This window comes from Pinus tabuliformis, chromosome 7, assembly GCF_031772625.1.
Source record: "Pinus tabuliformis cultivar Carrire ecotype Pingquan chromosome 7, CPIR1, whole genome shotgun sequence".
Classification (NCBI taxonomy): domain Eukaryota; kingdom Viridiplantae; phylum Streptophyta; class Pinopsida; order Pinales; family Pinaceae; genus Pinus; species Pinus tabuliformis.
This window is the reverse complement of record NC_142293.1, coordinates 972,188,385-972,260,473: the sequence shown is the minus strand read 5'-3', so window position 1 is coordinate 972,260,473 and position 72,089 is coordinate 972,188,385. Positions and strand designations below refer to the sequence as shown.

The following is a 72,089-nucleotide window of genomic DNA, read 5'->3' as shown; positions in this document are numbered from 1 at the left end:
CCAGATCTGCATGAACTAAGAGTCATCAAATGGGAGTATCTGCATCAATCAAAATATGAATGAAACCTATCATCATATAGGTAAGATCTCATCATCATCATGTCTCCAACAATGCAACTTTGAATAATCATCCATGTATCCAGCCAGTAATCTTCATCCATATATGTGCCAAGAACAATAAAGACTCCATGCAAGCACCATTAGAGAATCAACCACAAATCTGATCCAAGAACCATGTGACCAACTCATAACCATAGCAAGATGAATCATAAGCATCATCACCAAGGACCATAATGCCAACAATGCATTAAGAACATATGCTCCCCCTAAACCTGTGCCATATGTCAGATCTGATCATACATATCAATAAGAAGAGTCAGCCAATAAATGCTTTAAGACTGGTACGCAGTTGTTCTTTATTTGTCCTGCGTAGCCACGCACTTCATCTTTTGCTCCCTTGCGTACACACGCAGAGATCCTTCTGCTTTACTGCATACATACGCAAACTGTCTTCAACTACACCGCGTACCCACGCATCTATTCCATTAGCTGTGCCGTGTGCTCCACGCACCTTTTCGTCTATCGCGCCGCGTACTTCTATGAACCTACGCAGGTTATCCTTCTATCGCGCCGCGTACCTACGATATTACTACGCACCTCTTCTTCTGTCTCGTCGCGTCCTTCCGCATGTGCTCTTCTGATAAGCTGTGTACCTCCGCACAGGGACTGTGCCTTCACTTGCGTACATCCGCACTCATTCTTACGCTCTGCTGCGTACGCCCGCACTTGCACAGTTAATGATCTGCGTACTTCTGATTAGGGCCAAATTAACAGTCCTCCTTTGTGCCATTGACAGTCAGATTCCCAGATCTGATAGATTCACTTCCAACTTCACTTGCCTACTACCTTGAAACAAGCATATACGCGATTGTGCAGTATCCAACTCGCGTATATATGCGACTTCCCTTTATGAAGTTTGCATATAAGATTCAGGACACTGAAGTTTTGTACTTTCAGCTACCTCTGATTCTAGTATGTCTGTACATTGTGTTGTGCCACCTTTTTTTGACTGTACTTCCTTTTTCCTCCATATCTTCAAGCGTGATGATGACATTTTCTCCTTTTGATATGGTGCCCACACTTTGTTCCTGCATTCCATAGCTATATGTCCAAGCTTGTTACATGCATAACATCTTACATGTTTCATATTCCTCCTGTAACAATCAGCAACTTTGTGACCAAACATATTGCAAGCAAAGCAATATCCATAAAAATACCTTGATTGAGATGACTTGTCTGCATAATGGTCTTGAACTCTTCTTCTTCTACATCTAGCTGCAACATGTCCAAGATTATGACATACATAAAATTCAACATTATTCATAGGAGGAGTAAAGGATTTTCTTTGAGGAATCTCTTTCCTTGGTTGATGATGAGATTGATCTTTCATTTCTTTGTTGATCACTTTAGATTTCTCTTTAGAGTTCCTTGCCTCACCTTGTGAACTAGATTCACCTTCAACAGATTCATGGAAACCAAGACCAGTCTTTATAGCAGGAGACGTTTGACTACTAAGAATATCAACCAAGACTTTAGAACTATCTTGAAATCGTAAAAGCTTATCCTTTTCTTCTATTTTACCTCTCAAGATATTTACCTCAACCTGAAGTTGTTCTTCCTTTTCAAGAGATTTCTTTTTCAAATCTTCTTCAGCTTTGCTTCCTTCTTCCATTTGTTCCCTTAGTTTGAGAATCTCCTTTTCTTGTTCTTCATTCAAATCCTGCTGCATTTGAGAAACTCGGAAGGCACATTCTAGTTGAGATTTTAAGCTGGTGACTTCGTTTTCTTATTTTGCAATAGCTTGGAGTAGATCTGTATTCTGCTTCTTTGATTCTTCAAGATCTCCTTTTAGTGAGAGGATTGTAGCTTCAAGATTTCCATAGTAGCTGGATCTATCTTTGAGTTTCTTGATGGTTGTGCTTCTTTCGTTGACTTCTTTTCTTAATGATGTCACTTCATGCTGCAATTTTTGACATTGGTCTTCCTTGTCCTTGAGTAGCTTTCTTACCTTGTTTCCTTCTTCTAGTTGGGCCTTTAGTTTGATAGCTTCTTCTTTGAAATCACATTCCCTTTTGTTCAAGAGATCTTGTTGATCTCTAATTTTGTCTGTCAGCCTTTTAAATTCTACCTCTATTTGATATCTTTCTTGTTCACCCATAAGAGAAAATTCAGTAGTTTCGCTATCACTTTCATCTCTTCCAAAAGGAAAGATAGCTGGAACATCAGAGGATAATATATTCATACCTGATAATGATTCTGAATCTGATTCTGAATCTGAAGAGCTTCTTATACCTAATCCCCAATCGATTCTCCCACTGTCATAGTTCTTCTGAGATGACTTCTTTTTCTTAGGTGCTTTCTTCTTAAGCTTCTTTCCCATTGTTCCACGGATCTCCTTCAAGCGATCAAGCTTCTATCAAAGAACCTGCTTTGATACCAATTGTTGGAAATAATACTAAGAGGGGGGGGTGAATCAGTATTATCACATTAATAAAACTTTTTCATTTCCATAATCAGATTCATATATGCTACTTCCACAACTTCTTATTATTAAGTTAATGGATCTTCAATGAGTGCATTAGAACATTATCAACCATATTATCAGATAACAGATGCAGTAATAGAGAATAGATCATCACACATAAGGCACACACATGAACACCATGATATAAGGTGGAAACCCAATGCGGGAGAAAACCACCTACTTCAAGTGATCTTAATCTTCTTTAATAAGAAAATCCTTTTACAATATTTTGTACTGGTGCAGTCTTATACCAACACGGGAGCTACAACCCCCTTTGCTCTTGTACTAGCCGATCCATTTACTAGTACGCAGGCTGCTACCTGCTACAATGCTCCAAAGATTTCCTTTAGCTCTTGTACTAGCTTAGATACTACTACGTAGGTGCTGACCTTCAATCTTCTCTCCTCCAGGTACCACGTTTCATCAATTTTCAGACTGGATACACTGAAGCACAACACATAATCTAAAAGGCCACATTTCATCCAATTTTCATACTAGACCCAACAAAAACATAAACAAGCTTCTGAATCACGCAAGCACTAGATCCATATATATAAGTGAGTCATCAGCCAGATCTAGTACATCAAATCACATGAAAATAAGTCATTTTAAACCAATCCATTCATCCAACAAAACTGAAGTTAATCATAATTATTCACTCAATCACTACTATTATCTGAACATAATACCAGAACCAAACATCACTTCAACAACCCAGATCATAAAAATGATAAACATAGATTTTAAGAGAAGTAAGCAGCTTCACCCATGTACTGCCTGCTTAAAGTAGGCACTCTGCTCAACTTCTCGCCTGCTTACGTACGCACTGTAGTCAACTGCTCACCTTCTTACGTATGCACTGTACTCAACTGCTCACCTGCTTACGTACGCACTGTAGTCAACTGCTCACCTGCTTACCCACGCTCTGTGTCCATTGAACTATCTGCGGACCTCCGCACCCGCAACCCTTCTGTTCCTGCGTACCGGCGCACCTGAAACACTTCGTGCCAGTGTATATATGCACTTTTATTTCACTGTACCTACGTACCTTCGGGCATAGATAATTTCAAGACTTCAAGAATAACCCAGACAGTCAGATCTACAGATCTGATCATGCACCGAAGAGATCTCAATCCATCAGTAGATTCGCCTTATTTATATCTAGACATTACTCCCAAGAGATCATAACATTTCAGATCTAGCTCTCATAAGATGTGCAACCCAAACACTTTCTCAAGCCAAATGATCTCCTTTGCTTTATATAGGCAAGCTCTTCCTCAAATCATGGATCAATACCACGAGCCAAAACCATAATAACACAATACCGTCGGCTAAATACCAAGGGTTAAACATAAGAAACCCCATGCGTGTTTTTCTTTGCCTTGAAATGTGTGCACTGGGGGTACGCACCTCCTGAACGGGATAACTGCGGGTATGTACGCACTTTATGTAACACCGGCCTGCATGTACGCACCTTCTTTAAGGTGTACCTGCGTACCCCTTATTTTCTTCAATATTTGATAACTGATCATCAATCTCTGCTGCTGACTTGAAGTACTGTGATCTATCACCTAAATGGGTTTCCATCAAGGACAACACTTGCATCATAATGCCAACAATCTCCCCCCTTGGACTTGATGGAAACAACACCAAATCACTCTCCCCCTTTGACATCAAGGGCAAAGGGTTATGCTCCCCCTAAGAACATGCTCTATAAACCAGATCTGTTGAAGTCTCTGAATGAACTCCCCCTTTGTATATGCCATGGTGCTCCAATCTGATAATGCTCTTTCTGAGAACAAGCTGAGATGTCTGCTCTGCTATATAGTGCTATTCATGCTCAAGCTCCGCCTAACTGCAAAAAGATGTTCTACAAGAAGAACATGACTCTATATATCATAAATGACCTTCCTATCACCAAAAGACTCAATACATACATTTATCACAATGCTGATACATCAAAAGTTTACATATGATATCATTCATCCCAGGCATAGTGGGGAAACAAAGGCCATTACATGACCTGAAGAGATAACTACAAAAGAGACACACTATTACATAAAGAGCAATCACCTAAGATAAATATCAACAATCAACATTGTATGATCTGCTTCATAGTATCTGTCAACATCAACTTGCATTAGTGCATGAATCTCCAAGGTATGAGAAACACCATAGCCATCCAGATCTGCATGAACTAAGAGTCATCAAATGGGAGTATCTGCATCAATCAACATATGAATGAAACCTATCATCATATAGGTAAGATCTCATCATCATCATGTCTCCAACAATGAAACTTTGAATAATCATCCATGTATCCAGCCAACAATCTTCATCCATATATGTGCCAAGAACAATAAAGACTCCATGCAAGCACCATTAGAGAATCAACCACAAATCTGATCCAAGAACCATGTGACCAACTCATAACCATAGCAAGATGAATCATAAGCATCATCACCAAGGACCATAATGCTAACAATGCATTAAGAACATATGCTCCCCCTAAACCTGTGCCATCTGTCAGATCTGATCATACATATCAATAAGAAGAGTCAGCCAATAAATGCTTTAAGACAGGTACGCAGTTGTTCTTTATCTGTCTTGCGTAGCCACGCACTTCATCTTCTGCTCCCCTGCGTACACACGCAGAGATCCTTCTGCTTTACTGCGTACATACGCAAACTGTCTTCAACTACACCGCGTACAAACACATCTATTCCATCAGCTGCGCCGCGTGCTCCACGCACCTTTTCTTCTATCACGCCGCGTACTTCTATGAACCTACGCAGGTTATCCTTCTATCGCGCCACGTACCTACGATCTTACTACGCACCTCTTCTTCTGTCTCGCCGCATCCTTCCGCATGTGCTCTTCTGATAAGCCGCGTACCTCCGCACAGGGACTGTGCCTTCACTTGCGTACATCCGCACTCATTCTTACGCTCTGCTGTGTACGCCTGCACTTTCACAGTTAATGATCTGTGTACTTCTGATTAGGGCCAAATTAACAGTCCTCCTTTGTGCCATTGACAGTCAGATTCCCAGATCTGATAGAGTCACTTCCAACTTCACTTGCCTACTGCCTTCAAACAAGCATATACGCGATTGTGCAGTATCGTACTCGCGTATATATGTGACTTCCCTTTATGAAGTTTGCATATGAGATTTAGGACATTAAAGTTTTGTACTTTCATCTCCCTCTGTTTCTGGTATGTCTGTACATTGTGCTATGCCACCTTTTTCTGACTGTACTTCCTTTTTCCTCCATATCTTCAAGCGTGATGATGACATTTTCTCCTTTTGATATGGTGCCCACACTTTGTTCCTACATTCCTTAGCTATATGTCCAAGCTTGTTACATGCATAACATCTTACATGTTTCATATTCCTCCTGTAACAATCAGCAGCTTTGTGACCAAACATATTGCAAGCAAAGCAATATCCATAAAAATACCTTGATTGAGATGACTTGTCTCCATAATGGTCTTGAACTCTTCTTCTTCTACATCTAGCTGCAACATGTCCAAGATTATGACATACATAACATTCAACATTATTCATAGGAGGAGTAAAGGATTTTCTTTGAGGAATCTCTTTCCTTGGTTGATGATGAGATTGATCTTTCATTTCTTTGTTGATCACTTTAGATTTCTCTTTAGAGTTCCTTGCCTCACCTTGTGAACTAGATTCACCTTCAACAGATTCATGGAAACCAAGACCAGTCTTTATAGCAGGAGACCTTTGACTACTAAGAATATCATCCAAGACTTTAGAACTATCTTGAAATCGTAAAAGCTTATCCTTTTCTTCTATTTTTCCTCTCAAGATATTTACCTCAACCTGAAGCTATTCTTCCTTTTCAAGAGATTGCTTTTTCAAATCTTCTTCAGCTTTCCTTCCTTCTTCCATTTGTTCCCTTAGTTTGAGAATCTCCTTTTCTTGTTCTTCATTCAAATCCTGCTGCATTTGACGAACTCGGAAGGCACATTCTAGTTGAGATTTTAAGCTGGTGACTTCGTGTTCTTGTTTTGCAATAGCTTGGAGTATATCTGTATTTTGCTTCTTTGATTCTTCAAGATCTCCTTTTAGTGAGAGGATTATAGCTTCAAGATTTCCATAGTAAGTGGATCTATCTTTGAGTTTCTTGATGGTTGTGCTTCTTTCGTTGACTTCTTTTCTTAATGATGTCACTTCATGCTGCAATTTTTGACATTGGTCTTCCTTGTCCTTGAGTGGCTTTCTTACCTTGTTTCCTTCTTCTAGTTGGGCCTTTAGTTTGGTAGCTTCTTCTTTGAAATCACATTCCCTTTTGTTCAAGAGATCTTGTTGATCTCTAATTTTGTCGGTCAGCCTTTTAAATTCTGCCTCTATTTGATATCTTTCTTGTTCACCCATATGAGCAAATTCAGTAGTTTCGCTATCACTTTCATCTCTTCCAAAAGGAAAGATAGCTGGAACATCAGAGGATAATATATTCATACCTGATAATGATTTTGAATCTGATTTTGAATCTGAAGAGCTTCTTATACCTAATCCCCAATCGATTCTCCCACTGTCATAGTTCTTCTGAGATGACTTCTTTTTCTTAGGTGCTTTCTTCTTAAGCTTCTTTCCCATTGTTCCACGGATCTCCTTCAAGCGATCAAGCTTCTATCAAAGGACCTGCTCTGATACCAATTGTTGGAAATAATACTGAGAGGGGGGGATGAATCAGTATTATCACATTAATAAAACTTTTTCATTTCTATAATCAGATTCATATATGCTACTTCCACAACTTCTTATGATTAAGTTAATTGATCTTCAATGAGTGCATTAGAACATTATCAACCATATTATCAGATAACAGATGCAGTAATAGAGAATAGATCATCACACATAAGGCACAGACATGAACACCATGATATAAGGTGGAAACCCAATGTGGGAGAAAACCACTTGTTGCAAGTCATCTCAATCTTCTTTAATAAGAAAATCCTTTTACAATATTTTGTACTGGTGCAGTCTTATACCAACACGGGAGCTACAACCCCCTTTGCTCTTGTACTAGCCGATCCATTTACTAGTACGCAGGCTGCTACCTGCTACAATGCTCCAAAGATTTCCTTTAGCTCTTGTACTAGCTTAGATACTAGTACGTAGGTGCTGACCTACAATCTTCTCTCCTCCAGGTACCACGTTTCATCAATTTTCATACTGGATGCACTGAAGCACAACAAATAATCTGAAAGGCCACATTTCATCCAATTTTCATACTGGACCCAACAACAACATCAACAAGCTTCTGAATCACGCAAGCACTAGATCCATATATATAAGTGAGTCATCAACCAGATCTAGTACATCCGATCACATGAAGATAAGTCATTTTAAACCGATCCATTCATCCAACAAAACTGAAGTTAATCATAATTATTCACTCAATCACTGCTGTTATCTGAACATAATACCAGAACCAAACATCACTTCAACAACCCAGATCATAAAAATGATAAACAAAGATTTTAAGAGAAGTAAGCAGCTTCACCCATGTACTGCCTGCTTACAGTACGCACTCTGCTCAACTGCTCGCCTGCTTACGTACGCACTGTAGTCAACTGCTCACCTGCTTATGTACACACTGTACTCAACTGCTCACATGCTTACGTACGCACTGTAGTCAACTGCTCACCTGCTTACCCACACTCTGTGTCCATTGAACTGTCTGCGGACCTCCGCACTCGCAACCCTTCTGTTCCTGCGTATCGGCGCACCTGAAACACTTCGTGCCGGCGTATATACGCACTTTTCTTTCACTGTACCTGCGTACCTTCGGGCATAGATAATTTCAAGACTTCGAGAATAACCCAAACAGTCAGATCTACAGATCTGATCATGCGTCGAAGAGATCTCAATCCATCAATAGATTCGCCTTATTTAGATCTAGACATTACTCCCAAGAGATCATAATATTTCAGATCTAGCTCTCATAAGATGTTCAACCCAAACACTTTCTCAAGCCAAATGATCTCCTTTGCTTTATATAGGCAAGCTCTTCCTCAAATCATGGATCAATACCACGAGCCAAAACCATAATAACACAATACCTTCGGCTAAATACCAAGGGTTAAACATAAGAAACCCCACGTGTGTTTTTCTTTGCCTTGAAATGTGTGCACTGGGGGTACGCACCTCCTGAACGGGATAACTGCGGGTATGTACTCACTTTATGTAACACCGGCCTGCGTGTACGCACCTTCTTTAAGGTGTACGTGCATACCCCTTATTTTCTTCAATATTTGATAGCTGATCATCAATCTCTGCTACTGACTTGAAGTACTGTGATCTATCACCTAAATGGGTTGCCATCAAGGACAACACTTTCATCATAATGCCAACAATAAGATCTTAAGGGCTGGTTTTTACTGGCACACTCTGTTTTCTGATGTGAAAAGGTTTGTAACCTCATGCCACAAATGTCAGATTTTTGAAGGAAAAATAAAACTACTTCCATTACCTTTGAATCCTATATCTACTGAAACACGATTTCAACAGTGGAGTCATGACTTCATTGGTGAAATTCATCCCCCTTCGTCTGCCCAACATAGATGTATCTTGATTGCCACAAACTATTTTACAAAGTGGATAGAAGCCATGCTGTCAAGAAAAGCTACTGATACTGTCATAATAGGTTTCCTTGAGGCCAACATTCTGTCCAGATTCAGTTGCCCCGCCAAAATCATCACAGACAATGTAGTAGCCTTTAAATCAAAGAGGATGATTGATTTCTATAACAAATATCACATTACCCTTCATCACTCCACAAGCTACTATCCCCAAGGAAATGGACTTGTAGTGTCTTCCAATAAGATCTTAATGAATATCATCATAAAACTATTGGAAGATAACATGAAAACCTGGAACAAGAAACTAGTAAATGCCTTGTGGGTAGATAGGTTGACCACAAAGAAATCTATTGGTACCAGTCCCTATCAACTAGTCTATGGTATGGAGGTTGTTTTCCCATCTTCTTTGGGAACACCAGTGATGAAATTAATCAAAGAAGCATAGGTTGAGCCAAATGATATTCAAAGGAGGATCAACTAGACAATCCACTTGCAGCAAACCAGGGAGGAAATGTATATCAGATCCTAGGTTGTGCGGGAGAGAATCAAGAAGCTTTTGAAAAAAGAACCAAGGCAGAAGATTTCTATCTAGGAGATAAAGTATTGAAATGGAACTCAAGAAGGGAAGATAAAGGGAAACATGGGAAGTTTGACTTCCTATGGAAAGGTCCTTACATTATTTATGCTTTCAGAGGCAATAATTCTTATTTTCTCCAAGAATTGGATGGTGCAGAAGTAGAAGGAGGATCAGTCAATGGTCAAATGCTTAAGCACTATATAGATCCGAGTCATTGACTTCACTAATCAGTTGTACATATTATATCCTTCATAAAGTTTAGTGTGGATTGGATGGTAAATTTTGGAGTTGAAGCTCGAAGAGAAGGCCCTATGGTTCAAAAGTTTCACTATTAATAAATATCAATAAAGCAGCAAAGTAAAAGAGAAAAATGTAGAGTAAAATCATAGTAATTTAGAAGGCCATTGATCTACTAGTTCTTGACATTTCACTAGGAAATGCCATCCCCAAGTGGAGCGACTGTTATGTTCCTATACCAATAGGTGTCATAATTTTTGAATGGCTGAGATGAAATCTATAATATGTACATAACTTTTCTTTCTACAAATGTTTTTCATATTCAAAAAATCAAAAAAATTAAAAAATGTAAAGAGGGTATGTCCTAAAAAAAAAAATCAAAGGGCAAAATGAATGAAAATGGTCAAAAAAATATGGCAAAATGAACCCCAAGAAAAAAAAAGAAAAAGACCATGAAAGTTTGCAAGTCCAAATGCCACTGCTATTTTACTTTTTATACAATAATGATTGTGTGCAACTTGTTATTTATGCCACAATCCATGGTAACTAAACAGTTTAATGTTGGTTATTCCATGTTTTAAATTTCATTCTTAGAGATAGAGAATAAAATCTGACCAAACTGTTTAATCTTGGTAGATAAGTAGATAGGTAGAGGAAATAAAAGGAGTTCAACAATTTATTCTGAGCCCTTGGATGTAATAAGGATAGACTTAGATAGATTTCTATTGTAAAAGAAAATAAAAATGTTTTGATAAGGGTTTGCCAGCTTAAGTGCACTGTAATAAAGAGTAGAAAAAATGGTAGGATGAGTAGATGGGTAAGTAGTTGTATGGTTGCGGAATTGTGATCAATGATTAGTTAAAGATCATATCATTTACTTTAATCATCAAATTGCTAAAGTATGGATGATAGTTGAGCAGTTACATAAAGTCAAGTGATTAATTTCCCCATTCATTTTACCCTTAAGTTTATTAATTTCCCATAAAGTCAAAAGTACATAAAACCTTGAGTTAAAGGGGCTCAACAAATTTCTCTAACTTTTGGAGGGACCGGACCCTCGACCCAATAACTTATTGGGTCTAAGTACTAAAGCCCCCTCACCAACATTCACCCCCTCCATAATTCATTCATTTCATCTAAAAAAATCCCTTTTCCTAAGGTATAATCACCATTTTCCTAGGGAAAGTAATTACCCCTATACAAAACCCCTTTTTCCCACAAAAAAAACCCAAAAAATGCATTTAGCCTAAGTTATAATGTGTAAATGTGAATATGTAAATAAATTTCAAATGAATTATACTTAGTGAAAAATCCACTTTTCCGCTTTCATTTCATATTAACCTTTAATTTAAATTATATTTATTAACTCCTAAAAATAAACCCTTCCCCGTATATTTTGTTAAATTCCATATGATAAGTATCCTGCCCCAAGGTTTGAAACGTAAACCTTATTAAGTGAATAGTTAAATGGATTAATTAGTCGATCAGTAGCCAATTAAGAACCATAACCCTCTGTCGAATAAAAAGAGTAATTAGTCAATCAGTGATTAATTAAATCTATCCCCGCCAATCAAATCACCCCCAACGTCATTAATCCTCCCTAATCCGTAGTTAATTAAGCCTTATGCTCATTTGAACCCTATCAGCCCCCCCCATTAAATCTTCGATCAAATCATTGGCCCGATCACCGTGCGATCTGACCCCTTCATATTTAACGGTCGAAACTCATATTGGGCAGCCTCTGGAGGTCGACCTTTACCTGCCCGATGTGAATGGTTTCATTGTTCACCCCTCCGCTATGTGGCACCCGATGAATGGCATCGGGCGGCCTCCCCCCGAAAAAACTTATCCCAAAAAGCGGTGCAATGGATTCCGCTTACCACCTCCGCTACACGGAAAAACATCACATCCCCTGTTCGCGCCAACTGTCCTTCTCCCAATGTACCCGACAAAGTCATTGACTTTACACATAAAACTAAAAGTACTTATAGTTTTTTTGTTTTATAGTGAAAAATAACATTCTAACTTCTATCCAAATCATAGAGTACATTCAAACTGTCAACCTGCTACCAATCCTCAACTGACTGAACCTGCTAAAATTCTCGTCCACCTTTCAACTATGTGCGCTTCCTATAAACAGTGCACAACCACCATTACTCCATTCAATAATCGAAACAAGGTATTTACCCCAATTTCACTGAGAAACCTTGTTTTCTTGCCAAACCTGAACTAAATTACTTCAAATACTAAGTAATTTAGTAAGATAAGTTGTTTGTTGACTCCAAAATACCTGAACTAGACTAGTTTTTCCCAAAATTCTCTGAAACCCTTTGCCTTTGTCCTTGAATCCAAAACAACCAAGGATGGATGCCCAAATTACATTGAATATCATGCACATTACGACTCCTCATAGGGATTTAGATCATCTCCCACTTGCAGACAAAGATTTCCAGATTAAAGATACCTCTGTGTCAAGATCCCCTTTGAAACCATTCTACAAGTACATAGACTAGTACCTGAACCATGCCAACCACATTGGACTTTCGGAATTAGGTTTTCCCAAGTACCAATTCCCCAGAGTTCATGTCTTCACAGAGATTGGACATTACTGCAACATGAACTATGATCCCATCCAAATGGCAGTGAGAACCCCTGACCAGTCTGTTCTATTTACCATCACTCTTGAATCCATTAACAAAATGCTACAATTACTGCCAAACCAAAGCCTAGCTCCTTTTTCTATTGGAGATATGCTGAACAGATACCCTACACTCACCTCAATCAGACTTGCTCATTTATACCAGACCTTCATTAGAGAATAACAACACACCCAAAAGGACTCTCCCCCTTACCTGTGTATTATTTTCTCCAACCTTGGCCGAGACATCATAGGCATGATATCCAGTGTGTTAGGTTACACCACAAGTGAATTTGTTGATGAAATCATAATATCCTTTATGTCCATCTACTCTCCTGGGCAACCACCAGCCATCATGTTTGACTATGTTAAGTTCATTGTTGATAAAATGCATGATCAATTCATGAGATTGGAAAATGAAAGAGTGTTTAAATATTCCTCAGTTATATATCATTTATTCTTGTATTATCAAGCTGATAGATTTCCGATCACCCTCCAAAAGCTTGATACTAAAAGAAACCCCAGATCAGTGATTGTTAATCCGTCAATTTGACTCTTAATATTCTTATACCGAATTCATAGACCTCTTTGTGTACCCAGTGACAGCTATGCTACTAGGAAGCCCTCCCCCTAGAATCAATGTAGACATCAGGAGGGTTTTACAGTTGTCTGAGAAATACAAAGTGGGGGATTGGTACTTGTACCAAAACCACATTGAAATCAAAATCTATGGATGTGAACTAGCTCCCTACAAACTGCCCAGATACCTCCCTATGAGATTGTTTTCCCTGGAGTACTACAGGCAAATGATAAATTCAGATGAGGTGAATTTTGTGAAAGCTAAGAAGAAAGATCAACTTAGGATAAATGATCAGCTTGGCCCATTTATTTGTAATAGTAGGGAAGCAGGAAAAGAAGGAGATGAAATCCTCCAGAGGTTGAAACTGAAACAGAGCTTTATATGGAATTATGACCGCTTAGACTTCATTTATAATAGGAGACAAAAGAATAAATTATCTCCTTACATCCACCATAGAATTCCTGAAATTGAACACTATGAAAATAGGCTTGAATGGGTGGAAAGCACTTTGATAGATCAAGATGGTATAGAGGTTGTTGTTGATAATGTATTGAGAGATTTAGATAGAAGACTTGATGAGGATTCATTTGTACAGGTGCCAGTAGAAACACAATCTCAGAGGTAGTCACAGGGACATAGTGAGAAGACAGCAGAAGCAGGGCCATCAGAGCAAGCAAGGGCATCAGAGCATGGAAGGCGATCAGAGAAATCAGAGCTTTCAGAATAGCCAAAAGAATCTAGACAACCTGCAATTTCCGAGGAACTTGCTCAACCAGAACAAATCATGAGCAATCCTCCTATTTTACAAACTCCTCTAAATGAGGATAGGAACCACAAAAGAGATAGAGAGGAGGCCACTCCTTCCAGCAGACCTGTTGCCCAAACATATGCTAAGAGGCAAAGGTTGAATCCATTTTCAGAGCAAGAATATACTTAGGAGACAGTATGAATTACATGTGCAGAAATAATAGAAAGTATGCATACTACTCCTTTAGGAGGTACACAAGAACCTTCCACCTCACAGGCTCAAATGTTGGGAAGGCAACAGAGTGTGGAAGTATCCTCCTTCAAGGCTCCTACTGGCCAAAGCCTAGATATCAAAGAGAAATACAAGGAAATCAAAGCAAGGAATGAAAGGCTAAAGGTGCAAAGTTATGCACATTACCTAAAAATGGCTCCAGCAAACCAAACAAGGCTAATGTTAGCCTTTGACATAAAAGAAGGGAAAATGTAGATGAGTTTTTTGAAACCGACCATATAGCAACCCAAGTCAATGGCATATTATCTTGAAACATATTTTGAAGTATTGGCAAAGGATATCTATCCTATTGACCAAATTGAGTTACACAAGAAAACTGGTGAAATGGTCTATTCCACTTTGACCAGCAAGGTAATAACAGCCCACCAACTTTAGAATTCACTGAATAACATGTCAGCAAAATTCATGTTGGAGAAGGCCTCTTCACAGGCCAAGGACACTAGAATAAATTCCTTGGAAGACTTGGTCATAGAACTGGGACATAATCCCAAGGATGTGAAAGTAGCAGAAAAGCTTATCAAGAAGAAAAATGATGACATAGCTGCCTTGAAAAAGCAGCTCAAGATTTCTTCTCTTCATCATCCTCAGATCGTTGAAGTAATGGAAACCAAGAAGGAGGAAGAGCTTATGGACTTGGTCCTAAATCTTAATGAACAACTCAAAGAGACAGAGGAGGAGTTGGATAACTTGATACGGTCTAAGCAGAGTGAGTTGGCCACCACTCCTCAGACTGTAATTCCAACAATCTCCACCGCAGTACCCTCCACATTGGCTACTGCATTAGCACCAACAATTCCACCAGCTACTGCTTTACTAGTTTCAGGTACATCAACAAGCGTAGAGACACCAACAGAAAAGACTATAGAATTGATCAAGGCCATGGAAGAAATGAGCATCCAGGCCACTGAACTTAAGAAACTTAGAGAACAAGTGTAAAGTTTAGAAACCAATTGTAAACTTGCACAAATACATCAGAAATAAGAAGCTCAGAAGAACCAAAGGATGGTAGAAATAATAAAATTCCTTGAAAAGGACTTAACATTGCAAGAGCCACTGGGAGACATGAAAGAAATTCTTTGGACCAACATCATTGATTCCATCAATGATGTTTGGCCTTCTATTCAGATTATTTTTTAGCAGACTAAATTAGTCAAAATGGCCACAGAAGCAATCCACAAGACTACAGAAGAATTGGGAGATAAGCCTGAAGAAGCCAATCAATTGAGCACATTTTTGAACAAAAGAAATAGGTACCAGTTGGATTAACTAGAAGTTGATGATAGAATAACAACCATCATTGAAATAAAGAAGGTTCTCACCAAAAGGAACCTGATTATAAATCTGGAGAAAAGGTGTCAAAGCATCCAAGCAGACATTGATATTTTTATGAAAAAGTATGGCATCTTAAGAGAAAACGTACTCTCCAGTCCCATGGTAATCCATGATAAGTTGACAACCCGAGAAGATTACATTGAAAGATTAAACAAGCTGGCTAGAAGCCAAGCTAGTACTTCAGGGGTGAAATTTTGGAGTTGAACCCTCAAGAGAAGGCCCTAAGCTTCAAAAGTTTCACTATCAATAAATATCAATAAAGCAGCAGAGTAAAAGAGAAAATTGCAGAGTAAAATCACAGTAATTCAGAAGGCCTCTCCCCAAAACCATTTATCCGAAAAAGCGGTGCGATGGATTCCGCTTACCACCTCCTCTACATGCCAAAACATCACATTCCCCCATTGCTGCCAACTGCCCTTTTCCCAATGTACCCGCTAAAGTCATTGACTTTACACATAAAACCAAAAAAGCTTATAGTTTTTTCATTTTATTGTGAAAAAGAACATTCTGACTTCCATGCAAAGCACAGAGTATGTTCAAACTGTCAACCTGCTACCAAACATCAACTAACTGAACCTACTAAAATTCTTGACCACCTTTCAACTGCGTATGATTTCTGAAAATAGTGCACAATCGCCATTACTCCATTCAATAGCCAAAACCAGGTATTTACCCCAATTTCATCAAGAAACCATGTTTTCGAGTGCACTAGAATTACCAATGACATGGCCAAAACTAGTTTCAACAATTTTTGGAATTACTGCTTTTTCCACTTAGATATGATTAGAATCACTGCAATAGTACTTAGAATACTCAAATGAAACTACAATCAAAATGCTACTATAATCCACTAAAGAATGCCAAAATATTTCCATGAGTAGGAAGAACCATTTCAGCCAAAATACATGAAGAAGAGGGTTCAAATGGTCTATGGTTTGGTTCAGACTTCCCTTAGTGCAAAAGATGAATCACCTGCCTCACACAATTTGCGGAATACCATTTGGCCTTGGACCTAATCCAACAATTGAATTATTATTGGTTTCAACCAATGATACCATGCCACATTATCCACCTTTGGGGTTTTCACCAACAGATTTGGGCTTCATCTTCAAACACTCATAAATCTCAAACTATGAGGGCTCTTAGGGGATGCCACATACCACTAGAATAATCTTATAAAGGGGAATACAATTAGGATGATCTATAGATCAAGTTCACTAAGCTTCATCTGCAAACACATCAACAATTGCAAGGCCACTAGGGTTTCTCTCCATCCTTCTATTGGAGCTTCCAATTAATGAAAATTTAGAAAAATATTAAGAGTTTTCATTAAAAAACATTGGCATCAATGACAACACCATTAAACAAAGGTAATTATTTCTTTCATTTGAGAATAGGAATGCATGATTTCCAATCATCAGTCTACGAGAGGAAGATCCTGTGATTCGAATCATTCATGAAATATCTCAACTAGATTCATTTCCCTCTTTGGAAAATGGAGAAAATTGTGTGTTAATTGACCAATTTGATTGACATTCTGGATCTAATACCTGCCATCTTGTTAATCATTTTCCCACTAGCACATGTGATGACAGTTGTTTTGCACCTCTTGAATTCATCAAGCCAATAAATTCTTACCATTCATCATCTAAATGTTGATATACTTGTCAAGCAATTAAGGCACTTCAGATCATTGATGGTTATGTCAAGCCATCACGACCTTGAAAAGGTTTCCGAACAAGATCAGGCTATGTTTTCCTTGCAATATTCTCTCTATAATTTTATTGCACTAATTGGAAGCCCATATTCGCAAGAATTTCAAGGTTTTCAATCTAGTTATTTTGATTTCCATTTATCTAATTATCGGTTAGCTAGAAGAATATTAATTACAAAATTATATTGTTAATAATAAGTTTCAATCTTACTTGATGTTTTCTAAGAATTAAAACCCAAATGAATGGATATATCAACAAGGTGAAATTGAAATATCATTAAAGGAAACATTTATGGCACACTTTTTTCTAGTAGTCAAGACCTTCAAATTCTTGTGCGGGAAACATAGGTAAATTCCTTTTCATTTGCACATTGTTTTTTCTTGGTTTTGATCACTGATATATTTATACTTGCAGCTCAAGAACAACTCTTGTGGCTACACTACAAATATGATTTTAAATAATCATGACCTTCTATAGATTAGCGTTTAAGCTTAATTGTTCTTTTGTTTATTAAAGTTGTTGCACTTTCTTGCATCTTTTTGGCATAGAATTTCCGTACCTTAGCTGAATTTGGCCTTGGCTTTGGACCCTACATTCATTCCTTGCATTCTGCATTTTCCTTCTCATTTGGGATTTTCTCTTTGCATGTCCTTTACTGATCTTTACATACTACTTTATTTCTTTATTGCCTTTCTTGTATGTCATGTCATTTTTTCTTTTGTTCCTTTCTTGTGCTTTGTTTTGATAAGACCATGTATGAAAGTTGGCATGTTTGACTCTGAGATGATGTGGAAAAACATTGAAAGGGAATTTTGATGACTCACATGGCTTCACTCACTTTTGATCTCCTACCTTTCCTCAGTCTAAACATACTTTGAGTCTATGATGCTCGCACGGAAAATATGACTCACTCATAATGAAATCCTTAGCAGAAATATGACACCCACATCCATTATAGGATCTTGTTTCCTTGAATCAAATTTTTTATTAAATGGTCCTAATGTGTTGAATCAATTGATTTGAGGGGGGAAAAGAGGAAATTGAAGTGAGAAACATATTTTAGATAAAATGAGAAGATAATTCCAATGTTTACAATAAGATACAATAAATAAATGGTGAAGGAAGAGAAATGCTAGCTTTGCAAAGATGTGAGGCAAGCAACTTCATCGAGGTACTGAGCAAGTCTGTTGTCAACGAAGGAATGTTTCTTATCCCTTGAAGTGACTTCATGAGGGTACTAAACAGGTCTGCTCGGACCAACACTAGAGATGACTCTAAAACTCTAAATATCTTCAACTCACAAATTTACATACTCCTACTACCTAATCACATTAGAGAAATTTTGAGGTCAAAATGGGCCTCAAAACAAAATTATACAACCAAAATAAAATTTATAAGAGCCAATAAGATTCAAGATGATGATGTCAACCACATGGGATGATTCACCATTTTTGGAGTAAAAATGTAAAAAGATTATAAAAAAAAAAAAAAAAAAAAACTACTTTTTCAACTTGTATTTTCAATGTATCTCCCTACAATTTTACTCAAAGTTCAAGCAGAAGAACTCATTGTATGAAAAAAATAAATCCTCATTGAGGGAGTACCCATGTTGCATACTTTTGATGGACCCTTTGATGGGGAATTATATTTTTCATCCAATGTGTGCCCTGGTCAATATTTGTGTGAAATTGTAGAGAGATAAGTTGAAACTAAGAGTTGAAAAAGTAATTTTTTCTTTCTTTCCTCTAAAATTTGATGATGCGATCTAATATTATTTTATTATTTCCACTATTGTTTTATAATGTTCCTTAGGAAGCCCATATTATACCTCAAATTATCTCTAATGAAACAATTGAAGCTTGACTACTTTTGTTAAGTGTGTTAAGCCGAGGAGGGAATAAGATAGACTCCATCTATAACCCAGCTAAGTAAGGAATCTAGGGTGATATTTGATATGAGACAATAATTCTGAAGGCTAGATCTTGCACATAAATTTAGCCCTAAACAGAGAATTTGGGTTTCTTCTAATGAATTTCCAAGTGTTGTAGATGTCATAGCCCCCTCAAAAATGTTTCTTTCATTTAAATTTTGGAGCCCCCCGTAATGTCATATGAACTATCATTTTGAGTCACCAAAGTTATGTGTGGTCACATTTCTCTAAGTGTTGAAGTCTTATACTAAAAAAGCTAAGTGTCGAAGCTACTTTATTTCACATTCTTAGCTCATGTTTCCTTCATAGAACATTCCCCCAAGACAGGCCTAGCTCACTTCCTGGAGAGACAATGAAGTGCACTTCTTAGCAACAAGAAGAGCACACTTTTTGTTGGTAGAATGAGCACACTTCTTGTGGATAATCACACTCCTTGAAGGAAGTGAAATAAAATATCCTGAAGACAATTGCAACACATTCCTTGATGAAAATTAATGCTCACTTCTTTTTGGTAGAGGGAGCACACATTCCCAAGTCAAAATTTGCGCACTTGTTAGTGGAAGTCATCACACTTTCATCTCTTAGCTTTCCGACATGCGCTTAACACACTAAAAAACCCTAACCTAAATTGCATTTGTGCTCTCCCTATATAAGGAGTCTATCCTAGTGCTCATTTCACATTCATCTTTAACCTTGGAGCTCTATGCATTTCTCGAGCCCAAGGAGCATGCTCTTCTTCTTGGATGCAAGTGGGCCATCTTCCAGGTAAGTTTCTAAATTATTGCTTTTGCTTTCACATGTGTCATTTTTTATGCTGCATGTGTCACTTTTTCTTATTTTTTATCTTTCATGTGTCACTTCTCTCTTCTTGTGTCATTTTTAGTGTCTCTTCATATTCTTAGAACTATTTCATTTTATAATTGCAGCCATGACTTGTGTCGCATAGACTTGCACCTGAATTATCGCAGTTAGAGACTACTGTCATTTTGTTGTCATTTTAATGTATGCATATTGTTTTTGGGAATTTTTCATATTATTATCATAATTTTGATTTTGTATGTGTGTGTGATCATGTTTGGGACCTGTTTGTATGCCCTTTCTCTCTGTCTCTCATTACATTCATCTCACACTTAGTTAATTTTGGGGTTCTTCCTTCTCATGAAACCTTACACAATCTATGAACACATTCAACTTGCATCCAAGTGATGAGTGAATTGTGCATTACCAACCCTTAGTTGTGAGAATATTTTCTCCTAAACTTGTTCCCTATTCCCTTTCTGAGGATAGCTCCCCTCACATGTTCATAAAGCATCTCCATATCATAGCCACCAAACCTCTTACTGTTTATAGTTGCGCTCTGTGCCAAGCTTTCATAAGACTTTCCTTGTGGAGCACATCGCTCACTCCCGGTAGAAATTAAGGTCACCTATATCCCCTTGCAATTGCAACCTATGCTAAACTAAGAGACTCCATCTCACTTATAGCACACTGCACATTCTCTTTCTTGAAGCCTCTAGACATTATCTCGAGTAATAGTGCTCTACACCCAAGCTTGTTCCTCTCCCTTTTCCTAGTGAAGTGTGAACTTACAACTATTGTACCCTCATCTCTTGTATCCTGACCTATGCCCTATGCCATATAAATTTCATCGCCCAATACTAGCACATTGTGCCATTATAGTGGGCATATTGCATGAGAAATCAAGATAGAACAAGTGATTTTGGGACTGATTTTGTCTTTCCATGAGTGAATTTCATTTGCAGGTATTATTTAGCCAGAGCCTATTATCCCATCATCATATCATGGTAGATGATATTCAACTAGTTAATAAATAAGAGGTTTCAAGAATACTCTTCTAGAGGTGATGCATAAAGATACCATCACGCAGGAGATAAAGAAATTTTGAACTACGAAAGATAGATGGTGAACCATGATGACATAGAAGGTTTTGATACTATATTGAGACCTTTTGGAGGTTGAAGATGAAGTAAATTCTAAAATTATCATAAATATTTGAATACATAACAAAAAAGGATGGATCTTGATGTTGATACATTACAATGGAGCCTCATGTCACATTTGGAAAATTGTGATTTTCCATAAACATGTGTTTTGCCACAATTTTGGTGGAATGTAATATTTCAATTTCGAGAAATAAAAAATGTAAAATATGTGGAAGCCCAAGGGTCACATATGGAATAGGAATAGTCATTAGGAATTTCAAAGGTTGTAGAGGAGATCAAAAGTCATATAGGAAGCTTAAGAGTCATTAGGGAGCTCAAAATTCACATGGGAGTTGACAGGTCACCTTGTTTGGTATTAAAAAACCCTCATAACTCAATCAAAGGGAATTTTAGCCTTGGCTTCTCAAGCTTGGCATAGGAGAGAAGATCATTCTTTGGATAAGTGGTGGCTTCATGTTCCACTATTGGGGCTAGTGATGCATTATTATAATTGTGTATCTTGGAACTTTCACATAACATTTTGAAGCTCTCAGATCCCAATGTACTTTCATGCATGTATCCTGAATGTTGTTAGACTATTCTTTCATGTTTTTAGTGTATGTTTGTCTTCATATATACTAAATAAAACGAACTATTTTGTTGGCTTTGGTATGTATATTAATTGAAATGTGTGTCTTGTTAGTTTTTATGATTGTTATTACTTTGCGAGCTATTTTGCAGATTAAATAATGATTCTTTCTATATATGTATGCATGTATTTATTGATATGGTACTATTATTTTTTTCTAAAGGATCAATTTTCTCTTCCCGTCTATGAAAGTATACCATACACATTGCAACTCAATGTTTCAAAAATCTAACTTAGTTTCTTATGTCGAAAGTTATGTATATGTTCTCTTATGTTGATTGATTTCATCCAAGGAAAAACTTTCAGGCCATTACAATGGTAGTCGGGCCGATTTCCCAAATGAGGCTCCTATCCCACACGGTGTGAGGTCTAATTGGGGCATCATTACAGAGACCCCTTTCTGTTAGCACAGTTCTAGAACCATCACCAAGTCCTATATATATATATATATATATATATATATATATATATATATATATATATATATATATATATATATATATATATATATATATAGAGAGAGAGAGAGAGAGAGAGAGAGAGAGAGAGAGAGAGATATATATATATCACAAAATTATGTTTGAAGTTGTTATCAAGACTTTAAAGTTAAAATTCCTAAAGAAATTGGTTGTACTTATAGGTAATTCTATTTCTTTTATTAAATTGAAATGCTATTCTATGTCAAATAAGAGATAATGTATGGAAGTGGCTTATTAATTAGTTAGGTCTCTTGTTTTCTCTAAATTTAAAGGAAGGAATTATTGCACTCACTTGTTTGATAATAATTTGAATTGTTTTCATTTAGTTCAAAGAAAATAATGCACCATTTACCTTTTAAGAGCCCTTTATGATTTTCTCTAAATTTATAATAAAACAATCGAGTTTAATACTCTAATACTTCTTTAAAACATCTACACATATCTAATCCTACAAACTAAATCCATCAACTTGTTTTCATAGCTTTAAGATGATTTCTCCATAAGTTAATATAGGTTAAAATAACATATAAGAAAATTATATTTTATGAACTCCATCTAGTTGCAAAGGTGGAACCTTTGAGATAATTTATGCAAAACTACCTTGATTTAATGGGGAAATTGGCATGGGATTGTAGAAATATTTTAATCAAGTATTTAGGCATTATAGTTATATCATCCCTCATATCATTGGTTGTGCATTGTAAATTGTACGGTCCACTCTTGTGTTGCTTCCAACAAGGAAGCCCGTATTAAAGCACTAATGTTATGGAATACTATTACAGAATTATAGTTATATCTTTCTTAATATCATTGGGTTACCATAGGGACTTGTATTATTTAGGATTTTGTTGCTTCCAACAAGGAAGAATATACACAAGCAAAGTTATTATGCAATGCATATGAAACTAGATTTTACAATATGTGAAGTAGGAATTTGAATAGATAATGCTTCAATATTTTTAATGATCCTATTTTTAGATGGGTTTTCTAGCATTAGGTTATAGAGTGAGAATATGACAAGCAATAATTTGTTAAAATGTTCGAGTGACTTGAGTACAATTTTTTTTAACATAGTTTGAAGATCTCATAGTATGATATTTTTAAGTATTATTTGTCTTACATTTCATCAGCGAAATTAAACACTGTATGCCATTTAAACTTGTATTTAGTTTATGTTATTTTGAGAAGCAACTTTATGTTTAATTGTCATGAAAGATCACATTAAAATATTGTGGTAAGTTATCTCTTTGTAAACTCAACAAAAGTGACCCTTCCTTGCACATAAATGGTTAATGGGAACCTATTTTGTTTTCTATGCAATAACTAAGTGGACAGACTTTTCTATTTTGGAATAGGGTTGTTAGGATCTTACTTTAATTATCAATAATTATTAGGAGGATGGTAGAGATTTAACCTACCTAGAATATTATAGAATATTCATATTAGTATAAAAAAATCAAAGGTTGGAATTTATCTCCAAGGGAGTTACTCAACATATTTTCCTTTTAATTAAATTGATTAATTACTATAACTATTCCCTTTGTCTCCTATATATACAATAAGGAGAACTAGTCTTTGGATCATCAAATATTTTCTTGTGCACACCTTGAAGATCACTATAATTATTTCTTTCTTATCATTTTAAGGTACAAGGATGATAACACAAATTTAACTTCTCCTTTCTAGGTTATTTATTAGACTACTAGTTTGGTGGTTCTTAATCCCCAAATTTCCCTCTCACCTTATTTCCAATTTAGAACCCCATCTTCCCTCATTCTAGGCATGTTTGCTAGAGTTTCCACAATGAGTTTTGTATTATGTTATATATCTTTGACCTGTGCTTCCAATGAGAATATATTATTTGATTGGGGTTGAGGGTTATTGTAAAAATATTCATTGTTCATTTTTTGTTTCTTATGGGTTCTTGCTCAATCATTTATTGTATCCCCTTCAACTTTCCATAAATACCCAAAGAAGCATGTTGTGGTATATGATATGTAAACTACCATGGATATTTTACTACAAAATTTGTTTGCCATAAATACCTAACGAAACATGCTCTGATACCATTATGAAATGTAAGCTACCATGGGTATTTTACTAGACACTTTGTCATAAGAAATCTATTGAAAGAAGGCAAAACCTATACTATGAGGGGTTAATTCCTTAAGATTATAGAATTTCTATTAATGATTTTTATGTTTATGTATGCAATATATAAAACATGGAAAATAGATAATAGTGAAACATTAGCACTTGACAATTAAACTGAACACCAATATATTCATTGGGAAACCCTTCTAAGAGAAGACCTAGGTGGAAGGTGGGGTTGTTATGCTCTCTTTTCTCTAGAATGGAAATAATTCAAATAAAAAGGATAAGGAACTCTATATGGAGTTACATGAGACATATGTCCCATGGCATGCTACAAAATACAAACCCTCCTCTCTTCTTCTCTCTTACTATTGAATCTAGGTTACTTTCCTCTATTATAGAACAAAATGTACTCAAGTAGAATGGAATCCATTTTTGTCCTACTCTCCTAGTTATAACACAACTTGATAACAAACTAGGGGTTATGTTTGACTCCAAATCTCAATTAGAGCTACCAATTTAACCCTTTAGGAGTCTTATTTATAGTTGCCATATGACTAGTCCATTTTCCCTCAGTAATGAGGTTGAGGTGGTGTCCTCTCAAATCCCGTGAAAAGTCACCTTATTAGTGTCATAATTTCCATTTCAAGTATTTTTTAAATTGTTGGAAAGGAATTTTAGTTTGTACCAGCTCCAAGGGGTTCATAGTAATTAATATGTTTCAGATCCCATAAAACATTATCTAATATCTCAAAATAGAAGGTTTTGGACCCCAATTTTCCAGATTGGGACCCTATGGTAAAACTTGCATTATAAGCTACTTCCTAAAAAAAATTCACTCTAAAAGCATCAAGATGGATGGAAATAATATAAATATCTAATCTTGATCACTCATATCCTTCTCATACCCCTCCCATGGTGAACAATGAAACCCTACTAAAAAACTAACAAACATGTGCTCCTCCCATGGTTGAATAAAATTTATTTGTATGATTGATATAATGAAATTTCCATTTCATGTATAAAAAAAGTGTATTGCATTAGTTATAGGCTTACAAGCCCCCCTGATTCCCAGTCTCCCTAGAATATTCCCAAGATGCTAGTCCTATGGGGATGCAGGAGTTGACTATACCTATTAATAATTAATTATTGATAATTAATTATTGCAGTGATGAAGCTAAATTGGATGTGCTTTTTCCAAGATCAATCCAATATGAGATGAAACATGAGGGATTTTACGGTGGGCTTTCCTCACTAACCAAACATCACCTAATGAATATCATTTGTATAGTTCGTAGTGAGCAAGTGGAGGAGAAAAACTCAAGATAATGTGTGTCGAAGTGCAACAGAGTGAGGTGAATGGTGTTTAATGGTTTCAAGGATTAAAAACTAAAATAAACCTTGAGTGTATGAAAATTATGTTTTATCACGCACTACGATTCCAATTCTTTTGTGATAATCATCTATAAATTTGCTTGAAATTAGTAGGATAAGTTTATATAATTTATTCAAGTTTGAGATTTGAATGAAAGAAGTCAAAATACTTGGAATAACTTATTTATCTAAAAGGCCAAATGAATGAAATGATGCCTCCAAGGAGTTAGAATCCGAAAGGGAAAAATGGAAAGAAAAGGAATAAAATTCAAGGGATATGATTCCCCTAGACTTTGAAGTTGTTATCAAGACTTTGAAGTTAAAATTCCTAAAGAAATTGGTTGTACTTATAGGTAATTCTATTGCTTTTATTAAATTGAAATGATATTCTATGTCAAATAAGAGAAAATGTATGGAAGTGTCTTATTAATTACTTAGGTCTCTCGTTTTCTCTAAATTTAAGGGAAGGAATTATTGCACTCACTTGTTTGATGAGAATTTGCATTGTTTTCATTTTGTTGAAAGAAAATAATGCATCATTTACTTTTTAAGAGCCCTTTCTGATTTTCTATAAATTGATAATAAAAAAATTGGGCTTAATACTCTACTACTTATTTAAAAGGTCTACACATATCTATTCCTACAAACTAAAGCCATGTGATTGTTCTCATAGCTTTAGGGTGATTTCTCCATAAGTTAATGGAGGTTAAAATAACTTAAAAGAAAATAATGTTCTAAGAACTCTATCCACTTGCCAAGGTGGAATATTTGAGTTAATTTATGAAAAAATACATTGATTTAATGGGCAAATGGGCATGGGAATGTAGAAATATTTTAATCAAGTATTTAGGCATTATAGTTATATCATCCCTCATATCATTGGCTTCCCATACTAAATTGTATAATTCACTCTTGTGTTGCTTCCAATAAGGAAGACCATACTAAGGCACTAATGTTATGGAATACTATTAGAGCATTATAGTTATATCTTTCCTAATATCATTGGGTTATGTGAGGGACATGTATTGTTTAGGGTCTTTTTACTTCCAACAAGGAAGACTATACAGGAGCAAAGTTATTATGCAATACATATGAAACTAGATTTTATATTGTGTGAAGTAGCAATTTGAATAGATAATGCTTCGATATTTTGAATGATCTTATTTTTAGATGTGTTTTCTAGCATTAGGTTATAGAGTGAGACTAGGAAAAGCAATAATTTGTTAAAATGTTGAGTGACTTGAGTACAATTTTTTTTTTTTAACATAGTTTGAAGATCTTATAGTATGATATTTTTAAGTACTATTTGTCTTACATTTCATGATCTAAATTAAACATATGCCATTTAAGCTTGTATTTATTTTGTTTTATTTTATTTTGAAAAACAACTTTATGTTTAATTGTGATGAATGATCACATTAAAATTTTGTGGTAAGTTATCTACTTGTAAACTCAATAAACCTGACACTTCCTTCGTTGCACATAAATGGTTAATGGGAACCCATTTTTTTTTATATACAATAACTAAGCGGATAGACTTGTCTATTTTGGAATAGGGTTTTTAGGATTTTAATTTAATTATCAATAATTATTAGGAGGATGGTAGGGATTCAACCTACCTAGAATATTATAGAATATTCATATTAGTATAAAAAAATCAAAGGTTGGAGTTTATCGCCAAGGGATTTATGTTCATTAAATTTAGTTTCCTAAATTGCTTTGCATAAATTATCATCCGAGGGTCGTAAGCTGATGAAGTGTAGTGCATTGTATGTGCTAGTTAACCCTTCTTACTTCGTTGTTTTGTATTTTTATATTGTTTTGTTTTGGGGGTTTCCTTGGTTTCTAATGATATACAATCTAAATTATGAGAAAATGAGTCTAAATTTCCTAAGGGGAAGTATTCAAAATCTAAGGTGAAGGAAGGAAAAACAGAGTATCTATCCTATCCTGACATTTAATCCTAAGTCAAAATTAAAAGGTGAAGCTGTAAGGAAAATTGAAATAATTATAGAAAATGAAAATTAACTAAAGCACGTTTAGTTGTCCAAGCCTCCAATTTTGAAAGATAACTTTCTTGAGATGGAAAACAAGCAACATACTGTACTCTATAGTTTAGAGAACTAAATCAATATAGTGTTGAAATGGTGACAAAAAATGTTTATCCACACAGTGCATTGGCAATCTGAACTAGGAAATAAATAATGGAGGAAACAAACAGTAAGTACAATAATCAACAATGCATCCTTGTTACTTTTCCACCTTACCCTGTTAAAACAAAACAAGTTTCATTTATGAAATACATAGGAGAAAGAAGACTCCATCATTGAATTCTAACATTATGATAGTGAACAGAATTAAAATAAAAACAACTACAAGAAATCAATCTAAACTACAAATACTGCTAAAAGTAAATAATGAAGCTGAACTAAAGAGTAAACCAAATAACAAAAGAAAAACCTCCTTCACTGCAGGGGCCCTCTGCAACTGATTGAGTTGAGCTGGTAACTATTTGAAGATACTGTTGCGAATGATCACTTGGTCAAACATGACTTCATACTATTAAGAGGAAAATAAGTTCCAAAATTACAGAGATGTAAGTCTGAGCTTAATACATATAGAAATTCGAACTCTTTCTCAGTTATTTACAACTGATATTTAAAGAAACATTCTTAACTATGTTTTGAGAGAATTTAGCTACAAGTGGTTTCCACATATTACAACAGATCTACGTAAAGGGTTGATTAGCTACAGGTGACTTTAAATCAGCAAGATGGTTGCATGAACTATTATCACCGATGGCTGGTTTGAGTTATTTCTACAACAAAACTGTCAGATTTATTAATTAGCCACGAAGAGTGGACACAGAGTCCTATTGCTCTCGGGTTTCTTCGTTTGACTCCACCTTTCACTGTGGTCTTGAGCTAGCTTTTTTATCGATTTGGGCTGGGTGACTAGGATAGGATCCATGTCCTGATCATTCCAGAGATGCCCATGTGGTTGGTTTCCTCATTTGACACCTGTAACCTGCTCAACCATGGAAGTGGCTAGAGAACACATGGTTCGCTACAGAATGGGTTACGTTCCATAGCTAATTTGCAAAAACTTATTTCAAATAGAAAAAACACAAAAGTATAGCATGTCAATCATTTAATGTCTTCCTTGAAACAAAATCTATCATTTATCAATGATGGGGATCTGTCTTTCATGGAAAAACAAGAGAAATAAGTGAGAAAAGTTGTCGAAGAGAGAGTAATTTTGAGCTCCAGCATACCCCCACTACAAAATCATTGCATGTCTGCATGCAATTTTTTGAAACTGTGAACTCTTCTTTCCTATTGTATCTACTTAGATACCTCTGCCAGTACATCTAACTTTCTTCTCTTGCTCCTCTTTGAAGTGACCGCCATCCTGGGTTTCTTCATGAGAAGTCTGTATTTAAGGTTGATCACTATTTTGTTCAAGTTTCCATTCTTCCTCTTCAACTTCCTATTCTTCTTGTACCATAGCCCTTGGTGCAGTATTGTATTATCATGAATGGCTTTATCCAATTTGCTTTGTTCCTTCAGGGTTTCATTTTCTTTCTTGATATGCCTATTCGATATCTCCAACTCATAGATTTCCTATTTGAGAGAGTGAGTCAGAGGTTCTTGTGGAATGACAGGTTGTTCTGGATTGGTCGAGGATCCTGGATCCATTGAGGCACTTTTCTTTTCCAGTGATTCTATGTAATCATAAATTTGTTGTTGTACTAGGTCTATACTTGGGGATCCTCTGCTCGGACTTCTTTCAAAATATTGTCTAGGAGAGTTTTGAGGATTGTATGTAAATCGAACATTTTCAGGAGATGATACTCGAGTTTCTTCTTCTAGATATATGAACTCCGTTTCCTTTGATGATACCTTCTTCACCATAGCTCGGAGTCTATAACTCCTTCTAAGTTGTAGGGGGTTTATGTTTTCCTCTTTTGTACCCTTTTTTCCTTTCCTATATTTTCCTTCCTCTTGATTTGTTTCCTTATCTCTGTCAACTTTTCAGAGATTGGTTGTCCTTCATATTATTGTAATGGAGATTTAGGTTTGTTCTCAGTAATTCCACAATCTTTCTTTTTCATCTTCTTCTTCTGCTTGATTTTCTCTCGGATCTCTGTTAATTTTTCAGAGATTGGTTCTTCATCATTTTTCTGTACTGAAGGCTCAGGGTTGCTTTGAATGGTTAGATTAGTCTTCTTTCTCCTACTCTTTCTGATACTATATTTTTCAGGAGATTCTAGTGCCTCTTGGAAATGGTTTCTTATTAGAAAGTTTTCCCAGATGTCTCCCATTCTTTTCAGATGATATTCAACCAGTATTTTGACCAACCCATGATGGTACATGGTTGTCTCCAGGGATTCTATTTCCCTCTGTACATTTGAAGCTATCCTCCTTAGACTATTTAGAAGGAAGAAAGGGAGGTTGATGTTTCCATTTTCTAGAAAGTTCATCAATAAACGTGTATGATAAACATACATACATCTGAATCTTCCCTCATAGGTAATAAATTTTTGTAATATGAAAAGCATGCTTCTCCATTTATTTTTGAGTGCTGAAATAGGAATACCTTTTCTATACACAGTGACATCCATACCTGGGTTCTTGAGGATTACCTTCTAAGGTTCACTGTGAAATTCTTTGTTTCTGAACCACCTCTCACCAAGTCTTGGCAGTTCTGTAGCCTCTGCTATGTAATATTTTGCTACTGCGAACTTAATGTCTCCAATCTCTACTTCTGTACCATCGAATGATCTAGCAAATGATTTTGTGATCTCCTTGTGATATCCATCAAATGTTTCAACGAATTTGAGCCATCCATTCTTCTGTAGCATCTCCTTCAGTTGTGGGTACCCTTCCATAAACTTTTCCCCTACGGGCTCTGCCCTGACAATGAGTCTCATGGTCTTTGTTTCGTAGAATTTGCTAACCTTCAGAATTACTCTCCTGGTCTATGAAATGGACTTTCTGCCCGTATGGTGAAAAAGAACGATGGGTTTGTATGGAATAAGTAGATAGTGAGGGTTTGGAGAGACGTGAATACTTTGGTCATATCGTGGTTATGACGGTTAGCAGATAGAGTTATTAGAGACCATTTTAAGTACAGACTATGGAGACCGTAGCAGAGTTGTGGTATGATAAAATCACTATAGACCGTTGGGTATCGAATGTGGAAGATGTGGTGGAGATGTGGTAGTCAAATCAAATGATGACTTGTTAAGGAGACATATGATCATTCATATTATACATAACTTATGTTTATGACTTGCTGTTTGAAATAAATTTTCATTTTAACTTAGAACTTAACCTTTTTCTTGATAATTATTTTGGTGTTGATCCGTAGGTACTTTGAGCATGGTTGATCTCCAAAACTTGATTCTTCAATTTCCCTGCATCCATGATTTATTTGTGAGCTATACAATTGTGCCAAAGCTGATAAATGTGTTGTAGCTGCAGAATAAGATTAGCTGCGGAATGGAACCAACTGTAGAATGTGAAAAGAAGAAAAAGTGAAATATGGCTTATGAAATATGGATGTAGAAATAAAATGGAAATGAGTTATGACAGTGAGATGGAATGAGATGTAAGAAAAATGAAAATTAGGGTGAAATGGAGTAAAAATGTGAAAATAAAATGTAAATGAAAAATGACAGTGAGATGAAGTGGAACTGTAAAACAGAATGAAAACTAAATGAGATGGAATGAGACTATGAAATTGCAGACTCTATACTTCAAATAAATATAGCTTTTTGTCACTACTTATTATAGAAAGGAAATGGAAAATATAGGATGTCAGATATCTCTGATTTTCACCCTGTGTTTTCTGTATAACTATGCCAATCAATGATTGGTTTTCAACCTTATACTATTTAGTATTTTATTATTATTATTATTATTATTATTATTATTATTATTATTATTATTTTTTTTTTATTTTTTTATTTTTTTTATGAGTCATTTCTTGGGAAAAATAAAGACTAAGTTAGTGGAGAAGAAGGATTCTTCTTCACTAGCTTCATTTCAGAGTTATCCCAGAAAATCCTAATGAACTCTTCTCTTGAAACTGGTTTTTGATATATCTTCAACCGATCACCATTCACAGGAAGAGGTAGCTTTTCCTCATCTATTGTTCTTATTCTAACCACTCCACTGTCAAAGACTTTTTCAATCTCATATGGCCCAAGCCAATAAGTTTGAAACTTCCCTTGAAAATCTTTGAACTTTGAATCAAACAATAGTGTCCAATCTCTTACCTAAAATTTCTTCTCCTTAATATATTTATCATGCCATTTAGCCCTCTCCTATTGGACTATATTAGTTCTTTGGACTGCATATTGCCTAGTTTCATCGAGTTCATTGAGCTGCTCCAATCTATGTTTCTGTGCCTCTGATAAATCCAATCCCAATTGGACTGCCATCTTGAAGGTTTTGATTTGAAACTCTACAGGGAACACGGCTTGTTTCCCATAAACAAGTTCATACGGTGTATGTCCCGTTGTGTTCCTCCATGTAGTTCCATAGGCCCATAAGGCTTCAAGAAGCCTTTCTGCCCAGTCTCTTCTATGTAGATGCATAGTCTTAGTGAGAATTCCTTCAATCATCTTATTTGTAGATTCAACTTTACCATTTGCTTGTGGATGATAGGGAGTAGATTTCCTATGTTTGATCTTGTAATTTTCCACAAGATCCTTCACCATTTTAGATGTAAATTGAGATCCTTGATCTATCACAATTTCTCTTGGAACACTAAAACAAGTGAAGATGTCCTCAAAAAGAAAATTAACTACAGATTTTTCATTAGCAAAAGGTAATGCTTTGGCCTCTACCAATTTAGTGACATAATCAGTGCATACAAATATACACTTCTTTTGCTTATATGGAGGATTAATCGGCCCAAAAAAATCTAAGGCCCATTTTTCAGAAGGTTCAATGAGTACCTGAACTTATAGTGGCATTTCATTTGAAGGAGCATGTTTCCCTACCCTCTGGCAGCTGTCACACCTCCTGACATATTCTTTGGCATCTTTGAATATGGATGGCCAATAATATTCTAAAGAAAGGATTTTATAAGTTGTCCTCTTATTAGCAAAGTGTCCACCACACGGCTCATCATGACATGCTTTAAGAATCTCAGGCATTTCATCTTCCCTAACACATATTTTGATCATAAGATCTGGGCCCGTTTTTATATAATTCATTAATGATCCATAAGTATCTTGCACTTATCTCAATGATTTTTCCTTTTTCTCTAGGAAACAAATGTGAAGGCAATTTCCGTGTGACTAAGTAATTAGCAATATCTGCAAACCAAGGAGTTTGAGTAGTCACTGGAAAAGGATATTCATCAGGAAACTTATCTTCAAAAGGAGTGTCATCTTTGATATTCTGAATTCTGGACAAGAAATCAGCAACTATGTTTTGTTTTCCAGGTCTATCTAGCACAGTGATATTGAATTCTCTCAAGACTAAAAGCCATCTTGTAACTTTGCCATTAGTAATAGGTTTATTCATTAAATATCTAATTGCAGAGTGATCTGTATGAACAAAGGTTTCATATCCTATTATATAATGTCTGAACTTGTTGATTGCATGAACAACAACTAAAAGTTCCTTTTCAGTTACAGTATAGTTCAACTTAGTGGGAGTCAAATTCTTACTTGTATAGTAGATGGTATAGGGAATCAAGTCTTTTTGTCCTAATACAACTCCTAGACCTGTATCTGAAGCATCTGCTGAAATGTGAAAAGGTAGTTTCCAATTTGGACCTCTCAAGATGGGTGCTTCAGAAATTTTTGTTTTTAAAGTCTCAAATGCTAACTGGCAGTCAGGATTCCAATTGAATTCACAATCCTTGGTGAATAATTTGAAGAGTGGGGATGCTATTTTAGTGAAATTTTCTATAAATCGTCTATAGTATCCTGTGAATCCTAGAAAACATCGAACATCCTTTTGACAATTTGGAATTGATAATTTAGAGATGATTTCAACTTTAGATTTATCAACTTTAATCCCATCTCCTGAAATGTGATGCCCTAAAACAATACCTTCTGTAAACATTATAAAACATTTTTTATGGCTTAGTGAAAGGTTTGCTTCCTTACATCTTTTAAGAACTCTTTCCAAATTTTCCAAAGCTTCTTCAAATGTATTCCCATAGACTATAAAATCATCCATATATACCTCTACACAATCATGTATTATATCAAAAAAAATTCCTAGTACTACTCCTTCGAATGTTGCAGGTGCATTACATAACCAAAAAGGAAGTACTCGGTAAGCATAAGTTCCCCATGGACAAGTCAATGTGGTTTCATCTTGATCTTCGGGTGCCACCTGAATCTGATTATAACCACTAAAACCATCCAAAAATGAGAAATACTTCCTGCCTGCTAATGTATTTAACACTTGATCTATAAAGGGCAAAGGAAAATGATCTTTAAGGGTAGCTTTATTCAATTCTCGGTAATCAATGAACACCCTCCACTTACCATTAATTTTAGGCACAATCACTAAAGGGGGAAACCCATTGGCTATCGGAAATTGGGTAAATGAAGTTTACATTCAGCAGTTTTTGCAGCTCTTCTTTCACAATTTCCCTAAGATTTGGATTCGTTCTTCTCTGAGCTTATCTGATAGGTCTGCAATTTTCCTCAATGTAGATGTGATGAATATAAGTATTAGGACTAATTCCTTTCATGTTATTATATTCCCTGCATATGCAGCAGAATGTTGTTTATAATGTATTGATTAGCTTTTCCTTTTGTAATTTCTCCAAGTTATTGTTTATGTTCAATTTTCTCCTTGCAAAGATTTCAATTATAGAGCTACCAAATTCTTCCATAGAATAAAGAGACATCTGCCTAGATGACAAATATTCGATGTTGGATTTTTCTTGAAATTGATCATGTTCATATTCTTGAGATGATTCAAAATTTTCCACTGTATTTAAGATTTGACTATCTTCACCAATATCTGAAATAGTAAAGAGAGGATGAATGTCATTTTCATCATCAATCCATTCTTTGTCATCTATTTCTGTGATTATTATTACTGGAGGATATAGAATGAATTTCTTTGTTGAATTCCCATAAAAAATATACATATCACCATATCCAAGCTAATGAAAGCATCAATTGTGGCCAGCCAAGGTCTTCCTAGTATTAATGGATGTCCTCCTAGATTGTTCTTCAGGGTTAGGATCATAAAATCAACAGGATATTCTTAAGAATCTAATGATATTTAAATATCTTCCAACACTCCATCTGGTTCGATTACATATCTATCCGCTAATTGCAGTAATGTAGGTGTGTAAAGAAGATTAGGAAGCTTGAGTTATTCCATGGTTTGTTTGCTCATAATCTTTATTGCTGCCCCAAAATCAACCAATGTATTTGGAATTTCAACTCCATTGATATGTGTTTTCCCAATTGGACTTCCTGGATCTACATATTTTTGTATGGCAATTTTTCTCATCATTATATCTGCTATTTTTCCTACCAGGTGAATTCTTTTTGTTTCTTTTACTCTTCTTCCTCGTTTCTTTATGCTCAACTCCTTTATTGTTTTAGCTAAGATTGGAATCTCCTTAATTGCTTGTAACAAAAGAATTTTGATACATATATTTTTCAATTCATCTAGAAAATCATAATTGGGCAACATGATCTGCTTTTCTACACCTTTATCGACTTGAAGTCTTTCAGGAAAAGGAGGTGCATAAGTAGATATTGGCTGCTCAATGATAGGAGTTGAGTTCACTAGCTCTTTCTGTTTTTCATTCTCAGTATTTTGGTTTTGGAGAGACGTTCCCTCAAAACTTTTATTGGGCTCTAGAGAATCTTCCTCACAATTGTCTTGTTCCTGAATAACTACAAAATGCCTTTTCTTTTCTAATATCCTACTAGATCTTAGTTGAACATCATTGAGAACTAGAGGAGTGATCATATAAGTTGGAAATTGTTGTCCTTCCATCATGTAAGCATTCTGAGGATTTTTATTGTTGGGGTTTGGTAATGGTGGGGCAGGTAGCTGATTTGGTTTCTGCTGAAATGACAGTAAGAGTTGACGACTTTGGTTTTGTTGTGGAAATGGTAATGAAAGTTGAGGGTTCTGATTTTGAAGTTGTGGCTACTGATTTTGTTGTGGAATGTGTGGGGGAGGATAATACTAATATGATGGAGGATATTGATAATATTGAGAAAATCACCCATAAGGATTTTGTATTCCTTGTGTCTACAGTTGAGATTGAGATTTAGGTTGAGGCCAAGGTTGAGATTGAGATTGAGGTTGAGGCCAAGCTTGCTCCAAAGAATTCCAATTTGGTGGGGGCTGATGATACATTTGATTGTTAAATCCATGATTTTGTGGCCCCTGCCAATGTTTTCTAGAGACAAAACAAAGAGGCTCTGCTGAATTTGGAATTGTTTCTTCTCAGCCTCAAGACCTAGAATCAAAGGACAACCCCTGGTTTCATGATTCTTTGAGCAAATTATACAAGTCTCTAAGATTTTTGCATCTAAAGGGCATTCTCTTAGAGCATGTTTTCTTCTGCATTTTGGACAGAAAATAGCTAAATCATCAGACTCTCCCTTCTGCTTGTTTTGCAAGTTAAGGGTGTCTATTTACTCACTAAGACTCCCTAGGATATCTGTTTTGAATTCATCAAGCATATTGCCAATTTCTGCCCTACTCACTCATCCAATTGTAGACTTATTTACTCTAACAAGAGAAGGATCTCTTGGTCCTTTCAGAGTTTTGGATTTCCCTCTCGAGAGATGAACACATAACTCTCCTATATCACTTAATGAGAGTTGAGAGATATTTGCTTTCCCCATCATGTTAAGGATATCTATCCATTCATCTCTAGTGGCTTTTAGTAAAAGAGCTTTTAAGGTGTCTTCATCTAAATTTTCCATCTTTTCTCTCTCCAAATTATAGTTGAATATCTCAATCAAATCCTCTATGTTTTAATCCTCTATTTTACTAATTTTGAACACTTCATCTTTGTGATTGGTAGGCATGCAATAATCCAAATACCTATCCAAAAACATTTTTTTCATGTCATTCCATGTTCTAATGGACTGAGTGACTAACCCCATGAACCACTTCAAAGCAGCTCCTTTCAGTGTTGAAGGGAACAACTTAAGCTTTTGAGAGTCTTCTAGATAGTCATAGGTTCTGCACAAGACTTCAAACTCAAATAAAAATGTTTCAGGATCCTCACTTTTTAACCCATGGAAGTTTGGGAGGACAGAAGGTGAGATATTTTTCATTGTGGCATTTGTTTCTTCATCCACTATAGGGAATCCAAAAGAATTATCTATTTCCCTATTTCCTCTGCCTCCTCCATTATTTCCTCTACCTCCTCCATAATTTCCTCTACCTCTTCCTCTACCCCCTCCAAACAGTGTGAATTCTCCATCTTCTCCTTCTTCTACCATTATAGTTTCTTCAGGGTCAATATATGGTTCAACCTGCAAGGTTACTTTCTCCTCCTCTATTTCTTCAATCAATGGTATATGGGAGAGAGGTTCTACTTCTTGTTCCTCACCAGGTATTCCTAATTCTTCAATTAAAATGTGCTCCCCTGTGGAGGTTAAAAAGGCTACTCCTACTGTTGGAGATTCAAGAATTTTCTCCCCTAATACTGACTTGGTAGATGAAGTAGGTGATTCTTTTCATTGGATTTCTTCTCCTGGAACTTCAGGAGCTCTATGGTCGGGAGTATGAGTTTGGGGTGGAGGTGTATCTTTTCTTGTTCCTGGTGGAGTGGGTGGTGTTGTAGCAATTGAACTCTTGCCTCTAGCTATAAATCTACCCCTAGAGTCTCTTTCTCTATGCATATCAATTTTTTTTTTAATGTAAGAGACAAAGTTACCTAGTTACACTTCCCCGGGAACGATGCCAAAAAAAAATTTCAGTTTAGTTTCCTAAATTTCTTTGCATAAATTATCAAACGAGGCTCATAAGGTCATGAAGTGTAGTGCATTGTATGTGCTAGTTAACCCTTATTACTTCGTTGTTTTGCATTTTTATATTGTTTTGTTTTGGGGGTTTCCTTGATTTCTAATGATATACAGTCTAAATTATGAGAAATTGAGTCTAAATTTCCTAAAGGTGAACTAATCAAAATCTAAGTTAAAGGAAGGAAAAAGAGAGTATCTATCCTATCGTAACATTTAATCCTAAGTCAAAATTAAAAGGTGAAGCTCTAAGGAAAATTGAAATAATTATAGAGAATGAAAACTAACTAAAGCACTTTTAGTTGTCCAAGCCTCCAATTTTGAAAGACAACTTTCTCGAGATGGCAAACAAGAAACCTACTGTACTCTATAGTTTAGGGAACTAAATCAATACAGTGTTGAAATGGTGACCAAAAACGTTTATCCACGTAGTGAATTGGCAATTTGAACTAGGAAATAAATAACAAAAGAAACAAACAATAAGTACAATAATCAACAATGCATCCTTGTTACTTTTACACCTTACCCAGTTAAAACAAAACAAGTTTCATTTATGAAATATATAGGAGAAACAAGACCGCATCATCGAATTCTAAAATTATGCTACTGAACATAATTAAAATAAAAACAACTACAAGAAATCAATCTAAACTACAAATACTGTTAAAAGTAAATAATGAAGATGAACTGAACAATAAAAAAGATAACAAAAGAAAAACCTCGTTCAGTGCAGGGGCCTTCTGCAACTGATTGAGTTGAGCTGCGAACTATCTGAAGATACTCTTGTAAATGATCACTTGGTCAAACACGACTTCATATTATTAATAGGAAAATAAGTTCCAAAATTACAGATATGTAAGTCTAAGCTTAATACATATAGAAAGTCGAACTCTTTAGTTCTTTACAACTTATATTTAAAGAAACATTCTTAAATGTCTCTTGAGAGAATTTAGCTATAGGTGGTTTCCACGTATTACAACAGATCTGCGTAAAGGGTTGATCAGCTACACGTGACTTTAAATTAGCAAGATGGTTGCATGAATTGTTATCACCGATGGCTGGTTTGAGTTATTGCTATAACAAAACTGTCGGATTTATTAATTAGCCACAAAGAGTGGACAGAGAGTCCTATTTCTCTCGGGTTTCTTCGTTTGACTCCACCTTTGAGTGTGGTCTTGAGCTGGCTTTTTTGTCAATCTAGGTTAGGTGACTAGGATAGGATCCATGTCATGACCATTCCATAGATGCCCATGTTGCTGGTTTCCCAACCATGAGAGTGGCTACTGAACACATGGCTAGTTGCAGAATGGACTACCTTCCATAGCTAATTTGCAAAAACTTATTTCAAATAGCAAAAACATAAAAGTATAGCATGTCAATAATTTAATGTCTTCCTTGGAACAAAATCTATCATTTATCAATGATGGGAATCTATCTTTCATGGAAAAGCAAGAGAAAGAAGTGAGAAAAGTTGTCAAATAGAGAGTAATTCTGAGGTCCAACAAGTTACTCAACATTTTTTCCTTTTAATTAAATTGACTAATTAAAAAAAATGGCATAAGAACAAGTTCCATATCAAGTGAATTAATTTTTTTGGGGCATGCCTATTGATAATCCATGGTAGTCTCACATCATTTTTAGCCGTTTCTATATATTCATGGATGCAATTTCATATTTATTGAAGAGTAATTTCCTTTTCCTTTAAATTAATTTCCCAAATATAAGGATTACAACTCACATGCAATATTGAGAATTCAATTTCATCTTATTGGCATTGGTGTGGGCATGCAAACTTGAAAAATAAAATCTAAGGCGGCTTCAAATAAAATTTACAACATTCTTTCTAGTCCTATATTTTTCATAGTTTTATAGGCAATTTGAGTCCTTGAGCCAATGATAAACAAATCTATTGTTTTCATGGTTTTATATCTGGTATAACATCCTTCATTTACTTGCATTCTATTTCAAACTATATCCATTCTTTCTTTCTTTCCTTTTTTGGTTCACTTTTCAAATTTGCATTTATATTATGACAAGGGTTTTCCTTACATAAATTATAGGGCATTTCTTAGCTTTGAACATTGCCTTTCTAAAAGTCCCTTTTTGAGCTTTTAAATTGCTTTATGTTGAATATTTTTGTGTGTATTACTAACCTTATTAAATTATATAAAAATCTAAAAAAAAACTCATTTCTACTTAGAAATGGTAACTTTCAACCTTGGATGCCTGCTCGAAGAGTGATTACCATCTATTTTTTCATTACTTCAAAAACAAAAACTTTTAATTATATAGTTGGTTACTTTAGACATCATAAGTAAATATGGTTAAATTATTCTTACATAAAGAACAAAGAAAAGAAAAATCCATTTTCGAAAGCCATTAAAACAAGTCTCTCATTGAAACTTCAATCATGTCCAAAAAAGAGAAAAAGAAAACTATTACCCAATTCCCTTAGGTAGCTGGGATATTAGACTTTATTAATTTTACAAATGAATACATGCTTTGGATACAATTTGTAGATACATTCTCATGTGCCTTTGTTTGTTTGGCATAACATCTCAAAAATATACAAATTAGTGTGATGTTTAGTCCAATAACAATTTTTCATACTTTCATAAGGATAATGCCTTATATCAAAAGGGAATCTCCTCTCTATGCCATGAATCCCCTCTCTATGGTATATTTTTTTTTCCAATCTAGTGCAGATTAAAAATTATCCATTATTAAATGGTAGAAGATGAAACCAACAATGCAAATGTTGTCATATTCTTTGCTTAGGTAAATATAATCAACCAACAAAATTTATGTTCTTAATCTTATTTCCAAGAATAAATGCAATGTGTTTGTTTATATATATATATATATATATATATATATATATATATATATATATATAAAACTAAATGAAAATGAGGATCGTAGCTTTCTGATATATAATTATATACTAATTAAGTTTTAGGTATTTTACATATAGCCTCACCATAGCTTGATAGGTATAAAAAGATGTGTTCAAGCATTAAAATTTCTATGTAAAATATAGGTCACACTTATAAATAAAATTTCCATTAATTTGATTAATGCAATTAAACATTAAAAAATTACCAATACAAAAGAGCATTTTTGAAATAGGTGTGCATCACTTGTAATTTAAATATATATTCATTCCAAATTTCTCTTTTTCCCCACATGGCCATTCCATCTCTTTTGCCACAATCATCTATAAATATAAATAAAATTGAGTAAATTAAGAAGAAAAGTTTAACCAATTTATAAGAGTTTGAGATTTGAAACAAATAAGTCAAAATACTTGCCATCATAGCGTCAATGTTGGAAGAAGCCAAATGAGTGAAATGAGGCCTTGAAAGTTTTTTAATGGGAAAGAGGGATCGGAACAAAATAGGATGGATATGATTCTCCTAGAATGGGAAGTTGCTATGAAGACTTTGTAGTAAAAATCCATTGAGAAATTGACTCCTCTCCTTCTACGTCATTTTATTGCTTTCCTTAAATTGAAAAGATAAGATATTGTACGTTGAATAAGAGATAATGTATGGAAGTGGCTTATTAATTAAAAGGGTCGTTTCTTTTCTCTCAAAATTTAGAGGAATTATTATAGTATTCACTTATCTTAGGAGGAGCTTTTGTATTGTTGTCATTTGTTTGGAAGAAAATAATGCCTTTTAAGAGCCCTTATGATTTTAGCTAAATTGGTCATAAAACAAGAGAGTTTAATAAGGTACTACTTGTTTAAAAATCTACACATAAACTATGAGTTGCTTTCTTTCATACAAATTAAATTAAAATGAGTTACTTCCTGTCATTGCTTTAGGGTGATTTCCCATAATCATATTGGTTTGTGTTGGTTCCTTTAACACAAATAAGAATATGATGTTGTAAATGATTTTTCCAACAACAACAACGTAACGAAAAATAAAAAGATAAGTGTGTAGTTATTTTAAATGATAATTTTTTCTCAAATCACAACGTAAGTAAGTAAAAAGATTAGGGATAGTGGACCGCATGAAGACTAGTTATTTTAAATATGTGTGCATATATTTAAAACTAAGTAGGATAGCAGAAAAAGAAAGAGTACATCCATTAAGCCCTCATATAATGATAGAGTTAAGCGCTGAGAGGTGAGGTGATAGTGATTATTTATTTATTAATTAGAGGGGGCGGCGTGGGCGTCAATTAGCTGAAGCCAGGCCTCGCATGAGACGGGCGGCATTGAGGTCGTTGGCGTTGGCGGCCACTAACTCGTCGAAGCTGATGAAGCAGTCTTTGTTAGAGTCCACATCCTTCATCACCCCATCAATCTCCTCCTCCGTTGCGCTGCACTTGAGGATGGCGCTCAGTTCCGATTTCGATATTTTGCCGTCCCCGTTGGTGTCGAACTTGAGGAACACGTCCTCCAGCTCCAGACGGCGGGGCAGGGCGGCACATTGCACAGCTGAAGCGGAGTCTCGCATGAGACGGGCGGCATTGAGGTTCTTGGAGTTGGCCTCCACGAACTCGTCGAAGTTGATGAAGCCGTCTTTGTTGGAGTCCACCTCCTTCATCACCCCTTCAATCTCCGCCAACGTAATCAGGGAACTCAGTTCCGACTTGGATATTTTGCCGTCGCCGTTGGTGTCGAACTTGCGGAACACGTTCTCAAGCTCGCGGCGGCTGCTCAGGGCGGCACATTGCACAGCTGAAGCCATTCTCACGCCTGAACAAGGTACTACTTTGGAGGAGTGGTTAGGTTCATTGAAAATTTTAAATACTTTTGAATTTAATTAATTGGGGATTTTAAATGTTTTTGGAATTTAATTAATTGGATGATGGGATTGAATTAATGATTTATTAGATTTTGAAGATTATCATGGTGCCATTAAAGCTTATCTTTAACCTCATAAATTAAAGGAAGCTTTTGCCACAATGTTTTGTAATCATCTCAACAATAATGTGTAGATTGTCATAACTAATATCCATTAAGTTGTCACTCATAATTCTTGGGTTCACAACAATATTTTCTTGATCTAGTCCAAACAAGTTAGAACATTGACAAGCCTCCTTTCACTTATACATCATTATTTTCTCATCATTCAAATCAAGGGGCTGTTACTTGGGTTTGCCCATTTTTTGGGCAACATATCACTTATGAAAGGTAAGCCAATCTAATGTTTATGCAACTCCACAACTATTACAAATAGTTATTTATATGAAACCACCACTTTATGCTCATCAATGTGAAGGTCCTATTCAATATACCTACTTGGAAGAAATTCATAAACATGAAGGCATTCCTTTCCCTCTGCATACTAGCTAATAAAATGTAGTGAGATGGTAATTGTTGTACATAATACATAGCCATTGACACTAGTGATATTGAGATCATTATCCTTGATTTTAATCAAATAGGCTATGAAGCCTTATATATTTTATCTTCTCTTCACAAATATCTTTCTTAGTATACCATGAGAGAACTCAACTTTGGTATCAACTTGCTTATAGCTAGACAAAAGTAAAATATTTATATGGGGTCCACTATTCTTATCATATAATGTGGAATATATAAAATATTTCCCTTAACAAATCAATATACCCAACATATAAATTGAATGCATTAAATTCCCTTAACTCGGAAGGGTGGTCTATAAGCGATAAAAGGCTTTGAGAGAGTCATGGATGAGAGCATGAATGTAGTCGTGCTCATGCCATACCTGTTGCTTCCAACACAATGTTTATTGTAGTGCTTATCTATTTATACATGCCCATGCATCAAATCTTCTCTCACACACACGTTGATCCAGGCAATAATATCATTGAATTCCAATTCTTGGCAATTTAATGCACATTTCTCGGATATGTTTTAGGACAGATAAAGTGTTAAGTATTTAAGCTGCAAATATGGTTCAGAAAGGGCCATGGTGCTGAGGCAATCTTTCTTTAAGAAAGATCGTATAGTTGTAAACATATTTTATTTATTCTTCAAACACTTGCCAGCAGAAGCCAAGTCAAGCTCCGTGAGATTCATTGCTATCAAAAATTCTTCTCTATAGGGCTATTGACAAGTTTCAACTCAAATCAAAAGGATATGTCATTTTTATGGTTTCAATCCCACTATGATGAGGTCTTATAGGAGTACGTTGTTTCTAACTTGTTTACAGAGCTTCACGAAATTACAAATCTGAGTGCAGTATATACTGGATTGACTTATGCTCCAAAAGGGACACAAATCTTGTTGAATTTCTTATGATTAAGGTATGGTCTTAAATAAACATTTTGATACCAATCTTAGACCAAATCAATATTGAAATGTTCAAAATTTTGTAGGTTTGTGACTCCGTCAAAACATTGCAACATAATTAATTACCAAGGAAAGGGTGGGAACCAGTTTCAACAATATTTTTAATTACAACATTTGTCACTTAGATCTACTCAGAATAGCCACAATAGTAGTTTGAATACTCCAATGAAATCACAACAAAAATGTTATTGTAATTCACCAAATATTTTGAAGAACATAATGGGGTGTGTGTACAACTCCCATCTTGGAGAAAATGTTCAATGTGGAGTGGGATTCCTTAGGGCACAAAATTGGTACATTTTAGGGATTTTATATTAATAAAGTTATATTATGGGCCCAAACCCTTACACAATTCTTCAATATTTTGACATAAGATAAAATCAACATTCCTAACAACAAAATTGTAACCTCTAAGGCTACAATCCTCCCTATAAGGAAAACAAAATGAATATATACTTGACAAAAGTACCCAAGTATCAAAAGAAATTTACATAGCAACATGGATAAATAGAGTTTGATACTACTATAAAAGACCAACCAGAAGCTTGATAATATGCAATGACCATGTCGTCTTGGAAACATCACTCGACCATCTCCTCCCATTTCATGTTGAGCTCCACTACTTTTAGAGAACTCCCAGGAAAAAACATGAACATTCAGGGAATAGATCTTCTCATTAAGGCCAATCAATGCTTGTTCCATATGAGATTGAAACCCATGTAACTTAGCCTCTAGGAATAGTTGAAATTATTGCATTTTCATTTCAACCATATCTTCCAACTGATGGATGGATAGTTGTAGCACTTAGATAGCCTCCAACATCCTCTTAGACATTATACTAGCATTTACGTTGTCCTTAATAGCCAAGGGATTAGCCATCATTGAACAAAATATTTTCACCCAACTAGATGAATCACTCACCAATATTCTCCACAATTCTAGCGAAAAATGAATTAGTGACACTTGGATAGAATGAGAGGCTAGGTAATTCATTTTATACATAGGGCTGAGCACCTGCCACAAAGTTGAACTAGAATAAGGATTTCAAATCCATTTAAAGATTATTAATAGTACCAATATTGAATGGGATATGAATTCTATGGGAACATAGTTAAGGCCATCCCATTGCCTAACGAGAAAAACTCCAAGACCAAGGAATTCCAGAGAAAATCCTACTAGGGGTATATTAAGTAGACTAGACTCTCAACATAACAAAGGAATAATGTGACTTGCCACTTGTTTATGAAAACATGACAGTGGGATGAAACCTCAAGGATCCATGGATGGAAAAGGGAATGGTGCCAAATCTCAAAGGCCTCCTGTTTCTAGAGGAGAGCCATGGAAAGATCTAGATAAGAGATTATAATGCACCATTCTTTTCTAGAGATTTTTCCTATGATATCAATGAAAATGAGGGCATAATTACACCTTAGGGAACCAACCATGACTTAGGGAATAAAGATATTAGTGAGACAAAATATATATTTCCAAGTTGCCTTGGTGCATATATGATCCTTTTTTGGCCTAAGTATCTACGACCAAATTGAGACGCCTCTGCAGGTGGAAAAAAACCAATTTCTCAAACTAAGATGAAGTCACACTAATTCTTGAGAGAAAAGGAGAAGGATCACAACATATTGCCTTTAAATCCTTGGTCACCTCATGGATCACAATCAATGAGTAATTGAATATCATTAGCTTAGTCATTTAATATCATGATAATCTGAAGTAATTTTTGGAGCAATGATTATCGTGAGAAGAGAAACAAAAAGGTGTCACAAATATATTGGGTTATGACTTTGAAATTATTTAGAGAAATGGAAAAAAATATTGTGGCATATGTAATCTCAAGGAAAGAGGATGATACAAATGGTTTAATATGTGCTATGTCCATTCCAAACTACTACTAGGAGGAAGAAGTAAGGATAGAATGGAAGCACCATGAAAATGTATGAAAGATCATTCAATAGCTACAAGAGGGCCCGGATGTAGTATACAAGTTTACATGGAAAATTTATTTGCGATGGTATCAATCTTTCTTATACTTATGAGAGAATTCTCAACTCAAACAAAAGGTCCTTTTGAAATTACACACTTATCCTATAGGAGGACATTCAGGGATTTTGAAGACATACCATTGGATCAAGAAATAATTTTTTGGTAAGGTATTAAATTAGATGTGAAAAAGTTTGTGGAAGAATGCGTGGTATGCCAACAAAATAAAGGAGATCCTATCAACACACAAAGGCTCCTTCAACCATCATCCATACCAAGCTAGTGTTGCAAAGAGGTTTCAATGCATTATATTATAGATTTACCCAAATATAAATGAAAGAGTGTCATTATGGTAGAAATAGATTGGATGAAGAAGTGTGCCCTCTTTTTCTCTCTTTCTAATCTTTTTAAAGAAAGTATTTTCGTAGAAAAATTCATGGAAATGGCCTAAAAGCTACATGGAATACCAATATTTTTTGTAAGTGACATGGATCAAATTTTCACTAGGAAATTTTGGACTTAATTATTTTCTTGATTAGGTACTCAATTGGCCAACAACTCACCTTAAAATCGTCAATATGAGGGGAAAATTAAGGTAGTGAAAAAATATTTAGAAGGATATCTATGTCACTTAGCATATGATAGGTAGATAGAATGGGTCAAATGGCTTCCCTTGGAAAAATGGCGGTACAACACATCCTTCCATGCTTCATCATCCTCCATCCATCACATCACCCTTGAAATGTACTTTGCTAACTTACAATCCGATGGTCACGATATGTTCTAAACATGAAGTGATCCAATGGTTCATTCTCTCCTTGGTATTAGTGACACTTGATCCATGGCTTAAACTTGATTGGTACATGATCTCTATTTAAAGAGCATGGAGGGTCATTTGTAGGGTGACCGTTCATGAGATAAGCTTATGTAAATTTTCTTTCTTTTATTAATAAATTTCCTGAAGTGGCCATGTCGGTTCAGGTCGTGGATTGTTTCCCTCTTTGAAGGTTTTAACCACATCAAGAATACTAGTGTATTGATATGTGATCTATTTGTGAATGGTTTCCTTCGGTGTTCTATCTGAGGAATTTACCATGTAAATTCCTACAATTGCTACTACATTTAAGATAATTTTACTCCAAGTGATATTTTTGTAGTTCTCAACAAGTGTAGTGGTGAAAGTGTGAAACCAACCCCTAGAAATAATGATGACCAATTTTTCTTTTTGATACCTTTATGAATATGATACAATACGCTTCTCACTCATCTATAAGGTAAAATCTAACTACATAAGTAATATTCTCTTGATGTTGGTGTTGATGTTCGAAAAAATAATGAACATATTTGATTACATAGGGGATTTCAATATGTAATAGGAAATAACAAATGGGTTTCTACAATAGAGAAATAACATTATGTTGGAAACAACACCAAGATTGAAAATGATTCACCATTATGATCATAACAACTAGTTATATATCCCACTCATTGAATATTAGCTAGGATGTTATTTATAAATCCTATTAAATGAAAAATATGAAGTTAATATGGATCAATAATAGTCCCATTGCACATGAAAATGTATATGAAGAGCCTTGAAAAATGACATGAAAAGTTAGCTATGTCACTAGTTTCAAAACCTTTAGAAATTTCATAGCTATGTTTTTACATCCCATATCACAAAATTTTGAGTTTTTCAAACATAATATTATTTGTGGGGAGGTCATAGCAAGGTTTACTAAGTTAAGTTTCTTTTGGTAGTGATCGACCCGCCAACATGTCAGGGAATATCCCTGATACGAAGTCCTAACTAGACCTTAGACCGTTTGGAGTATGAGTCCTAGCAGTGGGTAGTAAAGATATGCCTAGACTGCGATAGTGCACAGAGGTAAAAAAAAGTATCCTTGTCGGAAGCAATTGTGTGACCTTGCAGTGAGTCAAGAGAGATGCATGCGGAGGTTCTAACACACAGAGGTGGAAAGGAAGTGTTCCCCTTGCAAGCCTATAATAGTACGTAACCTGAAAGGAACACATGAGCTTAATGAGATGACAAACTGGAAAGTAGAATAGTCGTCAATCAAAAGTGATGAGTTAAATCAACAACACGTTTCAATGAGATTCATACAATCACACATGGAATAGTCCATACATAAATGTTTAAGTTAAAACTACATACATTGCTAAAGTAACCAGAATAGTTGAACTACAATAACAACATATGCATGAAACATGTTGGATCTGTAATATTATATGCATGAAGCAATGGCAGGGAAATCTGTGTAGTTTTCCAGAGTAGGACATGATCGGATAGCACGGAGCTACTAGTCAAAACTGCGCAATTTTGGGAGGCAGTTCGGAACAAGCAGTAGGGGCTTCTAGACGTAACTGCACAGATTTTGGGGTGATTGCAAAGCGAGGGAGAAGGGCAGGTGCCAATCAAAACTATGTGATTTTCTAAGGGAGAGAAGAGCACACCATCATGGGGCCTACCTGTTAGATCTGCTTAATTTCTCGGTACAGTGCAGCGACATGTAATAGGGACCTGTCCCACATTTCTACGCAGTTTATACAGGCAATACAAGGCAAGCAGCTGGAAAATTTTAGCGCAATTTTGGGGATCATTGGAGCCCTGGGTCATAACTCACTTCAGTTTTTCCAATTGACCAGAGAAAAGGTTGATGTGTGATCTTTACAGGAAGCGAAGACTAGATTGGATTTCGGGACAACTTCTACATTGTTCTAGGAGATAGTCAGCTAACGCATTTCCAAAATTGTGTAGTGCAATATACTCGGAGGATAGCCTCAAGCTCTATGTAGTTTGGCAGCAGTGCAGGATCACTGAGAGCTAAGACAATGCAATGCAGCTCAGTCGGGGTCCAGTTGAATGACGGTTGTTCGGTCGATGGATTTTTAGGAAAGATGACTAAGTGTGAGATAAATTGAACTTGTGCATACATGACATTGTGATTACACACTTAGCATAACTCGACAACAAGACACCTAAAACCAAAAAGACAAACATGTCAAAGCATGACCCTCTGTGGGAATATTTAATGGTTAAAATGACAAGTGCAAACTTGGGATATACTTTAGGATGACCGTGATGAAAGTTGCGCGAAAGTGCTTACAAATTTTTGTGTGAGCGCGATAGTTGTTCACATAGCTAAGGAAACTGAAACACACAAAGACAAACCTATGAAAACACCAGAACTAGATCACAAGCATGACATAATAATTGACATGCCAAAGATGACAGTTGGTTCAACAAGAAAAAATGAAGGAAGACACATAGGGGAAACATATGGAATGCCTTTTAGTGCTTGCAAACATGCATGTTATTGAAGACATAATGATATGACAACAACAAGTAGTCCCTCAAGCTACACTAAGAGATGTACTTCAAAATATGTATTTTACTTACCATGCATACCCTCGAGATGATTTGCATCCGGCGAAGTTTGCATGAGGTCTCGATCTTTTATCATAACTTGGTTTCTTGGTCCTTCTCTTCAACTCCTTAAGATTGATGTAGCATGCCATCTTTTCCTGTAGTCACTGAGAAATAGATCAACGTAGATTCAGCAGACAGTGACCGTTGCCCAGATGATCTGTGTAGTTTTCCAAAGAAAGGTTGGGCTGCTCTATGCAATTTCTGGGAGCAAGGTTGTTGGATAGTTAGGAAAACACTGCATATTTTTTTATATGAAAAACACTACTACGAGATGAGGTCCTAGGCATACACCTCTGCACAATTTCGGAGTGTAGTGCAGCCTAAGAAGTTGAGGGACAAAATTATGCATTTTCTGATGACAGGACATTGTTGTGGGATGGGTTTGTGGGAGGAAACCTCTGCACATTTTCTGAATGCAGGAAAGGTAGACTGCCCTGTGCATTTTTTGAGAGCAGTGTTGGTTTCCTATCTGCTCTTCTCATTTCTAGAGAGAAGAGGTGGCTTCATGACTGCTCTGCACATTTCTAGAGAGAAATCCTAGATGGGTAGCTGAGAGACAACATTGCACAGTTTCTGAAGATAGTGGGTTTTGGTTGGGGAAGGACATTGGAGGAAACCGCTACATAGTTTTGGATGCCAAGGGAGGTTGGCGTCTCTTCACATTGTGTAGTTCCAATAGGCAAGGGAAAAATCTTGAGGGTTGCAGAAGTGAAGAGTGAAGTTCTGAAAAGCTAGATGACGTTAGGTTGCTTAGGAAATTGGTTAAGTGTGAGATGAGTGAAACTGATGTAGACAGTGAGAGAACTGGACTATGATCACACATGAACACTTAGTGATACAACATAGACCATTCATAACATAAAAGACATACTCTTCTTGATGCAACAACCTTTGTGACAAGAGTGTGTAAAGTGAGTGTGAAACATGTCTATGTAATGAGAATGACCCATACGTAAAAGATTTCCCCTTGAAGTAGAACAACATTCCCTTTTCATGGCAAACAATAATCCCCATGCCCAAATATGACACATACTGCATAAATATGAGAACGTGAACAAATATTAAGATCAAGTACATGGCTTGAGATCATCAGCTTACCAATAAGTGACCAAGGAACGATTGATCACAGGATCCACGGTAGGCTCCGAAATTTTCATGCAAGCCAAAATTTTGGATGGTGGTTGTAGTTGCTACTATAGTTTCCAACATACAATCAATAGTAGTATAGTTTTATAAACTCTCATGAAAGAGTAAAGAAAGAACTTATTTTGGATGTCAAATTAAGGATGACCTAACCATGCAAGTAATTTTTTTGGTTACTTAAATGGACTTCAACATATTGACTTACATCTTGTACAACAATCTTGAAAATCAATGATAATTGACTCTATGAAAGAACCTTTGGATACACTTTAATAAAATGATTATTATACAAGGAAAAATAATAGATATTTATGATCATAGTTGGGTCTAAAGAGGAAGATTGTATATGCATGGAACTAGATGTGAAGTTAAGAATAACTTGTTGAATAGTGTTTGATGTTATTTTAAATCTTAATATACTTTTTTTTAACATAAATTAAATTTTGGTGCTTTCATTATGTTCCATTATTGTGACAAGTGCATTGAAATTAATCTATGCCATTAATTTATGTCCCATGATAATATTAAAAATTTAATAAGCATTAATTCAATCTCATATTAATTCTTGGCTTATTATGGCTTGGTAATATATGCTTCATTTCCCAACGACAAAGAATCTGTGGCATATTTGTTGAATTAAGTTGGTGATTCCTTTTGGTATCGAGGCAAGTGCCATCTAGTATATTGGTATATCCTCTAGTACTGATTTAATTAGAATTAATCTTCCTGCTCTAGATAGCCATCTCTACTGCTAGATTTTGATGCACCCTTCAATTTTTGCAATGAGCCAAGTCCAGCCTCCATGTCTAGTCTTGTGAATTGAAATTGTTGTAGTGCATGTCTTTGTTCATTTAGTAAACAACACACATGCATAATGGTTGATTTTTTGTAATTGGGCATCATTCTTGTAGCTTTAAAAAACATGGACAAAATATGCTTGAAACAAGTGGTGTCCCGAATAGATCCATCTAAAAGTATTTGTACGTCATAAACAAATAAAAGATGCATTATATAGGATACATATGTCATCTTGACCCCACTAAAATACCCGGATTATCGAGCATTGGTTATGAGCCCACTTAATCCTTCCATGGTGGAGAGGAATAAGAGAGGTGATAAAGGACACCAATGTCTATATGATTCAACCCCATTGATGAGTATGCTATATGATGCAGATGTGAAACAACACATAATCCATTTTACGAAAGAATGTGGAAAGCCAATTTGGGTAAGTATAAGTTGTAGGTATGTCCAAAATGCTCCATGAAATTCTTTTGAAAGGTCAATCTTAAGAATGATGCTATAATTGTTCTTTCTCTTTATGGAATGTAGCTCTTCTTGTGCAGTACCATTGGATTCATGGATCTGTCTATGATTGAGGAATGAAAATTGCTCCTTGGATATCTACCTGGATAATATGGGCTTGATGCAGATATCAATGATCTTAGATATTAGTTTTTTATATGCAATTTCATAAGGAGATAGGTCGATAGTCGTGAAAATTCAGGGGGTTATTATCTCTGGGTATGAGTGCTATAAATGTAGAATTAAATCCCTCGTGCATCTTCCCTGATAGTTTACAATCCTCGATAACCATGAGGAGATCTACTCCAATATGGTAAAATGAGGTAAGGTAGAATTCAATTGGGCACCCATCTGATCCATGACTTTTATCTTTTTTGAACCACTTCTGCACAGCTTCAATCTACCCCAGTGTGATCAGCTTGTTTAGTTTCTCCACCTCCTCTTCCTCCACAAATTGAGTCATTGTCCCAACAGTATCTAGTACTTCTGTAATGGTACCTTCTCGTGGATCTCTAAACATTTGGGAGAAATGTCTAGTGCCCATATCTGCAAGCTCACTAAATGTGTTGGCCTCCTTGCTATTATGATCTCTTAAACTCGATATCGTATTGATTAATTTCCTCCTCGTGGAACATTTTTGGAAGAATTTTGTGTTTTCATCCCTGACCTTTAGCCAAATAGCTCTGCTCTTTAATCGCCAAGTCTCCTCTTTCTATCTTAAGAGTTTAATATTATCTGCTTCCATCCTCATAAGTTGTTCCTTCCATTCATATGTTATATAACCTGAATTGCTAGTGCCCTCCATCTCCTTAATTTCTTCTTCAATTTTTAGTATTGTAGCATCGTCTCTTATATTTTTCTCTTTTGCCCATAATGTAGTATTGTGCTCGATCCATGATAAATTACTCGATATGACCACGTCTGGTGAGGAGTCGTTATCTTGGCCATAGTGAATCCAAGATTCCTTTACAATATTATGTAATTTTGATTCCTCCAGCGAGGCCAAGTTAAATTTTAAAGAAGAGTTTGGCTTACAATTGGAATTTATGACTTCAAAAAATATAGGGAAGTGATGAGATATTCCCCCCAATCCCACCCACTATCTAAATCTATCAAAAATATCCATGAGTGGTGCTTTAATGATAAATCGATCCACCTTTGGGCCTGTGCATCCTCGCCTATTCTCCTATTTCGCAAGGTAGGCAAGATCTTGGCCATGTCTATATTTAGGAGGTTATGTGTATCCAATAGGTGCTCAAAATATTCAGTGAGGGGATCAGTGTGTGCTCGAGCACCCCATGATTCAACATGTTCCAATGAGAAGTTTATATCCTCGCCAATGATGATATTGTCTTTATCCACAAAATATGCAGTCATTAGTTTATCCCAAAATCCCACACGATTATGACACGGTCCATATATATTTATCAAACAGACTGGGGCATCTAGTTCAATAGATGTGATGTCTGCACCCAATACACCTTCACTACCCCATATGTTATCAATCTTGATATTTTTATTATTGAAACCGATGGTGCATCGCCCCGATCGACCTATCACAACAAGTGTATGGAATGTCCAGCTAAGAAGAATGGTTGTGAGTAAGATGTTGATGGAAATAATACCCTCTCCCAATGTCTCTTGTAGCAAGATAACATCGATCCTTTCAGATCTGATTAGTCTCTTGTGTGCCAATTTTTTGTCAGAGCTAACGAGACCCGTGTAGTTGAAAGATAGGTGCTTCATGGGGTAACCAATTTACAGTTGCCTTCTACTCTAAGAACCTAGTCAATGGAAGTTTGTATGTGTGTCGCCACCTCAATACCAACCCTCTCGATGGCCTTTGAAATATTTGGTTACCTACCCTTGGGAATTTTCTGAGTTTTAGGAGGAGGGTCATCTCGAAGGCTGAAGGTGTGATTTGGCTTGGGGTGGCAAGGGACCAGAGATTGTATCTATGCTGTGAGCTATTGCCCGATATTTCCTCCCATTCAGAATGTAATGAGGGAAAAACCTCAATTGTAGTGGGATCAATAACCATTGCGGTGGGGTAGGGGCAGAGGGAAATACAAAAGGACATGTGATGGGACTCAAATTGCATGTAAATAAACCCAAAACCGATGCATATATTGATAAATTGGCATATTCAAAATTCAAAATATTACAAGATGTCCGAGGAGAGGATATGAGAGTACTCGAAATTGAACTAGTGCACATTGAGTGTGATCGAGTGACCCATGCATCAGGTGTTTCAGCATTCGCTTGAAGTGGATTCTTCCTACTCTCTCTCCGCCTCCTTGGGGTTTCCGTTGTTATGTTCTATGCAAGAGTCAATGGAGTTCCAATTATGTGAGTGCCCGTTTTCGCTTGTCTTCTAGGGGACTCGATGTGCACATTGGTGATCAACGAATAGTCCTTATACAAGTGACTCACTTCATGGCATCACCTGCACTCGAAAGGTAGCCCTTCATACTCTAGGATTCGCCATCTAATGAGCTCCCTGAATTGTAAGCAAAAGCTTTCAACTAACCCTTCTATGGTATCGAGATGTACGAGAATTCTGGCAATGGTAATGGTGCCAGATTCAATGTATGATCTATTGTGGTCTATATATATCCCTAGAACATTCCGAATGCACCTGAATACACCGTCTGACCAATATTGCAGAGGTATACCCAGTAGTTGTACCTTTATAGGTCCCGCCACAATTTTTTATTTTTCAGGTTCGAATAGTGTCATCCATCACTTAAGTGATATTGGAGTCATTTTTGTGTGAGAGTAATTGGACAACACCTAGTTCACCTAGTGTGGTCTAGCAAATATGAGGGCAAACCATATGCACATCATAGTAAGGACAACCGACAATTGATCTAGGATGTGGCCCCATATCTGCAAAGTCGAGCATTTTAACCTAGCCGAGGAGTAGTTATGACCTCCGACTTGGCCGATTATCACTATTATTTTAGTGTCTGCAGCTTCTGCCATACTTATGCTCTCTCCAAAAACAAGTAGTCACGCATGTTCCCGCACCTTAGTGAATTTGGATATTTTCCTCCCCGTTGTGTGTGGGTGATATTCTAGGTTATGTTCACTCGCCTCATGCTTGTTATCATGAGAATCTTAGACTCTCGTTTCTTCTTGTCCTAGTACTTGTTGTAATATGCCTCTGAAGCATCATGATGTGTGAATTGAGTGCTATGGCTGAGAGACCTGTGGGTCAATCCCTGTGGTCTCTAAAGCGAGCCTTATAGTTTCTATGCCAAATGTTGCTGCTTCATGTACAAGTAAACCCTATGCTACCACAGTTGTCTCTGGAGTACCAGATTTATGATGCACCTCTAGTTCATATTCCCAATACTGGAGCTCGAAAGGAGACAATATTTTTAGTATTGGTTGTGGTTTTTCATCATGTAAGGTGTATAGGAACTCTGAAGTGGGTGCAATGTTCGGTTGAATAAAACCTAGGTTGTTGATGGTGGCCAGTTCATCCTCCACCTCGAATATAAATGCCTCAACTTGGACATCCCGTGCATGGTGGTTCTGTGGTGTACAAATTTGTGTTGTATCCATTGAGTCTGATGAGAAGTCAACGATCTCTTCCTTGAGGCAAATGACATTTTCAACTATTCTTGTTCCAATGAATTGTGGAGTGATAAGTTACTGTGTGCCTTCGATAATACCCTCGCCGAGTGAATATTCTAAGTAGTTATCCAACCGGTTTGTTTCCCTTCCACTGCTTGTTGTCTAGCCTCACCCGCACCAATAAATGTTAACCCCTTCCACTTCAGAGGTGCCCAAAAGTTGCCATTCATTGTAAGTCACGTTGCCATTTTGACAGTTGACTCATTCCTCCCAAAGGATCCCTCACATTTCTAGGGTTTCACCATTTTCACAAGAGTGTTCGAAAATACTAATAAATAGTACATGTATAATTTGTATGGCTTGGCTAAGTGCATCTAATTTCATGTTCCCTTTTAACTTAACTTGTTTTATTTCAATATCATAAGCACTAATAAATACTAACCATCTAGATTATCTAGCGTTTAAATGAGGGTGATCAAATAGGTGTCTTATTCCACTATGGTCTATCATCAAAATAAATTTCCTACCCATGAGATAGGGATGCTACATATCTAATGCATGCATAATATTTGTGAGTTCCAAATAATGTGTAACATAATTTTCTTCATGTTTTTCCAGTTTTTGGATTTGTATCTTATCACATGATTATCTCGCATAAGCACTAAACCTCATCCTTCCTTACAGGATTCTGTTCATACTATGAAATATTTGTTTGGGTCTATAATTGTTAGAATTGGAGCATTATTTAAAAGATGTTTTAATTGTTGAAATATTTCTTCACATTAAATATACCAAACTAATTTTACTCCTTTACATTGTAAATAAGATATAGGATGACCAATTTTTCAAAATCTTTTAATGAATCTACAATAGTATCTTGAAATTCCCTTAAATGACCTTACATCTATCACATTCTTTGAAGTAGACTAGTTCATAATACCCTTGAAATTTGTCTATAGAAATTGAGATTCCTAGATTAGAAATAACTTGTCCCAAATACTATATTTGTCCTTTTTAGAAATTACATGTACTAAACTTGGCATTTAAGTGATTTTTACTTAATATCTACAAAACCAATCGAAGATCTTCTTTGTGTTCTTCCTAAGACTTAGAATAAATGATAATATCATATATAAATACAATATAAACATATCTAAGTATTCTCTAAAGGTGTTATTCATGAGACACACATGTAGCTAGTGCATTGGTAAGACAAAATGGTACCACTATAAATATAAAATTAAACATATCTTGTTGTGAAAGTTGTCTTATAGATATCATCATCTTTGATTTTGACTTGATGATATGTCAATGTCAAGTATATTTTTGAAAAATATTTGTTCTCCTTTACTTAATAGAACAAATAATTAATTTAAGGTAATGTATACTTATTTTCCACTCTCATTTTGTTCAACTATTTATAATAATGCACATCCCAAGTGTCTAATACCTTTTCTTTACAAATGGAACTAGTGTTGCACAAGTAAGTACATTTGATATAATGTATCCTTTTTCAAAAGTCCCTACAATTAAATTTTTAGCTCCATCAAATCAAGGGTGCTCAGTTTATAATGTGCTTTAGATATAGTTGATTTTAGGCGCACACACACACATACACACACATCATCATTTAACCCTTCAAATCATTTAAGCCTTTTCTTATGCCATATCTTAACCAATTCATGTGAATACCTAATTAGTTTTCCTTTTTAAGTATTACATTATGTTTTCATAACTGCAAATATTTGAAGTTATGAATTACATCTATCTTCTAGTGCAATATATAGAGTTTGGATTAGGTTTCAATGAATTATAGTTGAAATAGTGGTCAATTCCTTCACGATAAGAGTGAACATGCAATTGCTGCTACATTTAAGATAAATTTCCTCCAAGTGATATTTTTGTAGTTCTGCATTATTCACCATTATGATCATAACAACTAGTTATATATCCCACTCATTGAATATTAGCTAAGATGTTATCTATGAATCCTATTAAAGGACAAAGATGAAGTGAATATGGATCAAGAATAGTCCCATTGCACATGAAAATGGATATGAAGAGCCTTGAAAAACCAAATGAAAAGTTACCTATATCACTAGTTTGAAAGCCTTTAGAAATTGCATAGCTATGTGATTACTTCCCATATCACATAATTTTATGTTTTTCAGAGAGAATATTATTCCTCAAGAGGTCATAAAAAGGAACCAATTTTGTGCCCTAACGAATCCCACTCCACAATTAATGTTGTCTCCAAGATGGGAGTTGTACACACAACCCCATTATGTTCTTCAAAATATTTGGTGAATTACAATAGCATTTTTGTTGTGGTTCCATTGGACTATTCAAACTACTATTGTGGCTATTCTGATAGATATAAGTGACAAATGTTGTAATTAAAAATATTGTTAAAACTGGTTCCGACCCTTTCCTTGGTAATTATGGTGCAATGTTTTGACTGACGCACAAACCTGCAAATTTTTAAACATTTCAGTATTGATTTTTTCCAACATTGGTATCAAAATGTCCTGCAAATTTTTAAACATTTCAGTATTGATTTTTTCCAACATTGGTATCAAAATGTTTATTTAAGACGCTATCTTAATCATAAGAAATTAACCAAGATTTGTGTCCCTTTTAGAGCATAAGTCAATCCAGTATATACTGCACTTAGAGTTGTGAACCTCATCATAGTAGGATTGAAACCATAAAAATAATATATCCTTTCGATTTGATTTGAAACTTGTCAATAACCCTATAGAGAAGAATATTTGATAGCAATGAATCTCACGGAGCTCGACTTGGCTTCTACTGGCAAGTGTTTGAAGAATAAATAAAATATGTTGAGAAGTATGTGATCTGATTTAAAGAAAGCTTGACTCACCACCCTGGCACTTTCTGAACCATATTTGCAGCTTAAATACTTAGCACTTTATCTTTCCTAGCAGATATCTGAGAAATGTGCATTAAATTGTCAAGATTTGGCATTCAATGATACTATTGGGTGGATCCACGTGTGTGTGTGAGAAGATTTGATGCATGGGCGTGTATAAATAGATAAACACTGCAATAAACATTGTGTTGGAAGCAACAGGTATTGGCATGAGCACGACTACATTCATGCTCTCATCCATGACTCTCTCAAACCCTGATATCGCTTATAGAGCAGCCTTCGAGTTAAGGGAATTTAAGACATTAAATTTATATGTTGGGTATATTGATTTGTTAAGGAAATATTTTATATATTCCACATTATATGATAAGAATAATGGCCCCATATACATATTTTACTTTTCTTTTGAAAGTTTGAATTGTCATATAGTTAGGAATGGTGGGTGGTCAGAAAATAATTTGGATGTAGCCATAGTAGTATATTTTTATAAACTCCCATGAAAGAGTAAAGAAATAACTTATTTTGGATGTCAAATTCAGGATACCCTAACAATGCAAGCAAAGTTTTCTGTTACTTAAATTGACTTCAACATATTGATGTACATTTTGTACAACAATGTTGGAAATCAATGATAGTTGACTATATGAAACAACTAGTTGACTATATGAAAGAACTTGTGGATACACTTTAATAAAATGATTATTATACAAGGAAAAAGAAGAGATATTTATGATCATAGTTGTGTCTAAAGAGGAAGATCTTAGATGCAGGGAACTAGATGTGAAGTTAAGAATAACTTGTTGAATAGTGTTTGATTCTATTTTAAATCTTACTATAGTTATTTTTTACATAAATTAATTTTTGGTGTTTTCATTATGTTCCATTAATGTGCCAAGTGCATGGAAATTAATGTACCTATGCTCATTTTGTTGTTTTGATTGTTTGTTTAAAAGTTTTATGTAGTTATAATATGCTTACAAAATAATTCTTTTGTGTATATTGACTTGAATGGAGGAAGAAGATCCATAAGGAGAGTTGCAAAGTACATTTTCCACTCAAAATAATATCTTATTACTGCCAATTCCTATATTAGAGTGAAATAAAATAAATAAGGTGGCGAATAGGTTTCTCAAGCATGCAACAAATCTAAGGATAACAAAACCCTTAGTTAAATGCTTTTAGTGCCATGACCATGTGAATGAGAGAGATAAAGTGTTAAGCGATAGGAGGGCATGCCATTTAGTTAAGAGTCTACATTGAATATTTACTTGTGTGAGAAAGCAGGTGACTCCTTAATGACTTTTCTACAACCATAATTAACATGTTATTATTCATCTGCCTTAGTTGGAAGCTAGCATTTTGATTAGATATGTGAAAGGTATTGTCTTGCACTATTTAAGAGAAGAACTGAAATGAATTAGAAGCTTTCTTTTAAAAAAATTAGTGGTGCTTCCCAATGTTTTCTAACCCAAAAAGGAAACAACATGACTAATGCCTTTAATGTTTGGATGGAGTCTTTGAGGTTTTGTCTAGCTATAAGCAATTTGATACCAAAGTTGAGTTCTCTCATGGTATACTAAGAAAGATATTTGTGAAGAGAAGATAAAATATATAAGGCTTCATAGCCTATTTGATTAAAATCAAGGATAATGATCTCAATATCACTAGTGTCAATGGCTATGTATTATGTACAACAATTACCATCTCACTACATTTTATTAGCTAGTATGGAGAGGGAAAGGAATGCCTTCATGTTTATGAATTTCTTCCATGTAGATATATTGAATAGGACCTTCACATTGATGAGCATAAAGTGGTGGTTTCATATAAATTACTATTTGTAATAGTTGTGGAGTTGCATAAACATTAGATTGGCTTACCTTTCATAAGTGATATGTTGCCCAAAAAATGGGCAAACCCAAGTAACAGCCCCTTGATTTGAATGATGAAAAAAGAATGATGTATAAGTGAAAAGAGGCTTGTCAATGTTCTAACTTGTTTGGACTAGATGATGAAAATATTGTTGTGTACCCAAGAATTATGGGTGGCAACTTAGTGGATACCAAAACAATATTAGTTATCACAATCTACACATTATTGTTGGGATAATTACAAAACATTGTGGCAAAAGCTTCCTTTAAATTATAATGTTAAAAATAAGCTTTAATGGCACCATGATATGCAAGGAACGCTCAAATTTTAGTGCCATGACCATGTGAATGAGAGAGATAAAGTGTTAAGCGATAGGAGGGCATGCCATTTAGTTAAGAGTCTACATTGAATATTTACTTGTGTGTGAAAGCAGGTGACTCCTTAATGCCTTTTCTACAACCATAATTAACATGTTATTATTCATCTGCCTTAGTTGGAAGCTAGCATTTTGATTAGATATGTGAAAGGTATTGTCTTGCACTATTTAAGAGGAGAACTGAAATGAATTAGACGCTTTCTTTTAAAAACATTAGTGGTGCTTCCCAATGTTTTCTAACCCAAAAAGGAAACAACATGACTAATGCATTTAATGTTTGGATGGAGTCTTTGAGGTTTTGTCTAGCTATAAGCAATTTGATACCAAAGTTGAGTTCTCTCATGGTATACTAAGAAAGATATTTGTGAAGAGAAGATAAAATATTTAAGGCTTCATAGCCTATTTGATTAAAATCAAGGATAATGATCTCAATATCACTAGTGTCAATGGCTATGTATTATGTACAACAATTACCATCTCACTACATTTTATTAGCTAGTATGGAGAGGGAAAGGAATGCCTTCATGTTTATGAATTTCTTCCAAGTAGATATATTGAATAGGACCTTCACATTGATGAGCATAAAGTGGTGGTTTCATATAAATTACTATTTGTAATAGTTGTGGAGTTGCATAAACATTAGATTGGCTTACCTTTCATAAGTGATATGTTGCCCAAAAAATGGGCAAACCCAAGTAACAGCCCCTTGATTTGAATGATGAAAAAAGAATGATGTATAAGTGAAAAGAGGCTTGTCAATGTTCTAACTTGTTTGGACTAGATGATGAAAATATTGTTGTGTACCCAAGAATTATGGGTGGCAACTTAATGGATACCAAAACAATATTAGTTATGACAATCTACACATTATTGTTGGGATGATTACAAAACATTGTGGCAAAAGCTTCCTTTAAATTATGATGTTAAAAATAAGCTTTAATGGCACCATGATAATCTTCAAAATCTAATAAACCATTGATTCAATTCCATCAACCAATTAATTTAATTCCAAAAATATTTAAAATCTCCATTAATTAAATTCCAAAAATGTTTAAAATTTCCTATGAATTAAATTCCAAAAGTATTTCCTATCAAATTGAAATAAATAAATATATTGAATTGGATATCTCATAAAAGTATTAATGCTGATATCAATCATTGATAATAAATATTTATTTTATTGTAAATATTTAAAATAGATATACCAAATTCCGTCTCTGTACCCAACATTTTTATATTTTTTTTTATCGTTCACTTATTGTTCACCGCACAGGATGGATGGAGTATCTCATAAAGTGAAGTATTGATGTTGATATGATAGGTTGATATAATAAATAAATATTCTGATGGTTTTTTATTTGACTGTAAATATTCGGGCCCTGGTTCGGGTCCATGTCCACGCAACCTGGGCTCGGCGTTCTGGGTGTGTGCTGTGTCTTCCATTCTCATACAGTTGGAGGAAGGCGAGGGAGTTGAAGATGAGATCGAGGAATGGAATTTCCGGTGCGGGACCAGGAGAACGCACGGGAAGGTTGGGTTTGTTGGTTAGTCATGCAAGCTCGCTTTGTGAGGCTTTTCTTCACTGCAAACCCAACCGTGTGTCCATGTATCGCGAGTCTTCCTTCCAAAAGGACCAAAGTAGATTCCCTCCCTCCCTTTATCAAACGTTAACATTACATTTATTATTTCTATTGCTCACCACACAGCATCAAACATTTCTACTTTTCTGTTCGCCACACAGAATCATAATATAAAGGCAAATTTGAAAAGTGAACCAGAAAAGGAATGAAAGAAAGAATGGATATAGTTTGAAATAGCATGCAAGTAAATGAAGGATGATATACCACATATAAAACCATTAAAAAATTAGATTTAAAACAAAATGGGTTCCCATTAACCATTTATGTACAAGGAAGGAAGTGTGAGTTTTATTGAGTTTACAAAGAGATAACTTACCACAATATTTTAATGTGATCATTCATGACAATTAAACATAAAGTTTCTTTTCAAAATTACATAAAATAAATACAAGTTTAAATGGCATACGGTGTTTAATTTTGGTAATGAAATGTAAGACAAATAATACTTTAAAATATCATACTATGAGATCTTCAAACAATGTTATATATATATATATATACTCAAGCCACTCGAACATTTTAACAAATTATTGCTTGTCATACTCTCACTCTATAACGTAATGCTAGAAAACCCATCTCGATCATTCAAAATATTTAAGCATTATCTATTCAAATTCCTACTTCACACAATATAAAATCTAGTTGCATATGTATTGCATAATAACTTTGCTTCTCTACAGTCTTCCTTGTTGGAAGCAACAAAATCCTAAACAATGCAAGTCCCTATGGTAACCCAATGATATTAGGAAAGTGTTGGTGGTGCTTGACCCGCCAACAGGTCAAGGGATCTCCCTCGTAAGATTTCCCAACTAGAGCTCAAACGGTTTGGTGTATGAGTCCAAATAGTGGGTCATACTGTATTGCCTTGACTGTAGTTGCGCACAGAGGCAAGTTTATCCCTATTGGTAGCAAGGGTGTGACATATTGAGCAAGTCAAGGAAGGTGCATTAGCGGTTCTAACACACAAAGGGTGAGGTGAGTGTGCCCCTTTGAAACATGTGAAAGCACAGAATTATGAAGGGAACACACGACCAAAGATGCATCACAAACTGGAAGGCAGGTAAGCTAGAAATCTGTTGGGTGCACGATCCCCCAAGGAAGGTTTTGGGGCTTAAAACCCAAGTTTTGACTAAGTCCGATGTAAATACTCCACGATTTGTGGGCACGAAGTGCGAAGTTGTAATTGAGTCATAGGGCTGTCCGCCCTTACTTTTTTAATGTAATGTCGGCTTAAGAGTTCTACCCATGGTCCGCGGACCATGGGATTGTATAAATAAAGCAAGGCTCTAAGTGTAAAGAGACATCAAATAACCTAAAAAAAGATGAAGCATTAAGGATAGGTTGAAGAAAAAAGTCAAGTCTTTGGGTTGTAGAGTACGAGAAGGCTCTCCAACTGAGCATGCAGAGGCCTAGTAGTCCGCAACTGAGTGCGCGGACCCCCGCAGCTGAGTGCAAAGGGTGAGTCGAGTCTGTAACCATTGAGAAAATAATAAAGAGAAGATTCTTATCAATCTGTGTGTCTTTTTCCTATTTTATGCATTGAAGTATATTGGGTATGAATTTCAAGTTTATTGTTTATTTGCTACACGAACTTATAAGAATGTGTTGAATAAGCAAATGTAAGATAATTGTCTTTTTACATGAAGTTAACTAACAGTTATAAGAAGATAAGTAAGATCCACAGTATAACTTAGGAAAAGAGCGCAGATCGCTACCTTAGCAGTGGGGAAGCACCTCAGCCCCTGGTTAGGGCTGCACGAAGGCGATTATAACACATTTCGAAGGCCTCGCAGGTCAGGAAAGTGTGCGAAGTGACGTGCATGAAGGCATTCACAATTGGACTAAATCGACCCCTCAGACATCTCAAGGGTGTAGAAACTTGGTTCCAGCGTCCCCCCATACTGCTTTGGGTGAGAGATGAGTCCGTGCTCCGTGGGCTATTGCCGAAAGGGCCAGTAGTACAGGGATTTGTTTGGCTAAATAACTTCGAATCTCGGTTAGGCACCAAAATGTGCATAGAGATGTGTGATGTCGTATCATTGGAATCCAACTAGGAAGGAAATTGAAGGTTGGTTGGACGAGAATTCACGAATTTGTGCCGCGGGAGAACAAGAATCTGCGACTACCAAAGAAAGAGTTGTTAGACTGCTACCTGTACATAGATATCCACGAAATTTTCTTCGCATCTTTCCCTACTGAGTTGTACGAGTGGATCGCGAAGCTAGCCAATAGCCAAGGAAGGTGGAAGCTCGACAATCCTATTGTGTGGACCCCAGAGTTGGAGTGCAGATTGGATGCATCGGAGGATAATATCATGTGCGCTGTTGATCACTAGCTCTACCAGATTACAAGAGGATTCATTACTCAGTTCACGATAGATACTTCAGTCTGCCATAGTGAGGGAGAATGATGCTTTCTCAAGGGATCGTGAGGTAAGTACGTAAAGTCTCTGAATACTTGGATTAAAATTCCATTATGTGAAAAGAGGGTTATGCAATTACCTTGATGTCTTGAGCTACGTGAAGTGGAAAATCATATAGAAACGAAGGAAGTAAGGACCATAGAATAGCCCTTTGACTTTACCTCTGCGAGGGGACGAGGAAGAGCTCGCGAAGGTCTCGCCGTGAAGTACGATAAATTCAATAAGGCAGATGATTCCACGCATACCACCTCCACCCACACCACCAAGAGCTTCACCGCCTTCACCTCCATCTTCACCCGTACCACCTTCCCCACCACCGCGAGTCAATATGGTAACCACAATAAAGTTGCCTGTGTTCGAGGAAGTAGGAAATGAAGATCGAGACCCGTTTTGGTTTGTGGTAAGAGACGTGTAGGAAGCGCATGGAGTTACAAATGATAATCTAAAGAAGTGATGCTGGTCAGTGTTCTACATGATCGCACACTGACCTGGTATATTAAGCATTCTAATGACAGTCCGAATCCGAGGATCACGGGTATCCAAATTGCTCTACACAGAGAATTTAGCAGGCCGAAGTTAGAGTCATAGTCAATCATTGGATTCAAAGAGATCACAATGCTATGAGGCGAGACTCCTTGGGAGTTGGATTAGAGGCTAAAGTGCATGATTCGTGAAGCTAATATGACTTTGATGGATGGATAGCATTACGAATGGTTTGTAGCATCGCTAACGCTGCATTTGAGGAACGCACTATCGCAATAGAGGTTAATGACGAAGGCAAAAGCCTTGGAGTTCACGATGAGGCTACATGAGACCCCAATATAGGATCCTAATTTGGGAGTTCAGCAGATCCACGCGTAGTTGAAAAACGTATGCCTTAAGATGCAGAGTCTGAAACGGGACAGGACAGCCTGACCATAAGTGTGCAAAGATGTATGTTGTGTAAAATGCAAGGGTCAAGGTGATGACAAGGACCACTGCCCGGTATTCACGAGTTAACTCGCAGTAGGAGGACCAATGTTGTTAAGACCAAAGCCATAAGTAGGACCTAGCGTGGTACCTACTTTGTGGTGCATGATTTGTTAAATAGGAGGAAAGCATGCTATGGACAACTCCCATTTGTTACAGAAGTACACACAGAATTTTGAACAGTTGTTTTGTAATTTTTGTATATCGGTTGGACACTATGAGCGCACTTGTAGAAGTTACGAGTTGATGATGGATAGAACTCCCAGCTACAGGGTTCAAGCCGAAACATGGCCCCTTGACTAGAATGCGGGAGTGGTGCGAACCGGATTTCAGGGGTGTGGACTAGGCCGAGGTGGAGGAGGACCTGGAAGAGGTTGCGGATAGGTGATATGTTACAATTGTGGAGGTCCGGAACATTATGCCCGTGATTGTACTAATCTAATGCATCCATCATGTCTGTATTGTACCTTGTTTGACCATGAGACGGAGGATTTTCCTACGCTAATAGCTAGGATATGCGACAAGGGAGTGCTACCACCTCCCTCGACTCAGAACATGTAGATGATGAGGTCTGAGCTGTGCAAGGAAGATCCAAATGTGAACATTGTGCTCCAAAGTGGAATTACTATGGGAGATGATAAAGGCAAGCAGCCCGAAGATAGTACTTGGGTTCACAAGGCTCCAATGAAGGAAGCAGAGTTTGATTTGGAGCATGCTAAGGAAACCTTCATGGAAGCTAAGAAGAGCTTCGATGATGCCTCTAGTTCAGGGAGCAAAGATAGTTCAGAGCTGGAAATGGACCCATCTATGCTTATGACATTCCTAGAAACATGCATGAAACTAGTGCGCGACAGTAAGGCTGTAACAATATTGCAGGAACTCATTAACAGCTGCGCTAGGACCACGCTAGGAGAATCGCGCGTAGTCTGGAAAATTGGAAAGCATGTGTTGAGGATGGGAAGAGAAATGAGGTTGACCACGCAGATTGGAGAATATGAGATGGACCAAGTAATTCTGGACCTAGGATCGGAAGCGAACGTTATGCTGAAGCAAACATGGGAGCGCATGGGAAGGCCTAGACTACAATGGTCTCCTATCTAGTTATGAATGGTTAATCAACAAAAGATAATACCTATGGGGAGATTGTAGGGAATCACCATGGATATTGAAGGGGTGAGCACACTAGCAAACTTTGAAGTGATATAGATTGTTGATGACAACAATCCCTACCCCATGCTCTTAGGAATCGATTGGGCCACTGACATTAATGGGGTGATTAATATAAGGAAGTGTAAGATGATTTTTGAGAAGAAGTCTCCATGCGTATACCTTTGGACCCTGTTGAGGGATCACACTATACAGAGCCGGTGCACAGCTATGGAAGTGATGATGATTTGGACTACATCTACAAGATAACTGCGCGAGAGCAAAACTAGGTAAGTCCCACTAGAGATGGACAAATCTCATGGGAGCATGAAATCTCCTGTACGTCGGATTCGGATGAAGAGATAGAGCAGTGGCAGAACTTGTTACATGAGGTAACCATGTTAAACTATAACACGATGATAAGATTGTTGCAATGCATATCAATGGAAATGAGAGATTTTCCTACTTATGATGGATTAGGTGAGGTAGATGCTTTCTTGGATAGATTTGAAAGGGAGGAGCCAAAAAAACAATGTTTCCAGGCCTTGAATTGGGTACTGCATGCTATGTCTGCGAGGTGGTGGGGTACGTACAAAGGAAACCTTGAGGACTGGCACGAATGTAGGAGGATGATGTGCATGCGTTTTGGCAAACCTAATATGAGACTAACAACTAAATACAATGGATGAGATGGTCCGCACACCCATCTGTCCAGATGGCTACACGCATATGGTAAACAACCTACGCAGATGCACATGAACTTTGCGTTGGAGAATACGGTCAATAAGCATGTGTTGGGGGGCCAATTACGCAAAAAGTTCCTCAAGTTGAAATGATAGAGTGTGGAAAGAACGAGTGTGTAGAAGGTTACCCACACAGAAGCATTTAGCAAAGTGTGCGAAGCACTGGACAAGGTATGTAATGCAGATCAAAGTGATTGGGACTTGCGCATACCAGCAGTATTATGGGTTTATAGGACGACATGCAAGAAACTTATGGGACATATACCTTCTAGGGTGACCTATGGAACAAACGTTGAAATGCCGATGGAGTATATTATGTCTAGTTCGTGCATAACACCGCCCGTGGGTATGACGGTTCGCAGAGCATTGAAAGAAGGGATCACGTAGCTGGACAAAGAAGAACGATTGGGACTTGATGAAGAGATCCAACAGGGTGATCTTAGGCTCCAAGAACGCATGAATGGAATAACTCGATTGAGGGTGAAAAATGCCATGATAGAAGAAGAAGCCAAGAAGCTTGAGCAAGGAATTAAAAAGGACTTTATTGATAAGAAAACTGTGGTGATAAAATGGGATGCAAATGATTACGATGACAAATTTGGGGACTACTTCCGAGAGTTGATCAGCTTGATGCCTTGGATTGGACCGTATATTACGAGAGGGATCACCGATGGTGGCGTGATGCAGATGGTGAAGTGCGTGATGCAAATAGTAAAGTTCAAAGGAATACCTTTCCCAGAAAAGGTGATTGATGGTCAATTGAAGCTGTATACAGGTGGCCTGGCCACCTGACTAGCCCTGGGAAGCACAGTCTTAGTGCTCCAGATAGTTGAAAGGAGGTGTGAGACTATAAACTACCCTGCCGGAGAGCTATGCAATGATGGGAATCCACGAAGGAGCGAAGTGTCACAAGGTTCACGACAGCGTAAGGGTGGATGTGTTGCCACATGGGTTGGCTAGAAAGTGACCATTATAGTCACTATTCATGATGTGATGCTTGGCTTGAGATCAAATGGAGCGGGCGACAGGCATTTAGGGCAAGATCTATGGGCTAGATTTGGGAAAATTTACCTCCAAGGGAGCATTAATGAATCAAATTTGGGGGGAATGGTCGAATTTGAATTCAAAAGGCGTTATAAATTGCAAAGATCTACCCAACAAACAACACTTGGCCATTTGAGAATTGAGCTATTACGTGCCCAGAGATCTACGAACCGAGATCCATTTGATTTGTTGAATTTAAAGGTGTTGTTTGAGCACATACCTGAGCTGTTGAGAGATTTGTGGAGTAGCAATATGGCGACACCAGAGGAAGCCATGAATATCGGTGAAATGACCGCTGAAGAGGTCACGCAGGCCATAACAGTAGGATATGCCCCTGAAAATGCCGGGATAGTCGCGGAAATACCTAAATCTTCGTGCATGCCGAGGCCCAAGAAGGATAAGAAGCCTATGATTCCAGTGCGCATGTCCCCTCGAAGCCCATTGAGAACTAAACTAACCATGGAAGAAAAGGGGAAAGTGGTTAATGTGGAAACCGATGAGGAGGAGGAAGACCTTGAGGCAATACTAGTGGAAGAGGAGGAGGATGAAGAAATGAAGGAGAAACCAAGGGTGCAGACCCTTCGACTAGACTACTTGTGTATGTTCCTCCGCGGAAGGGAAAGGCAAACGTGCCTAGGCACCTAGATGAGAGAATGAGCTCTCTGCAGACTCCGCTACTACCTAACAATATCATTTTTGAAGGAGCGTACTTGTGACGGGTGCCGAGTCTAAAGTTTGAAGACTGGGATCTCATGGACCACAAAAGATTCCCATACTTGGAAACCACACAGCTCATGAAGCTGAAGAAAGGCACCGCGGCAGGAGTTGTAGAGTTGGAGCTACACAAGTGTTGCGAGGATTAGAGAAAGCAGGGTTGTTGAACCTTCTTTGGGTGCCGCATTACCATCATGCCCCAGTAACTATCTTTGTCATCACGTAGTTGCTTTTCCTGGGGCATGATGGGTGTTTTTGGCTGGAGGAGCGCACACCCATCACGGACCACCTGATTCATAGAATTACTCAACTCCCTTGTAAGGGGGAGGACCCAGTAGATATTTTGGAGGGAAAGAGCACTGACTTGGCCATCACAGAGGCCATGAAGGAAAAATTCAATCTAGAGAAGAAGAAGAGAGGGTATGCGATCTCCAGTATCAACAATAAGGCAGTAAAATTTTGCGACCCAGATACTGGCTCGCAAGGTTATGAGTAAGTGCCACACGGATGAGGTGCCCACGGCGATGATAGAACTTGCCGCGCAGTGTGCATAGGGTGTCCAGTTTAACTGGTCACAGTACTTGTGCAAGGAATTCCTGTAGAATTGTCGTGAGGCAAAGGAATAGGAGAAGACCTTCCACAATTCATGGCTCTTGTTGTCCATAGTGCTGGTGGCTAGGGAATTGCCTAATGATAGCCAGTTCCCCCCAATTGAGAGGGATCTCCTGGAGACCACGAAGTACGCTTCGTTGTGGGCCACTAAAGACATGCATAGGACCCGAGATAGTAAAATATTCCGGGTGTTCATGGAGTTGAAAATCAGAATGGGGATTAACTGCAAGCCATGGTTATTGCCCACTGTCTATAACAACTTACAAAGCTTCATAGAGTTTAAGGCGGACTTGCATCACGTCTACATTAGGGCGTGCAAGGACCCCGCGAAGAAGTGGAATGAACTTCCATACCTAGGCACAGATGATGTTATCTTCGACATACTTGAAGCGTGTCCACCGGAGTGGCATGCTCTAGCCATATTCGCAGTGGAAGCGAGAAAGTCTACTGCACTGAAAAAGAAGGAGGAGGCAAAACTGCGGTTAGCATAGTTGGCAGAGAAGAGAAGAAAAGAGGCAGCAAAAGCATAGGCGCAGGAGGCGCAGGACACTATGAAGGCCGCAACAAAAGCGCAGAAGGCAGCAGAGCAGGATTGTGAGGGCCGGAAGTTTCCTTTCCCTCAATAGGAACAAGAAATGGAGTTAGACGTAGAGGAGGGCAGCACAGACCTACAAACAGTGATGACACAGTTAAAGCTCCATCACCCAAGAGAGCAGTTGGGGCCATTGAAGAAGTCAAAAGCATCTAAGACTTCTTTCGATCTGACCACCCTCACTGAGGGCGATATGCACGGTATAGGGGAGACAGTGTGCGATGTCATTGCGGAGGCCATCCAGCAGTTGGCGAATGAGAATAAAATTGTGTTGGGGGCCCTCCTGGCACAGATTCAAGAGTTACAAGTGTACACTCCCCAGGCTAGAAATCTCTCAATGAGCCTCGCAGTATGAATGGTTGTGGCTGAGGAAATGTTGTGTGCCCTCACGACCAACACAATAGTGCTACCAAAGGGGGCATTAGTTATACAAAACGAGGCCAACAGGCCTACGGTCAGTGCGTTGAAAGGAGTAGGAATCAACATGGTTGTGCTCCCCCAGGAAACACTCTATGTCCTATAGGACAGAGTGACTACAGAACTCTGGGCCAGGGAGGGCCACGTGCTACAGGTGTTAAGCGAACAAAGAATCAACATTGAGCAACTGAGCCTGCAGCATGATGGGGTAGTTGCACAGAACTGACGGAAGGTGTAGGTGGTTGAGGAGGCCTGCCAGATGGTCCCTAAGTTGGCCATCCCAGCAGAGGCACTAGTAGAGGCACACATCTAGAGGTTAGCAGCAGGAGTGCATGAGTCATGAGCGGAGATGGCTAAGGTTCAGCTAGAGCTAAACCTTCAAATAGCAAAGTTGTAGTTGAAGGCGCAACCTTAACCTCTTCAAGAGGTAAGGGAACAGCGCATCAGCGCCATCATGGCAGGAATAGAAGAGATCAACAATATAGTGAAGGACTGCACCAAAGTGTTGGAAGAATTGTTCGAGGTCCTCACTGCTCTACAGGAGTACCTAAACATACAGGGCTCAGAAATAGAGGTGTGTGAGCTACAACAACAGTATGACGACGTCAAAGGGACCACGTAGACGGTGGCTCTCACATAGAGCCTCGCGCGAATGCAACAAGTAAAACCGCTTAAGGAGAAAGTAGATACAGTGCGACACAAAGAAGTGGTTCTAAAGGCACGCGTTCAACCATGGATTGATGAGGACTTCGTCATCACAACAAAAATTGAAGGCAAGCTCACGTAGATGCAAGGGACATAGGAGGAGATATAGGGAAGTACTTCAAATACTACGGTCTTCGAACAACGCGTCGAGGAGGTACAACAAGCATCCACTTAGTGCATTGCCGACATTGCAGCAGTTCGAGCAAAGTTCGGAGGTCTCCGTGTGAAGATCTCCACACTAACACAGTGACTCTAGGGTGAGTCACGATGTTTGTGTTGGGGGCCTGTTTGGCGCGGGATCCCCAAAGGCAAGTTTTGGGGTTTAAAGCCCAAGTTTTGACTCAGTCTGATGTAAAGACTCCACAATTTGTGGGTGCGGAGCGTGAAGTTGTAATTGAGTAATAGG

The 72,089-nt window shown here is 36.7% G+C and overlaps 1 protein-coding gene across 1 annotated transcript; it reads right to left on the bottom strand.

Annotated features, from left to right (window-relative positions):
* Positions 1 to 41,830: 41,830 nt before the first annotated feature.
* LOC149250853 (polcalcin Jun o 2-like) lies at positions 41,831 to 42,480 on the bottom strand. The gene has a single exon (XM_089456484.1). It carries the CDS (start codon positions 42,471 to 42,473, stop codon positions 41,958 to 41,960), a length of 516 nt encoding a protein of 171 aa, XP_089312610.1. The 5' UTR covers positions 42,474 to 42,480; the 3' UTR covers positions 41,831 to 41,957.
* Positions 42,481 to 72,089: the final 29,609 nt, after the last annotated feature.

What these genes read in the sequence shown, in the direction of transcription:
- LOC149250853 (XM_089456484.1), bottom strand. Translation starts at nt 42,473, where the DNA reads ATGGCTTCAGCTGTGCAATGTGCCGCCCTGAGCAGCCGCCGCGAGCTT.